This window comes from Alnus glutinosa, chromosome 7 (assembly GCF_958979055.1).
Source record: "Alnus glutinosa chromosome 7, dhAlnGlut1.1, whole genome shotgun sequence".
Taxonomy (NCBI): Eukaryota; Viridiplantae; Streptophyta; class Magnoliopsida; order Fagales; family Betulaceae; genus Alnus; species Alnus glutinosa.
This window is the reverse complement of record NC_084892.1, coordinates 5,937,005-6,009,093: the sequence shown is the minus strand read 5'-3', so window position 1 is coordinate 6,009,093 and position 72,089 is coordinate 5,937,005. Positions and strand designations below refer to the sequence as shown.

The 72,089-nt window shown below is 36.2% G+C and overlaps 1 long non-coding RNA gene across 1 annotated transcript; it reads right to left on the bottom strand.

Annotated features, from left to right (window-relative positions):
* Positions 1 to 41,919: 41,919 nt before the first annotated feature.
* Positions 41,920 to 44,136, bottom strand: LOC133873906 (uncharacterized). Its single transcript, XR_009901184.1, has 2 exons — positions 43,479 to 44,136; positions 41,920 to 42,149 (listed from the first exon to the last, which is right to left on the bottom strand). It is a non-coding gene; the product is annotated as an uncharacterized LOC133873906 (long non-coding RNA).
* Positions 44,137 to 72,089: the final 27,953 nt, after the last annotated feature.

Genomic DNA, 72,089 nt, shown 5'->3' with positions numbered 1-72,089 from the left:
AAACATAATACCATTTAAACATTAATAGCCTAATCACTAATTTAAAAAATGAAAAAGAACATATTCTTTATTCAACAAGATGATGAAAACACCAATAACATTTAAAGTGTGTAAAGTACTATTTCATCACCAACATCTCACACACACACGGCCATGTACATGTACACGTGTAAAGCATTAATTATGAGCAAACATATTCCTCCCAATTAGAACAAAAATCAGTAAAATGTATAACTATAGATCTGATGTTGTTATAAAATCAAGACATTCATATTCTATGTACCTTTACAGAGCTGCCTCACTACTAACTCCCTCTTAATCTTCAAATTTTATTTCCTGCACATGTACAACATCACAAAACCAATTCTTATATATAAATTACAACATCATATCCCTACCACAGTGTTAGAAAATTCATATGTTGGTTCATAAAGCATAAAATGTAAATTATAATAGAAAACTTAAAAATGGTACTACAGATTAGTAATTCGACCAAAATTGAACATACACAAACGGTTAGAAAGATTTTAAAAATTTAATAAACCTCAAGCCACATATGCATGGATTTTTCAAAATTTTAACATTAAACAACTATGTACCTTTATTTATTTTCCCAAAATCTCCCAATCCTGAGTTGGAAATTAAAGCATTTAATTTCCCGAATTTCATGCGAAGGTAAGCAACAGAGAAGGAGTTGAAAGAATGTACAAATAACAAAAACCAAATAGATGTTGGAGCGAGAACGAGTTGCACTACGATTACACCCTGAGAAAACCAAACACCGAAACATCAGAAACCCCACAACAATACTCACTAAACCGCATACCCAAAAGCCCAAACAAAATGAAGAAAGCAATCAACGTTCATAAAAAGCTTCAGACTTTTAAACATACCGAAAACGAAAAGACCGGGTGCGAGATGCTCGTGCATAAAGTTCTTTTCTGGTGTTCGAGCACGAAGGGGTAGTAACTGGTACGTTCTTTTCTGATGTTCGATCATTAAGGGCTTGGAGAGAAGAAAGAGCAAAGAGGAAGGAAGAGAGGGAGAAAAGAGTGGAAATCTTTTTTGTGATGGTAAACTGTTCGGTGCTCAGGATATAAATAGAAGGGAGGGGCACATGGGAGAGGGAAGGTGTGGCATGTGTAATTAGTACAGTAGATATTTAGCCCATGCCTTGAATATATATATATATATATATATTTTTTTAACAAATAACAATGCCTTGAATATCTTTCATTGAACACAACAGTTTTAAAAAATGGCTGAAACAATTCGGACGACTTTAATGCTCATTAAACACATAATTAAGTAGATTAGTACGTAAAATCGAAGTCACAGACTCTCAACTCTCACGCCTTTCTGTGATTGCACTTTATTGTTTCCCACGCATCAGATTCAGATTTGCCCAGAGAAAATCAAAGGCCAGATTTCACACCGATCTCTGACGTGGTTATTGGTGAGCCGTGGATTGTGAATTTTTTTGGCACTGACGGTTTGGATGGTAGCTATTTAAGAATTGCCATGAATTTTACTGTGCACTGCCCTTGTGCACAGTATCTGTATGATGTCACAGCCGTATGCCCTTCACCAGCCTGCTTTTCCATTTCTTGAAGACTGTAACATATATTCTGGACACTTATACCCTTTCGCACCCTCTCTCTCTTCCTGCAACCGGATTCTTCCGCAGACCTCGCAAGCTTCCTGGCGACTCTGCCCTACGTTTCCTTTTGGAATTTCCTGTGTAGCAAGCCTCATATTGAATTTTCCACGAATCAACTCCTCTCCTGTTATTATTAGTTAGGGATTGTGATTCATGTACCATTCTTAACACAATTTCAATATATATTAGGGGGGAATGTCTTGGGATGAAAATTTCACCCGAATGTACCTTGGATTGCATATTAATTGTGTTAAGGTTGTATTTTTAGTATTTCTTTTTAATTAGTGATGTATGAGTATTGCTACACATATTTTCAATTCTTACATTTGTTTAGGTAGCTTTTAAAATATTAATTGAATTAAAATTTTGCATCAAATTTAAATCTAGCTAATACTTAATTGAATATAAAAATGAGCGTGAAAAAGTGGGTATTGAAATATTTATTTGAATAGTAGTATGGAATGATTGATGTGATATAAAATTTGAGAATGTTTTATAGAAAAATGAAAATGTTTTGTTTTGTTGTGAGTATTTTTATTTGAATAATAATAAAAAATTATTGATGTGATGTAAAAAGTGTAAAAAAATTAAAATATTTTTTATTTGATTTTTTTGGAAGAAGTGGGATGGGAATTGGAAATATTAGGATGGGTTACCAAACGGGCTCTGAAAATATGTATAAAGAAATTACTGCGTGTAGTTTTTTGTAATTTTTATTAATTTTTTTTTAAAATTTAAAAAACAGAACCTTTATATAAAAGTTATTGTGAATATTATAAAAACATGAAGGATTTATAGAGGGAGGTAATTCTCCATCTTTAATCAAAAGTCAAAGAAGGGTTATGGGGTTTTCAGCCTTATCAATCCGCAGACGCGAACGCAGAAGGGGTCTGGTCCCTGTGGGCAATCTGACATCGTTTTGTGACTTTTTTTTCTTTTTTCGCCTTTCACAATTTTTTTACCCAGTAAGTAAAGCAAAAGCAAAAGAAGTAGCTCTTCTACAGTTCTACAGCTCATTCATGAAGGGCCCGTGAACCCTCCAGTTCTGCCGCTCTGCCCTACATTTCCTTTGGGAATTTTCATGTCTTTTTTCAGCAACAAGCGCTACAATTGACCAGGAAACAATTCCTTTCCTATTATTGTCATTTAATTAATGTTATATGAGTATGCAACACATATTTTCAATTCTAACATTTATTTATATGGCTTTTAAAATATACATTAAATAAAAATTTTGTATTGAATTTTAATCTAGCTAATACTTAGCTGAATATGGAAACGAGTGTGGAGAAATAAGAATATATGTAATATTAATGTATTGCACATGTTATATTCGTTCATAAATTTACGAGAATATGTGTAGCATTAGTGATTTCTCTCCAGTATTCGAGAAATTGAGTAGGTAGAGCTCTTTAATATGAGTTTTAATTTTCAACCTTATAGGTGGAGAAGGTATCATGATCCTCCTCATTTCAAATAGAGAAGAGCTGGCCCCTTACTTTTTAAGGGCTAAAATAGTCAATCTTTAATGAGTTTTTTATTGAAGTTGACAAACATTGTAAAAATACCTTCATAAATATGGAAACGGATCATCTCTTGAATTGAAAAATATCCAGTTAGCTATAAGTGCAGAAATATTTTTGTCTTATCACTGGAAAGTGTAGTGATTCCTATGTAGGTGAAACTCTTTAATGACTTTTAATTTTCAACCTTACCACGAATTCAAATTAAGTAAAATCACATTTATGATCTCAGGATCTAAATGTTTGATTTTTATTCTGTTTTCTTAGAATAATATAATTAGTAAACAAATTAAAATGCAAAACCACCAAAATTATTTTTAATATTTGTATTCATTACAACAAAACATTTTATTTAAACAAAAAAACAAACCCCAGAATACAATAACAAACGTGCTCATACGCTTTAGATCAGTTTAATACTTTAGAATTACTGAAATTATTTTATCAAATCGAAGAATTTTTGTGGTATGCTTTTGTAGAGGTCATATATGTTAGAGTCCTGAAAAGTCATCTATGACTATGAGAGAGGGGTGCTTGCTTTTCTCGGTCTTCCCCGTCTGACATGCTTCACATGCCATTTCTTTCCATTTTAGGAAGGTCTCTGACCCTACGCTTCTTTGAAAATCGGTCACATAAAGGCATATCGACCCTGTCCAATCAGGCCCAATCGTCGGTGGCCAATTGACTCGTCCAGTCAAGGACGGGTCCTCAGCTGGTACCTTTCACGGGTGCTCTTGAAAGACTGTAAAAGTTGAGGAGACAACGCTACAGTGCTCTACAGCTTCACGCAGACGATGTGACCCAGGGGCCATCTGATCGAGGCATGCCTTTTGGCATGCATCTATCTGACCGAGGAATGCCTGTTTAAGTGCACTTCAGAATCCACACATGTTCCATATCCAACGGCTCATAGCCAAATCATAGATTGGAATAAATTACTACATTCAAACAACATATTACACACAAGATAATGCCCGCACAGAATCAATTTTCGGGGATAAATGAGTCATAAATCGATTTTTTTTAAAAAAAAAAATAAAATAATAATTGTTGTAAAATTCTAAGCATAACTAATATTGCTACGTTTCATTTGGCAAAATTAACAACTTCTCAGCTTCTTGATAATGTTTTGGAGGGGGGAATGTCCCTCCTTTTTGCGAAATGTAATTCTTGCTTAGCAAGTCTTAGCTGGTTTTATCAATGAACTCTCAGTTTTTATTCAAAAAAAAAAAAGAAAAAAAAGAAAAGACAACAAATACATTAATCATACATTTAGTATTACTTTTTATATTGTAGATACAATATTAAATCCCTAAGCAAACGTTACAGTTCTACTGAATATAATAAATCTTTATTCTCACGTTTCAACTGGGATAGGTGTCGCAATATTACATAGACACATGTTAGATGACGTGGCAATCCGTTAGTTTTGGATGAAAAAATAGATGAATGTACTATTTTCATATTTTCTCATAACACATGTACCCCTTATCGAAAAAATAAAAACTCAAACAAAAAATAGAGTTTTGAAACTTCATAGAATAATTAAGCATTTAACCCAAAAGTTTAATATAGATAGATTTGTGTGCAAAGAAGCAGGTTTTTGGTATGTTATTTTTTAAGGAGACGCAGCTCAAGTGGTCAAAGAAATAAAGTCGGATACGCAGTATTTTTACTAAAACAGGCCATTTTCTTGAGATTATTCACCAAGAGATGCAACATTTTCGTTCTATAAGTTTTCAATATATACCATGTGATTGCAATATGGCGGCCCATACTCTAGCTAAGGAGACTTCTTGTAATAATATAGATTTATGTTGATTGGAAGACACTCCTTTGAGTGTTAGTAACATTGTTTTTAGAGAATAACCATATCCCTAAGATCCACTCTTTAGGATCAATATTGATGTATTGTTTGTCAGAAGTAAAATAATGGAGTCTTTTCAGTTAAAAAAGAAAGAAAGAAGATTTGTGTGCATGTTGTGACATAGACTGATAGAGGGCAACACAGCGCCACCTCATCGTACTTTTTTCCATATTTTTTCTTCTGTTTCTAAAACATTTTTTTCTTCAAGAATTTAGATCCGATCCGGTGCAAGTGTAAGTAAAAGTGTAACTACATGTTGCATTTTTCGTAGATTCATATATACGATTTGGTTGAGGGGCTTCTGCTATATTTTTTAAAAAATTATCTAGATTTAATTCAGAAAAATTTATGAGAAAAAAAGGACTCAAATTTAATAAGAATCGTTGATATTTATAATGCTTAAAATTCAGATAAGTTGGTTGCAATCAGCGGTTTATATATATTGTATCTAATACAAGGAGTCCATGATAGTCGTATAACCGTTTTTTAAAGCGATCATAAATAACTGCTAAAATGTCTTGGACTAGCTAGGATCGAGGAGGTGAATAATGATTTTAATAATAGGCAGAGACGGTTGGTAACCCTTAATGGGCATGTTTGGGTGAAATATTTTTCAAAATACTGTTTTTGAAATATCAAATTTTACACATATTTTATTCAACTATTTTTTTTTTTTTTTTTTAATTTTGTTTCAAATTTTTTAGATCATTCAAATGTAATTTAAAAAACAAGCTTTCTATTCATTGACAACTTTTAAAAAATAAACTCCCAAACCAAACCACACAATAGTCTTGCAAGAATGTGAGCTTCTCTAAGTGTGGTAGCTTTCAAAAGCCCTTGTCACTGATAAACCCTTAAACATATCATCTTTTCCTAGTTCCTAGCTAGTTGCGTCATTATTGTAAAGACTAAAGATTGAAGTTGTTGAACCCAAAAGGCCTACCAGCCTGGATGCCGAACATACTTAATTGATTGTGCAGTTTGAGAGAGAGGTTCAAGCCATACCATACACTGATACACATGCTGATGCAGCAAATGAAACAGAGATTGGTTTTCAACAAACTCTCACTATTAGCCACTCAAAATTCACTCCAAACTAAAGGAAACAAACCCAACGTCTCATTGGGGAAAGAGGAGTCTCACCTCAAGGAATAACGCAGCAACTTTATTCATTCTTCTCTGCCTTTTTCTCCAATTACAACATGGTTATAAATAATCAAAAACTCTACCTTATTACGCCTATGATTAAGCTGACTAGTGGCAGAAATAGGAAAGTCCTCATATTATTCTAGGCTTGCTGTCCACGCCTAATATCAAGTCTACACTTACGTGGTTCATGCTGTTTTTAGTTTAGGAATTTTATTGAAGATCATAAAATAAAATAATTCCTTAAATGTGCTCAACGGCCTTGTTGACGCCGTCAATTTCCCCCCGCCGGACAAGCATTCGACTCCGACGAATGATGGGCCTGATAAAATTCATAGAGGTCCGGATTCAGGCGCTGCACCTCCTCAGCCTGCAGCCAGCAGCAGTCAGATGGTGGGCGGTTCTTCCATTTTACTAAAAATTTCTGGTATCCCCCACGGCGAGTCAAAACAATTTGGTCATCAAGGATTTCGGCGATTTCCTCGCGAGGTTTGACAGATGTGGGAAGTGAGACAGGAGGTGTGGGAGGGGGAGCATCAGTGGGGCCATGGTATTGGGTAAGGTCAGCAACGTTAAAGATGGGGCTGAAGTTTAAGTGGGAGGGAAGGTCGATAAGATAGGCATTAGAACCCAACCGTTTAAGAATTGGGAAAGGACCAGCTCGGCGGGAGTGTAATTTGTGGAGGGAGCCCTTGGTGAAACGCTCTGGCCTGAGGTTAATCAACACCAAATCCCCGGGATGGAATTCAACATCCCGCCTGTGAACATCAACCCGACGCTTGTAGCGTTCAGCGCTCAAAATGATCTTCTTGCGAACTTCCTCATGGATATCATGAATATGACGCAAAAAATCTGCAGCTCCTTCACTAACCCGAGGGGGTAGGGGTAAGGGCACTAAGTCCATGGGTGTGCGAGGCTGAATACTAGTAACAACTTCGAATGGAGTACGTCTAGTACTGCGGTTTACAGAGTTGTTGTAGGCAAATTCGGCTTGGGGAAGGAGAAGATCCCAAGATGCAGTGTGGTCAGTAACAAGGCACCGGAGGAGATTACCCAAGCTTCTATTGACAACCTCCGTCTGGCCATCTGTTTGGGGGTGATATGCGCTGGAAAATTAGAGTTTTGTACCCAGCTTGGCCCATAATGTCTTCCAAAAGTAACTGACAAATTTAACATCCCGATCGGATACAATGGATGTCGGTAAACCGTGCAAACGGACAATCTCCGCGAAGAAAAGGGTGGCAATCCGAGAGGCATCAAAGGTGCGTGAACAGGCCAGGAAATGCGCCATTTTAGAGAACCTGTCCACCACGACGAATATGGAATCATGGCCACGAAGTGTGCGTGGGAGACCGAGGACGAAGTCCATGCTCAAATCAGTCCATGGGCCAGTGGGGACTGGTAAAGGCGTGTATAACCCTGAATTCTGCCTCTGCCCTTTGGCTAATTGACAAACACGGCATCGCTGGACCACTTTGGTAACATCCCTCTTGAGTCCTGGCAAAAAAAAAACGATCTTCTACGAGGCTTATTGTCTTATCTCGACCGAAATGGCCTGCTAGACCACCTTCATGCATTTCTTGAATCACAAAATCTCGGGTAGAGGTGTTTGGAAGACACAACCGATTCTTGAAGAAAAGGTAACCATCCTGGACAGTGTAATGTGGGTGGGCTGTGGTCGGTCCAGGCAGCACTGCAGCATAGATTAGCCCAAAGTCGGGGTCTCCCGGGTAGCAGCGTTTGACTTCCTCAAACCCGGTAACAGTCACCGTAAGCGACGTCAGTAAATGGCTTCGGCGACTCAGCGCGTCTGCCACCCTGTTCTCACTGCCCGCCTTGTGCTTAAGCACGAATGTGAATTGTTGTAGGTAATCCACCCACCGAGCATGCCGAGCGTTCAACTTCTTTTGAGACTGGATATACCGCAATGAGTCATGGTCGGTATAGAGCACGAATTCCCGGTGTATAAGGTAGTGCCGCCAATGTTTGAGGGATTGTACGAGGGCATACAATTCCAGATCGTATGCGGGATATCGCCGCCGAGCCTCGTTGAGTTTTTCGCTGAAAAAGGCAATGGGATGACGTTGCTGGCTGAGGACTCCCCCGACACCCACATGAGAAGCATCACACGTCACTTCAAAGGGCTGCGTGAAATCAGGTAGCTTAAGGACCGGTGCCTCTGTAAGCTTTCCTTTGATGACCTCAAACGCGCGTTGGGCTGCTGTGGTCCAAGTGAACGGGCCAGTTTTGGTGCATTCAGTGATGGGGGCCATGATTGCACTGAAATTTTGAATAAACCGACGATAAAAAGATGCCAACCCGTGGAAACTGCGGACATCGTGCACGTTGGCTGGGGTGGGCCATTCGGTAATGGCCTTTACTTTAGCTGCATCCACCGAAATCCCCTGCGCAGAAATGACAAACCCTAAAAACATAATAGAGGATTGGGCAAATGAACAATTTTTTAGGTGAATGAAAAGGCTTTCAAACCGTAAGACATCCAACACTTGCCGAAGGTGGATCAGGTGCTCAGTGTGATCTTGGCTGAAAATGAGTATGTCGTCAAAGTAGACGACCACGAATTTGTCAATGAAAGGCCGAAGGACTTGGGTCATGACACGCATGAACGTGCTGGGGGCGTTGGTGAGCCCGAACGGCATGACAAGCCACTCGAATAGCCCGGCCCGTGTTTTGAATGCGGTTTTCCACTCGTCACCGGGACGGATGCGGATTTGATGATACCCGCTTCGGAGATCAATCTTCGAAAACACCTGTGAGCCATACAAGACATCTAACATGTCATCCAACCGAGGGATAGGAAATCGGTATTTTACCGTGATTTTGTTGATGGCGCGGCTATCGACACACATCCGCCAACTGCCGTCTTTTTTTGGTGTGAGCAACACTGGGACGGCACATGGGCTTAGGCTTTCACGGATGACACCCCTGTTCAGAAGTTCCTGAATCTGGCGCTGCATCTCACAGTGTTCCTCTGGGCTCATCCGGTAAATGGGGAGATTAGGAAGTGATGCTCCAGGAACCAAGTCAATAGCATGTTGGATATCCCTCATGGGCGGGAGGGACTGAGGAAGCTCTTCGGGAGTTAGGTCCGCGAATTCTCCCAAAAGGCTCTGGACTTCTACTGGCCACGGGTTTGCTGGTTCTTCATTGGCTGGTTTGACAATCACAGCGAGGATCACACTGCGTTCGTGGCATGCCATAGAAAACTGCCGCAAGGACAGTATTCGGTTCTCCTCTGATGGTATACTGAAATCCTGGATCTTCATGGGCTTTAAAACAATCTTTCTGCCTTTACACAGAAACGTGTAGGTGTTGGCAAACCCGTCATACATCACCCGTCGGTCGTATAACCAAGGCCTCCCCAATAAAACATGGCAGGCTTGCATCGGAATTACGTCACACCACAGGGTATCCTCATAGAATTTACCCAACGAAAAAGTAAGAGAGCAACGATGTTTTACCGGTATGGATGTGTCGTCGATCCAACTAAGCTTGTAAGGTTGAGGGTGCTTCTCCACTGGCAAATGCAGCTTGTGCACAATCTCCTTAGAGATGACGTTCATACCACTCCCATTGTCGATGATGAGATTCAAGGCGCGACCTTTGTGCTCCACCCGGGTATGAAATATGTTACTCCGGAGCCAATCATCCTCTTCCGGTTCCTGCTTCTTCTGTCTAGCCAAGACTCTCCGAATAACACATAATGGCAGGTTGGAACATTCCAGTACCTCTTCCGGTATGTCAGCACCATGGTCCTCTTGCATGGCAGCGGCTGGATGGGTCTCCTCGGTGTCATCCTGGGACTCGTTTTCCCCACACATCAACGTAAATTTCTGATCCTTCGTGGGGCAAGCCACTGCATAATGGCCCCTGCCACCACACTTGTAACACTCCTCTTTTCCTCTCTCTGGTCTGCTGTTTACGACCGCCTTTCCTTTCCTGTCATCACGTTCCACTGGGTTGTGGGCTACCGAGCCTCCTCCTCTGCTGGAGAAACGTTCTTGCCCGTTGGGATTTGGCCGTGTGGTAGTGGTTGCCCCGCTACGGGACGACAAATTCCCCCATCCCTGGAAACTGCGGCGTGTTGACGTGGTTCGTAGCTGTTGTTCCACCTTTAACGCCAGTTGATACGCCTCTTCTATGCTGACAATCCGCACCGTCAAGAGCTCCTTCTTGATGTCTTCGCGTAGGCCCGCTTTGTAACGGGCAATGGTTTTCCGGTCAGTCTCGGACACGTGGCTGCGGATGGAGAGTTCATGAAACTTGTTGGTAAACTCTTCAACTGACAAGCTCCCCTGTCTTAACAGCAATAATTCTTCGAACAGGGACTCCTCATAATCGACTGGCAAGTACTTCTCTTGGAGCTTGAGTTTCATTTCACCCCAATCAGCAATGGGTGGTTGCTGTAGTCGATTAAGGTGCTCTTCCACACTCTGCCACCAAACCCGCGCCTGTCCCTTTAATTTCATCTTCGCAAAACGGACCTGCCGCTCGGGTGCTAGACTAAACCACTCAAAGTAATCCTCTAATGAGGTGAGCCAGTCCTGGAAAGCATAGGGGTCGAGTTTCCCATGGAAGTCGGGTACTTCAACGCGAACCCGCTTTGTAGCCTCGTCCACTCGATTGCCATAACCTTCAAAATAGGGTTGTTCCTCCCTCTGGTAGTACTGTGGCCTCGCGTTGGTACGACAGCGAGGTGCGTATCCGATCTCATGAAACGTCGCAGCAAAGGGTTGCCGCACGTCGTCACCTTCATTCAAATCTTCTCCCTCCTTCTGGTTCTTGTGTGACTCGGATTCCCCGTTGTCTCCTTTGTCTCCGGAGCTCTCTGGCTTATCCTTATGGTGGCTCCACATCGTCTCCACCTTCTTGTTCAGGTCACCCAGTTGGTTTGCTAGGTTCAGTAGCAATTCGTCCCGCTGTTGCTGGGTGAGTTGGGTCGCGTCATACGTCCTCCCGCTGCGAGTACTCATTGTAAACAACAGTTGGCTGAAAAACGGTGGCTGAGGATTTTGTTTTATCTCTGGGTGGTATGGATGTGTGTGGTGGGGTTGGAACCGAGACTGTCCTAAGGAAGACAATCAATTCGGCTCTGATACCAAAATTGATGCAGCAAATGAAACAAAGATTGGTTTTCAACAAACTCTCACTATTAGCCACTCAAAATTCACTCCAAACTAAAGGAAACAAACCCAACGTCTCATTGGGGAAAGAGGAGTCTCACCTCAAGGAATAACGCAGCAACTTTATTCATTCTTCTCTGCCTTTTTCTCCAATTACAACATGGTTATAAATAATCAAAAACCCTACCTTATTACGCCTATGATTAAGCTGACTAGTGGCAGAAATAGGAAAGTCCTCATATTATTCTAGGCTTGCTGTCCACGCCTAATATCAAGCCTACACTTACGTGGTTCATGCTGTTTTTAGTTTAGGAATTTTATTGAAGATCATAAAATAAAATAATTCCTTAAATGTGCTCAACGGCCTTGTTGACGCCGTCACATGCTGTACGTGCATTTGAATCATGAGCCAGAGTGGTTTGTACGTCATAGTGTGGGTTTTGCGTCGTCAATTCCCACCTGTTCATTACAGATATATAGGGAGCAAGACAAGGATGAATAACTTAACTACCATGTTAAATATAACCAACCTGAAGAGTTGCAACCATATTTGTGCGTCATAGCTGTAGTGAAACATGTCATGAGAGAATAGAGAGCCACCTAAACATCAGAAACACGCAGATGCATAAATTTATTCCGATCGACTTGAGCAACAGAGCGGAGTAAAATGTAATAAACCTTTGACAATATTGTTACAAACACTGGAGCAGCAACCACAAATATCTGTAGAAATTCATTGGGTGATAGAATCAGAGATGGCAAAAGCGCTAAATCCTTTATTGTTCAGAGCTTCAATGATCATAAGCTGCAACAACCTGGAATATATTACATTGATTAGTGGAAACTCTAAAAGAAATGTTGTACAAATATTATATATATTTCTTGTAAGCTTCAATGATCATAAGCTGCAACAACCTGCAGTTCTTTTTAACTGAAATATTGTGTATTTCTTTTTGATAACTGCAAGGTGCAAATACCGTTTGAGAGAACACATCAACTCTTCTTATCCTTTTTAATTTCCCTATCTCCATGAAAAAATGCCAAGCAGAAGAATATTTCAAAAGAAGCATGTACTCAAGCAGACGATAGACTAGTTCAGAACAATAAGAATTGCAGATGATAGGTAACGTCAAACACCCATTGTGCAATTCCATACATCCATCCATGTTCAAATACCCAAACCTTAGATACCCATGCATACTCGGCTACACATATTCACCAATGTATATATATATATATACACTCATCTGGCAATGTTCATCGAAATCTCAAACGATCGAAATATGTCAAAAATCAAATAGGGTACATAAAAATAGAAATTGTAAGTCCGAGTAAATGAGTCACCTGTAATATTGCAATGACATCATAGTAAAAAATTATCACGAACTTGCATTGGTGAAGTACTCGGGCCATTAATCGTTTTTGATTCAGAGAAGAAAGTTATTGGCATTCCAGGTAGATTAAAAAAATGAAGAAAAGGAGGAAAAGAACTTACAGCATGGGGTGACGACGTGGAGAGAAGCCTTGGATAGAGAAGGTGGAGTCGCATACTGCATTTGAACACCAACAGATTGCTCTAGGGTTTTAAGCGAGCAGTGCCACTTGTGGTCAGGCTTAGACTCGGTTGGGATTAGTTCGGTTCGAGGTCGGTTCGTTTATTAAATGAAAAGAGCTTAAACAAAAAATTCAAGATCGGAAAATAAGCTTAGCTCGACTCATATATGCTCATATAACTTTATTTTTTATTATTTTGAACTTTATAATGAGAACATGTTAAGTATTTATTTTTTATTTTTTAAATGTTCTTCATAATGTAATAAATATAAGTTGAATTATTATAATTGTGATTCTAGATATAGATATAAGTACATTTGTGTGTATATTTGTGTATATATGAATGTATATATATACTATAAGATAAACATATAAAATTGAGATTAGATTATGTTTAGATTTGAGTTAATTTCTCTGATTACTCAAACAATAAATTTTAATCATTATTAAGTAACTAATAATTAGTATTAATTTTTTTAAAAAAATTAAATAATCGCGACATTTACTTTATATATGGAATGGCTAAATTAATTGAGTAGCTCGTGAACAAGCTTGAGTTCGTTAAAAAAAAAATGAATAGAACTTGAACAGATTATCTGGTTCAATGATAAGCTCAAGTTTGGCTTGTGTTCGAAAAAAATTAAAGAAACCGAATTTAAACATTCAATACTTGGCTCAGCTCGGTTCGATTACAACCCTGACGTAGCTCGCATAGGAAAGCAAAAATTCAACTCGACACAGTTCGATTACAATCCTATCATAGCTTGCATAGGAAGGAGAAAATCCAGCTCCCTGTTTCGCCATGGATGGGCAATTGAGCAAGGGCAAAATGATATTTTTTGGGTGCACAAGGAAATACTGTACAAAAAGGCCAGAAAAAGACGTAAAATACGTATTGAAATCGTTTATTCCACGCCAGACCAACTGGGTCAGTAAATAATCAAAGGAAAAAATAGTCATTATACTCTCAAACAAATTCCTCACTACTGTCGTGGCATCGCCTCTTTTTTATATAGCTTTAGCCTTTAGCTATAAAGTTTAAGAATGATAATAGGATCTTAGGGATTCTATTGAGAAAAATTAGAAAATAGAACGAAAAAATAAGAAAATAGAGAAGAGAATGATGACTTCGAGGAGATTGGGTCTCTAATATTTGCTTCAAACAAAAGTAATTTTTCTTGATGAATTAGCCGTAGGAAATTAATCACAATAATGAAGAGAACCGTGATTCGCAAAAAAAAAGTTTCTAAAAAAAAATTAACGCAATGATCAAACCGAGCGTAAGGATCAAGCCAAAGGAAAGGTTCAAGAATCCTATCAATATATTATATTGATTCTTTTCTTCTCTGCGCCTCCATGTGAAACAAACCCTAAATTTCCAGATCTCCACACCAGCTTTACACCATTAATATTGCCGTCCAAGCAACCGCCCTCATCACAATCTCCATGGAGGAACCCATATGGGCGTTGGCGATGCCAGGCCGTTCTTGCTCACCAGTTTATGAATCATTAATTCATGAACCAACACCACCATCTATTTGTCTCACATCTGTTTGTCTCCGTCGTCATACGATTTGTTCTCATCCTTACGACATAGTTTTCTCTCTGTCTTTTTTGCACGGTGGGAAGGAGGCGGATTCCAACAAGGGATACGATGGAAAAATATTATACAAATGGTACGGGATCAAGCTTGGGAGTGAGGAAACGGAAATATTTCCCTTCTGGGAAGGAAGACTTCCAGAAATGTCTAGCTTTGCAGCTCTAAGCCCCAATATATACATTTTTGGCGGCCAATTTTATTCTGCTTCTGATTGTTTTAAGTTTTCTCGAAATGTACATGGGTTGGATGTTAATGGCTTGTTTCCTGCGGCATCCATGCTTTACCCGAGATTCGAACCCCAAAGCTTAGTATTAGATGGTAAACTATTTGTTTTGGGCGGTAATATTTTATCTGAATCTACCACCTATTGGTATAGTGACGCCCCGGAGGATGAGGTTGGTGACGCCTGGGAGGATGAGGTTGGTGGCTGGGGCTCGGATGTTGATGAACCCACCACGGATCGATGATGAGGTTTCTGACTCCATGTCCTTGAATTTTGGGGTGGCTAGGGAAGAGGAAGATGATTGATCCTTTGAGCTCTCTTATCGCTTTTCCGAACTAGGGCTTTATGACTCCAACACTGACTCTCCAGATATTGAGGTTTATGACCCTATCAGTGGAAGTTGGGAGAGCTTGCCCCAGCCTCCATTTGCTATAGAAACTCACTTTATTTGTGCAGCTCTTGAGAACCCAAACAGGATTATTGTAGCTACACCTACAATAGAGGGTAAACCATTTTCAGATGGAAAAGCTAGGTTTTTTCTGTATGACTTAAGCCATAAATATTGGAAAATCCTGCCTGAGCGCAACCTCCACCCCAAATGTCCTCTAGGATATGATGGAGGAAAGGCTTTAGCGGTGGGTAGCAAATTGTATTGGATAACAGAGGATGCACTGTTGCTTGTCTACTATTTCGACAGTGACATTTGGGTTTTAGGGAATCTTAAAGGGCTTGGAATTTCATTTCTTGATAAATGCAGTGAGCCCTCTCCCCCTATTTTACTACATTTAGAGCATCAGTATCAAAGTGGCTATTTCAAATGTTTCACCAAATAATAGAGAAATATCTCAAAATCCCTCTTGTATCAAGCTCTCCATAGTTTCTCCAAAACAACACTTGTCAGAAACTCTCTCTAAATCTGTCGCCCAGCTATTCTCACGCCATTCTTATTATATCATTTTATTCATTTCTCCCGCTTCTTTCACTTTCCTCCCGCCTTCCACTTTCCGTGCATTTCTCTTTGGTTCACGGTTCGATCACCTTCCTCCACTGAATTATCGCCTTTTAGCAACAACCCCATTGCCTTCCTTCTTGAATTCTATAAGGACAGGAAGCTACGCAATATCCATGGGAGTAAGTTGAAGGACTTTGAACTGAGTTGACGGAAGTTGCAGGAAGAGAAGCTGCTACCTGTCATCAAGACACTGAAAAGAAGAACCTAGAAGCGGCCTTTGTGAAAAGATAAGGCTACGACGTGGCATCCGGATATTGGGTTTCTTAAGTCTTGAGAAACAGCTGGAGGCAACTTGAGGATCATGCGTTTTGTTTGATAGCCTGAGTCGTTTTACGTGGAAAGACAATACAACTAAAATAAATAGAGGGCTTCCATGCGCAGCTGTGCACTTTGTGCAACAAATATTGCAAGGGCTTTTCTCACGTGTGGTAGATTTCATGTCATGGAGGACAGTTAGAAGAAGCTACTGGTCTGAGGCCAGACTTGGTCAGGGTGTGGTTTGCTGCAGGTTTGAGGCTTAAAGTGAGCCCAAATCCATGGGTTGGCAAAATCCATTCATTTCCTTTCCAATTTCTACTACAAAATTCATAATTCAAACCCTACAATTTTCATAAAATTTCGATACTGTTACAAATTGGAGGATGACTTCAATGCACGGCCAATCAATTGGACATGCTTATTTCCATCAGCATTAACACAATTAGCATCAGCATATGCTTTGTTTGACTCTAAACATTAATGTTGAGTGGCAAAATAATAATAATAATAAAAAAAAAAGCAATGCTGGACGTTGATGGTTTAATTAAAGTGGGTGGATATATGGTTTAATGAAAGTGGTGTGGTGGTAGTTGGTTTCAATTTAAACATTAATGTTGAGTGGCCAAAAAAAAAAAAAAATATGCTGGACGTTGGATGAATAGAGTTGGCTAGTTGTTAGTGCAATTTTGATGTTCATGAAAGTAGTTAGTTAAAGTAGTTATTCTCATAACCAATAAAAAATAATATATAGTTAAAATAGAGAAATATTTGGAGAGTTTGATGTAGGAGCTACTTTAAAAGTGATGGATAAAATAAGAAAAGTAGATTGTTTGGCTTAAATTTGGAGAAAAATTTGGAGAGCTTGATAATGATGCTCTTAGGGGACGGGGGGTTCAGTATGGTACAATGCGCATTTGGTTATGTTCATTGTGTCATAATTGATGTGGTTCATAAGCCCTTTGGACAATAGTTTGGCTATATCTGTGGTGCGCACCCACAAATATAAGGTGGACAGCCCCTCTGTCATACAAAATTACTTTTTACTGTAAGTTTCTTGCTTTCTCTCACTATTCCTTTCTTTTTACGTGTTAGTTTTGATATTCATATATATATATATATATATATATATTCTAGTGCCTGGTCTTTGTTAAATGCATCATATCTGAAATATGGATGCTAGAAGGATGTTAGGATTAGAATCTACATGAAATGTGTGTGGACATAAAATTTAGACATCTACAAGGTCTTAAGAGTCAACAAGATACTACGGCCCTGATTAAGATTACGTTTAGCACTCACATTGGATCATGTAAAAGCTCCTCTAAATCTATAATAGATAACAAACTCACAAAAATATTCCTCCATTGGATTATCTATCCTAAATCTAAAATAGAGTTTTGGTAGATTTGTGAATAGTGCAACTCTACATGTGGAGTTGCACTATTCACCAATCTATCCATTATATTATTGTTTTTTACATACAAAAAGTGAAAAAAGTAAAATGACAAAAAGTAGAAAAGAGATAAAAAGAATAAAATAAGAGTAAAAAAAGAGTATAGAGTTAAGAATAGATAATCGGATGGAGTGTGCATTTTAAAACCCATTAGCTAAACTAGATAAAGTGAGTTTTGATTAGTTATTTTAGATTGAAATATACATGATCTAATGTGAGTGCTCTAATAGAAGCTTAAAAAATGCTTTTAGCACAGCTCTTTCAATTTCAAAAATGTTCATTTGGTATTCTTCTCTTAAAGTACTCCTTTTTCCCCGAGAGCTGAAAATCATGTTTGGATAAAAGCTTCAATTTGAAGCTTTTGTTGAAAAGCTCTTGTCCGCCAAGGTGTGGGAAACACTCCGCGTTTAATGAAAGTTGACGGACAAAAATATCCATTTAAGTTTCACATAAATATATACATCTTTTCTTAAGCTAGCGGTCATGGCATGTCTTTGTCATGGTCTGTGATAAGTTGTCTTTGTTATTGTCCTCAATAAATGGCATTATATATACTGTTTAGGGTATGTTTAGATCCTGTTGTTTTCTCGGTCTTGTTCTACGCCAGACACCGGCAATCAGTTGAAGATGTTGCTTGCTACCATTCTGGTTGAAATCTGACTTAGTGACGTTCCATAGAAGGCAAAACTGTCAGTTAGCCTTGCAGGAAGCCTAACCAGCTCAAGTTTATATCATAGCATTAGCAACGATAGAAAGATGTTAGTTATAGCTTATTAGAGTTTGCCTGGGTAAGCAAATTAAATAAAAATATAGGTGGGAAAGTTTAAATTGTCTAGCTGAAAATATAACGTAGCCTATGAACCCCTATTATGTGGTTTTTGACATTTCTGATGCTGAATTTTCATTCAGTCAAATCAAACCCTATGTTTGACTTGCCAAGTCTTAGCCATGTGTGTAAGTCAGACTAAGGACTTGTTTGCAAACGCCCTGCGTGTGCAGAGTAGTGGGAGAGAGAGATTTTAATTTTTTTTATTTTATTTTACATTTTTCAATAATCATCGACATCAAAACGTTTCAATTTTTTTTACTTTTTATATTACATCAATAATTTTTTAATTATTATTCAAATAAAAAATTCATTACAATACAAATTTTTTTTTTCACTTTTAATTTTATACAAACAGTTTTTACTTTATATCACATCTCCTCTACATCGATCTACACGTACGCCATCAATATTGTCTGCCCTATAACCGTCTAAGCAACCGCCCTCATCACAATCTCCATGGCCATGCCAGGCCGTTCGAGGCCACTGCCGACTCGCATATCACTCTATGAATCACTAATTCTTGATCCACCACCGTCTATTTGTTGCCGTCGCCGTCGTAATACATCTTTTTCTTGTCCTTTTAATTATGACGTAGTTTTCTGTATGATTTTCCCCTGTCGTTTTGATTTGGAGCCGTTTACTGTATGGTACAAGATTAAAGTTTGTTCCGAAAGTCGTGCGAAGAATCTCGAGAATGAGATAATGGAGATCCATCGGCCGGTTTGGGCAGGAGTAGTTCCAATATTTGCAAGCGTTGCAGCCCTAGGCTGCGATATATACTTTATTGGTGGCGAATATGTACCTCTTTCTCTTTCCAGAAGGCGTGCAGTCTCTTTATCGGATGTTTATAAAGTAGATGTCACTACTGATCGTGAGGGGTTGTTGCATACGGTGCCTTCTATGCAATTTTCAAGAACCCTTCATCACACTTTCTTACTTGATGGTAAGATATATGTTGTTGGCGGTCATGGAATTTCCTTCCGCAGATATACAAGACGGTATGTTGACAACATGGGTAGAAGAGTTGGAGCCCCCGATGTTGAGGTGTATGACCCACCATTAGAGAGTGGGAGGCCTTGCCTCCTCCTCTCATTCCCATTGAAACCCAGTATATTTGTGCAGCACTTGAGAATCCAAACAGGATTCTCGTTGCTTCCTCTTATAGGAAAGGTGACTATTTCGTATTCTATCAATATAACGTGGAGCAAGGTTGTTGGAAGATGCTTCACAAACCTAAGCGCCAGGTACACTGGCAGTGTCCTACTAGACATGGAGGAAGGGCTGTAACGGTGGGCAATACTCTGTATTGGATAACCAGAAACACATCGTTGCTTGCCTACGATGTAGTCGAGGACGTGTGGCTTTTAGGGGATGTCAAAGGTCAGGGAATCTCATCCGTTGAATACGACTCCTACTACACTGGTTCTTTTATCCATTTAGAGGGCGAGAGGTTCGCCATAGTGCAAACCGTGGGTAAAACTGTTGAGTTTGCCATAATTGATGTCTATCGGAAGGAGGGTTTTGAATTGGGAATTTCAGTGGTGTCCATCCATAAATATAAGACGGAGTACGACTATTCGGTAGAGAGTTGCTTTTTACTGTAAGTCTCTTGCTTTCTCTTGATATTCTTTTTGATCTTTTTACCAAACACAAACATTTCCTCTGCACAAGTAACCTTCCATAACATTTTGGCTAGCTAGTACGTACACATTAATTCTGATATTATTCATATTCTAGTGCTTGGTCTTTGTTAAATGCATCAAACTGAAATAGTATATATTTCATCTTTGTATGCCTTGTACAATGATTTTCTTAAATAGGAGTTGCTAATTGCTGGGAATTGATCATCAATATAAGCATGTTTGCAAAGAATTTTCTTAAGAACATATGCTTTTTTTTTTTTAAAAAAAATAAATAAATAAAATAATAATGGGGGAATGGCGATAGTTAAATTATAATTGAAAAAATAAATTGGTTCATGGTTTTTGATTGGGATGAGTAATAATATTATTTACAGTCTTTTTGTAATGAAATTTTATGTACGCTCTTAGCTATTTCTATTTTTTGTTTGTCTATGACATTTCCTTCTATTCATGAGGACAATTTTTAAAATTAGAGACTTTAGTTAGAGGAAGGACTCTAGATCTCAATTTCATAATCAAGAGATAGGTAGAAACCTTAATTTGTCAATGATGCATGTAGATAGACACTATATTGTGGATTTTGGGCGGCTTATATAGTCTTGCAAGAATGTGAGCTTCTCTAAGTGTGGTAGCTTTCAAAGCCCTTGTCACTTATAAGCGCTTAAACATATCATCTTTTCCTAGTTGAGTCATTATTGTAAAGTTTGAAGTTGTTGAACCCAAAAGGCCTACTAGCCTGGATGCCGAACATACTTGATTGATTTGCAGATTTTGTAGAAATTTTTCGTGGCTGGGCATGAAATTTTGATTCTCTTCAAGATCCTTAGAATTAATTTACATGAAATGTGTGTGGACATAAAATTTAACCATATACAAAGAGGGTACCATTTATCAAAAGTTAACATAGGACCCTCTGAATGTAGCTCTTGAGCATGATTTACCTCTAGTAGGACATGTGGTGCTGCCATCCTTTTTTTTTTTTTTTTTAAACTCTTACCATGCTCGATCTAACCATGCACACTAGGGGGATCTTATTTGATGTGCACATAAGAATGATACCGATGTTAGTGTTTTGTGTAAGTGCTAATGGGTGTTAAACTTGCAGGGGTAAGGGATAAGTAGATTTAGAGGAGAAGTCAAGCAAGAAGCAAGGTATTCCTGGCCTATTCCATGCTCTTATGAGAGCCCTTTATATCCCTTTATATCAGGACATTGTCCGGCCAATGCTCTCAAAGGAACATCTTTTCTTTTAATGAGGACCTGAAATCATAATACTTTTGTGAATATTTATTTAAACTTATTGAGGCCAGGCAGCTTTATTTTGTTGAGGACCCTGAAATTATGAATTCACAAAAATATTTATCAAATGATTAAGTAATGCATTTTATGCCTTAGATACAAACACAACTAGTATAATTAAGTGTGAAGCTGTAAGGAATACGAAATTACTTGCATGTGGTGAACCTAGCTACAATATATGATTAGAAGAAGATAGGAGTGCTTTCCTCTATCTATAATTATTTAAGAGTGTTTGGTATTTAGGTTATTTGTTAATGTTTTATTTTTGATAAATAAAAACAAATGGCATAAATCAAAGTTTTCACAAAAGTAGCTCATAAAATATTATTAGAAATACAATTTAAACTTTTTTTTTCTTTTCAAATCTTTCACCGACATACATCAAATGTTTTCTTCTCTTTATTTTTTTTATTTTTTTATTTTTTTTTAACAATAAAAAACCTCCATTATAAAATGAGACCCAAATGGCCGGTCGCAGTAATTAGGGGTATAATGACTCCTAAAAACAAAGTCCAGGACTAAATCCTGACTTAGGGAGTAGCTGCCTTAGCAGATGGACAATTAATAAGACATCTCTTTACACATGAGTTCCACTAAAGAAGATAAGAGAGTGCAAGTTTTAATCTAAAAACAACTATTACAGTTTAGATTTAAAATCTACTATGACAGGCTAATGGGGGTAAACAACAAAACACAACTAAAAACCAAAACACCAACAAAATAACACTGACCGGCAAAGAGCACAGGGAGTCGCTGGAGACGGCGCATGTATACCACGCGCTCTCACCAGAAGATCCCTCTCCATCAGGAAAACCACCAAAAACTCCCGGGATCCACCAACCGCAAACTGGAGGAGATGAAGAGCCATCACGCGCCGGCGAGAGAGGAGCACTTGCTGGGGTGTGAACACCACACTCTGGTGTACGGACAGCGGGGGAAAAAATGCCTGTGTAATACCCCAGATTTTAAGACAGAGCGTTTTAAATAGAATTTAAGACCTATGGTGATTAATTCACACTTTTAATTACTCGATTGACATTATTCTGATAAATTGCATCTTTATGTGCTATCTGTTCCAAAACCTAAATATTTAAATTGATTGGAATAATAATATCTCTAATATTATTATACGAGAATATTTTGTAGAATAATATTATTAATATATAATATTATTTTGAAATATTTATTGTACAAGATATTATTTTGATCTAATATTATTTTGTATAATAATATTATCAGTGTAATAATGTTATTCAAAAATTAACATTATTTATGAAATGAACTGGACTCAAAACGAGTTTAAAATTATATTCTAATGACTTATTAAATGGTAAAGACCCGATATAAAAATATTCAGAAAATATTTCATATACAGATTAATTGAATCTGCGGATTAATTGAATCTGCGGATTAATTGAATCTGGGTGAAGGAATCTACTGCGAATCACCCTTGCTGCCCACGGTTTCTCTTCTATAAATCCGAACTCCTTTCTTCATCAGAAACTCGCACCTCTTCAGTGAGAATTAACTGAAGCTCTTCCTTCTTCTTTATTTGTTCTTTCTTCTTCCTTTCTCATTCTTTTCTGTTCTTCTTTCTTCTTCTCTTTTCTGAAACCGAGAGACCCGAGAGAGAGGGAAATCGATTGAGGGAGAGAGAGACCGTGGGAGAGCCGGGGATGGAGAACCAGAGGAGGGTCGGACTACCGGAGGCCCGATTTCCGGTGGTCGTTGCTTGGGAAGCCGACGGAGGAGAGGACCCAGAACCGGAACCCGTCAAACCCAGCAGAAACCCGACAAACCCGGAGAACCCATGACCCGAGCCCCTTCTTTTCCTTTTCTGTGATTCTTCTTCTTTCCTTCTGGTCTGGCCGAAACAGAGAGAAGAGACCCAATCCTTTTCTCTTTTCTCTTCTTTTGATCCCATTTCTTTTCTCCTTCTTCTCAGCTGAATCCGAGTGAGAACAGAGAGAAAGAGAGATGAGAGCAGAGGGAGAGAGAGATCAGGAGAACAAGAGAAATTGGGAGGCCGAGAGGAAGAGAGTGAATCAGAGAGGGAGAACCAAGAGAGGGAAACCGACGGAGGAGAGGACCCAGAAGAACCGGAGCTGAAACCCGACTCTCCGGCGAGACCCAGAGCCGATCCTCCGTGGGTCATTGCCGGTGACGATCCCAGGCGCGATTTCCGGCGGTTCTGGCCGGAAATCCGGCGACTCCCAGTGGTGAATTTCGGCCAATTCCCGGCGGAACAGGGGACACGAAATCCGGCGACTTCCATGGGTGATTTTCTGGTGAATTTCCCCAGCCTTAAATTCCTAACGATTTCTTGTAATTTCTGTTTGATTATTGTAGTTTTCTGTTATGTATTTGGATTTATTGGGTATTTGGATTGACCCGATTGTGTGTATTTTTCTGGGTTAGCCGTGTGTGTGTTTTGTGTGGGTGTTCGGCCGTGTGATCCCCTGTACCCATAGATGGGTGATTCCTAGATAGGTTTGATGTTGGGTATTTTTCTGGAAGGACTGATTTAGAATGGGTATTATGGATTATAATTTGATGTTGATTTTGAAATGGATTTGCTTAAATGTATCCCCTGTTTCTGTACAGTGTGCGTGTGTGTTGTGTTCCCTGTTTTTGTGGACTGAGCCATGTTTTGTGTCTCGGTGGTTGGTGTTTTAGCTTATTGTGGTTTGAGTTGGAATTAATGATGTAGAAGCCGTATGGATTACAGATTATGTGTATTTTTGGTGTCCTTTTTCCTCTGTCCAGATCATGTTTCCAGTATGTAGTGATGTTTGGCCAAATGGTTTTAATTAATAAATGGTGAAGATTGGGTTGATTTATGTGCGGCTATGGATAATGGTCGGATTGTGCTAAATTGATGATAGTTTTGTGAGTTGGAATAGGATGGATCTTGTGTTTTGGGTGTTGGGTGATTTATGTATCTTGGATTGGTTATGATTATAGTATTTTGGACACATGGGTATTGACTCCTGATGGCTATATTTTGATGGGTATTAGCTGAGTTGAGTTGTGGTTTTTGTAGTTGGCAGAATGATATGGGTTTTGGGTACAAATTTGTGGTGTATTGAGAAGTGTTCGGGTTTGTTGATGATTTTGGTGTAAAATGATTTTGGGTGTTAAAAGAACTGTAAATTAACTTCCAAGGTAATCAATTAATATTGTTATATGGTTTAATTAAAAATTTTGACAATAATATTGAGTTCCTTAAACTCGTGTTAAATATATATAACACGAGTAATTGTATCTATATATGTACAATTATGATCCTTGAATAATAATATTAACACTTTCTATATATAAACATATATTTATTGCAGAATATGAGCTATTATGAGAACTGCACCAAAAGGCTGTAAGTATCTCTATACTTACTGAGGACGAAACTGGTGGATTTTTCCATAATATGGTGTTTACTGTTTTATTTATTTGTTCGCGCATGTGATTTTACATATTTTCTATTTTAATTAAAATGGTTAATAACAAAGCTGGTATGCAGCGGGGGGGTGATGGCTGCCAGTGGAACCTTTGGCTTCCGTGACACTTAATAAATAAACGGGTTATGACCTTTGGCTCATAGTCTGCTGGGACCTTTGGATTCCAGTAACAAACTAATAAATGTGAGAGTTGGCTAATATAGCTGGGGTGTTGATGGTATTGCCAACTGGGACCGTTGGCTCCCGTGACACGCTAATCCGGACCGTTGGTTCCTTCACGAGAGGAGTGCATAAAATTGATAATTAAGCCTTGCATTTAAAACTGTCATATTACTGTTTTATGGTTAGGTATACATTTAATATATGACTGTGATTAGCTACCACGGTTTATATATTGCGTATATACGTGACTATAAAACCATATTTGCATTAAGTGGTATTTTATTAAATAAATCAGCATTCATATTATTATGGGAAACAGTGGACTCACTTAGATTGTTTTGTGTTTTTATTTCTATATATATATATACATTGGTGCAGGTTTATAGACAAAGATTAGAGCTCGAGTGGTCTTCAAGTTAAAGATACATAGTTTGTATTTTGTTTGTAGTCTTCTGTGTTTATAACATTTTATGTTGACAAGATTGCTAATAATTTCCATGTATTCTCTTGTGTCACTATGGACACCTGTTTCCATGTATTTGTTCTAAGTATTTTCTAATGAATGTTTAGAGGTATTTAATTTAAAAAGCTCTGATGTGTTATTTAATCCAAGTCTGTTGGATAAATTATATTCCGCTACCAATTTATAACTCTGATGTTGTAGTAATGTCACGTGAAAATCGAAATTTTCACTTACGCCTTTTTGTAAAAGGCGGGGCGTTACAGCCTGGTTCGACAGAGGCAGAGGACAACGACAAACACCTTTTGGGGGCGCATGACATGCAGAGATTGACAAGAATCATAGATCTAGCTTCCAAATCCGCGCAGGTCAATGCCTTTAATGATTATAGGAAACCAACAAGTGGACCTTTTGCTGAGACTTACAATTCAGGATGGCGAAACCATCCAAACTTCTCTTGGAAGCAAAATCAACCACAAAATCAAGGAGGAACATCAACTCAAGCTCATAATCAATATCCTTCTGGATTCCCTTCACAGGCTCAGAATCAGTTCCGATCATCTCACCAAGCCCAACCTCCTGCTTTCCAGTCTACCACTCAAGTGCCACAGCCGGAACCACAATCATCATTTGAAGACACAATCAAAACATTCATACAAGCAAGTAGCCAGAATATTCAAGAGCTTAAGAGTGTCACCATGAGTAACAACCAGACTATACAAAAACTAGGCCGCCACTATTAGCAATAGTCAGACTATATAAGAACTTAAGAATGAGTTCAGGGATTCAAAGCAGTTCACGCATCAAGCTCTTGCCAAGATGGAAGGGCAAATTGGTCAATTAGCCAATCAAGTGGGGGAAAGAGAAAGAAGGAAGTTCCCAAGTCAACCAGTGCCCAACCCAAGTGGGGAGATATACAACATGATCACTAAGAATTGTTGATCTCCTTATTCTATAGAATTTTTCTTAATTCTACTTCCTCTGCATTTTGCAATGGGAGAATAGATTTTGAACCTGTTCTGTATGAGTTGGTTGTTCTAGAAATGATTGTGGCTCAGGATAATCAATCTGATTTTCTCTGAATACAATCAATCATCCTCTATGAGGAGGAGATTTGGCCAACTCTAGTGCTTCCTCAAATTCCAATTTGTGTGAATGAGCACTCCCACTATGTTCCGTATCCTCTAAAAATTTTACAATGAACAACTCTAGGCTTATATGAAGGATAATAAAACTTTAAAACCCTTTAAAGTTTACTAGATAGCTTATAAAAGATCCGCTGGTTGTCCTTGAATCTAATTTCTTTAGGCGAGGATTATAAATCCCCTCTTTAGCAAGGCAACCTTATATGTGTAAATAATTTAAACTTGGCTTCCATTTATTTCATACTTTAAAAGGTGTCTTAAGGACAACCTTAGATGGAATCCTGTTTAACATATTGATAAGTGCTGAATGTTACACATTCAAGCCCCTTAATTTACATATGTTAAGCTCTTAGTTTTGTTATAATTTGATGTTTTGTGTTGTTTTTGTGTTTTCTTATATTTTACAGGTTTTAGAAGAAAAACCGATCAAATTCCAAGATTATAATGAAGTCAGCAAACTCACTTTTGGATAGATTCAAACTCCAAATCAATTTTGAATTTAAGGAAAGAGAAGTTGGCAAAAATTCGTTATCTTTGGAAAGAATCCAGAATGAGCATGTCTCAGTAATTTAATTATAACTTTTGGCTCAAGTATCAGATTGCAACAAAATTTGTGGCGTTGGAAAGCTAATAATAAAGGAAACAAATATCTCAGAAATAGGTTTTTCCTAATTCGGATGTTTTTCATGCCAAAATTGCCCCGCAATAAAAGACCGCAAATCTGTACGAATTTTGGAATCCTTTTCCTACTTGGATAGAAATTTCAGAAAAGGAGAAGACTTGTAATTATTCTTTTTGGACTAGAAAACCTACTTAGAATTGTAATAGGAATTCTAGAGCTTCTAAAGCTTCTCTAATCCCTATAAATAGGCCACTAGCCTTTGAAGAAAGACAGAGAAGCTTTGAGGAAGAATCAAAAACTACATCAAGGAGGTTCTTTTTAGTTTTTACTTTCTTTCTTTATTTATTTTCTGTATGTATATAATTTTATTTTATATTAGTTGTAACTAATACTTTAGTTAGGGCTCGATTGAAGCCCTAATCATGTCTCTTTAAGTTTTTCAATTTGCTTTGCTACAATTTGTATATTGATGCTTAACTTGATTAATTCTAGTTTCTTGAATTCCTCATATGTTTATGTTTGGCCATCATATGCATGTGGTATGGATTTGTTATTTATGTCAATTTGGATGACCGAGTCCTGGGCATAATAGAGTAACAAGAGAACCCCGACACAGGTTCTTGGATTAATCAACATAAAGACAACTGGAATAGATACCATATTTCAATCTGAGTGTGTTTACCGATTTCCATAGATTTATGCTTTCTTGAAGAACAACTTAGTAGATACCATGCTAAATCCTTCAAGGAAGAAAAGAGTTAGAGTAGATACCATGCCTAACTCGTTGTTTATGGAAATCAATAGCTTTAGGAGAAGATACCATTCCCTTGTGGCTGGTAAGCATTAAGCATCATGTTATGATTGGAGTATTGTGCATATTGCGAATCTTATTTGAGTATGATTAGCGGTGGATATCGAAGCCCTACCTTTTCTTCATAGTATTTTATATTCAATCTTTTATCACGTTTTATTCAACATATCGCTTTTAAGAATTTCTCTTTAAATACAATTTATAGCAATCCTTATGGGAATGATCTCGTATTTGCCTGCTATACTATTGTTTTGATCTTGTGCACTTGCGAGTAAAACGTACAAGTATTTTCCTATTTATTTAGGTAGATATTTGCACAACACATATAGACAACGGTCTTCAAAGCTTTACTCTATAAGGGTAATAACAGATTAGTGTTACTAACCATTTCCCTTTTGTGTATACCTACCTTAATACTCTATGCCTATATTAGATCTTATGATCTTCATATTGTTTTCTCTTCTTCTTCCTTATAGGTATTGAAAGCATTCAATACCCCAGTTTGAAAATTTAGAAGATAGAGATACATAAACTTTATATGGTCATCACCAAAAGAGATAAAAATATCTCTGACCATTTAGGCAATGAGTATGAAAAGGTCAATACCTTTCAATGTACATGATCTCAAGAATTTTAAACGGCTCTCTTTGGCACCTCTAATGGTCTTGTTGGTATGGTTTCTCTTATGCAGTCCACACAAGTACCAAAGTTAGTAAATTACCGACTTTTATTTACTGTATGGAGATATATTTCAATCTTCAAAGCCATAACAAGAGCATTTTTTTTTTAAATTCTCAAAGACTCTACTTTACGTCAACATCAGTACGCAGAGACAAACAAATAATTTTGTTTCAAAAGTTGGGATGTAGGTCAATTTTAAATAGGCTTTAAATAAACCCCAACCAATATTCCACCTAAAATAAGAAAAATTTCAAGTTTAAAAATAAAATTGAAATTTTTAACAAGCCAAACTATAAAATAAATTTCTAAAAGATTATGGAATATAAATCATTTTTGAGGTAAAAAATATAACTGAATCTCAAAATTAACCTATAGATCCCAACAAGCTCAAATTATAAACACGTGTTATTCATTTTAAAAAGACTCTGCATTTGTGTTGACAACGTGGATTGTTAAACCATAATCAATCCACAGCATATTTGAATGAGTCACTAAAAGAGATTCATGACATACTAGATATATAAGATTATCTTTATTTTTTAAGTCATTTCTTACACTTCATGCAATCTTTCTTTATATGCCCTTAATTTTTCTTATTGCATGAAAAGTAGGTATCTTGATTGCCATAATACTTTATTGGCACCTTATTCTCATACTTTAAGTGTTGGACATGATTGCATTTATCGGTCATTCCCTTGACATGAGTAACCATGTGAACCCTTCATGAATTCTGTCATATCCTTGAACACACATGGTTAGAAGTTCACTTACTAACCATTTATCCTTATGTGTGTTAAAAGATAAAATTCTACACTTAGAAGAGAGAATTCAAAAAAATGAAATAGACCAACAATGACTCAAAAAATCTCAATCTTTAGGTACTTAAGTTAAGCTATAATATCCTTCATTCCCATAATGAGATTATAAACACTTTAGAAACTTTAAAAGGTTTGTCTTTAAAGCTTTTTCTATTAGGGTGCTGGCCAAGTTTTGTTTGAACTTATTAAATGTTCATAAACAACCTTTATAAAACTTTGGCTCTATAACATTCAGGAATAAATCCCTGATGACTTTAGTGACATGAGATTTCATGAACATCTAACTTAAGTGATTAAATCACTCCCACCGTTCATGCTTAATAATCTCATGTGGCGTACTTAATTCCGCGGGAGTAGGTGGTTGTCCATACGGAGCACCAAATTTTTAACACTACAAATGAAAAAGCATATTAATATTTTTCAGTCAGAAAAATATTACCATAATGTATTGGTATATGAAACTACTAAGGTAGAGTAATATGAATAGCTGCAATAACCCAAAAATAAAATAAATACTTTAATGCTATGAATTAACTTTATTTTAAATTAACCAATGCCAATTTAAATAGTAAATTTCAACCTACCTGTGGGCAAAGGTTGCATCACGCATGAAATTTACTCTTTATTAATAAGACTAAAGCAAATTTAAATATTAATAAATAAAATTCTCCGTACCTATGGGCAACTGAGAGAAATTTTACTTTCAATACTAAATTTGTCATCTTATTCTAATTAAGTCATAAAAATAAAAATTTCCCTGTGGGGATAAGTAATTAAATTTATAAATTAATTTAAGACCATGTTAATTTTTCTATATGAAGTTCACGTGTACGATCTTTATGCGATTATTATAAAATCGAGATGCTGTGGCTCTCCCAAAATCATAATAATCATGCTGTAATTCATGAACATCTAATAAATCTTTATGAGGTTCATGCGTGTAATCCTGATGTAATTATCATTAAAATTTGGGATGCTGTGGCTCCCCAAAATCATAATGATAATTACGTGTGTGTAATCTTGATGCAATTGTCATTCAAAATTGGGATGCTGTGGCTCTCCCAAAATTATCATGATAATTGCTACTTCATTAATATCTAACAACTTTATAGATGCCCCCTTAATAGCCCCAGGAATATAAAAAACCAATACTTAAATGAGGTAAACAGCATTTTCCAAGGTGCAACCAGGTGAGTTCCCAGGAAAGTGAGGGGGGTCACATGGACACACTTAAATCCCAAGACTTTCCTAGCCAAAACTTTTCTAGACATTGCATTCTTGGCATTACTGTAAACACACCAGTATATATGGTATTGTTAATTATTCTTAGGTCTAGGCATCAAGCAAACAATATAAATTCAACAATTAAAAATATATTCCTCAATTCATGTATTAAATAAACAATAATTTTAATACACAGTACTGTAAATAATAAAGGGAATAAAACCTTAATGTGAAAGCATAAAACCAGGCTTAGCTCAATGGTTTGAAGCTTGTCACTTTATGGACATGAAGGTCCCAAGTTCGAACCCCATATGAGCCAAATCGTTTATTTTATTTAAAGGCTACTGTAATGGGCAACTATATTGGATTGGGCTTCTGGGTCACAAGACTCCAAATGGGCTACTGTATTGGGCAATTAGGTCAACCCACTTAATCGGGTCGGGCCTCTGGGTCTATGTATAGTGTTGGCCCAAATTGGGTTAGCTCACTTAAATGGCCCAAAACTACATGGGTTTTAAAAAACCCTACCAAAAAATATATCCAACCCAGAAACCTTAATGGGTCAAAAACCCTATCCGGTCACCAACCAACCCGACCCGTAATGTTCCAGATGGGTTGAAAACCCTAAAAAATGGAACCCTAGCTGCCACCCCTTTATGAAAATACCCATATCAAGATTACGGCAAGGATCTATTTCTAAACCAATATGCTTTTCAACCATACGTGAACATCAATAAATGTAATTACAAATAAATTATGTTCACAAAAAAAAATATTGAATTCAACAAAAAACTTAATACTGAGAAATACATGAAAGTACCCATATCATAGTTCAAGAATCCATATCATAATATACCATGAATAGAAAATATCTATATGTTATACATGAACAAATTATGTTCACAAAAATACTGGATTGAACAAAAATATGTTCACAAAAATATGTTTAACAACCGTATGTGAACAATAAAAATAGATTATGTTCACAGAAATTATAGATTCAACAAAAACTTATTGCTAAGCAAAATAGCATAGAAGTGGCTCTGATACCACATGATAGAAATGATCAACATATTTGCTTAAACTAACATGCGCAGCGGAAAACAAATAAGACAAAATTCAAGCTTACCTCTAGCCATATTTGCTCAAGCTTTTCCACGATCCATCTGAAGAACAAGAAAAGATTATTTGAGGGATCTTCTAACCTATGCCTATGACTGTATTGCCGTACTGATGGTGTACACAAGCTATTAACTTATAGGTTAGGTCAGGGACCCTCAAATATGGTAAATACCGTATTGTTCCTCCCATCAAGGAAACAATATTATTAATTGATTTTAAATCAATTAAAACGATTTCATATTCCATAACGGTAATTTAATTAATTAAATTACCTAACTGTAATACCGTATATACTATTTATTTATTAAATATTAATAAATACTTCTTTATGTGGCATATAGGCCATATATGGAGATAATATCTTACATTTGCAACAATTTTTCTTGTAAGTTCTTTTAATTTTTAATGTTTTTAAATTCAAGTTAGTATGTTATTTTTAGCCATGAGAGGCTAAACTCTCAACTAAGGTTGAGGATGAAGCCTCACTTATGATTAGCAACAATATTCTCATGTGATATAATATTTTTCAATATTAATGAGTTTGATTTTCAATTGTTTTACTTCAATTAAATTTTGTGGAATGATTCTTGGATATTGGTACGCTCGAGTCTAGACGACTCTGTACGTGGATTTTAAATTTATAAGTGTTTACCACTCACAATAGTACGAATCAATTGTACTATAGTAAGGGTTATCGAACCACAGAGATCTAGGGGTTGTTTTGCATAACGGGATATTTAATGAGCGTATTTAACTTAACTTAAAAATAAAAACAAACAAAGGTTGTAGAATTGAAGCTACAACAAGATAATAGAAACGGAAAATGAAAACAGACTTAAAAGAAACTTAGGGTATTGATCTCATCTAATCCTCAACTAATGAAATGCTTAATGTCTATATGGATCTTCCTAACATGCATGAAATGAACGCGTAATGGGCGTCAACCATTACGACGACCTCGACATGAAAACACTTTTGTTAGGACGTATTTATAAAGCACATAGTTTCACATCAAACACTTACCACGTAAAGATTAATCTATAATTGAAAAACGTTTATACTACCAAAGGTGTGGGGGATTGATTCTCCCTAGCTTACTACTCTATAAAGCATCCTAATAAGCATACACAATGCATGGAAACCCTAATTAGACACAATGATAAGGTATCTAGATTCACACCGATCACTTCACGTAAAGTTAAACTACAATTGAAAAACGATTTAGACTACCAAAGGTGTGAAACGATCCGTGTTCCCTAGCATATCCTATAAGGTAATTCTAATAGGTAAACATGCATCATGCCAAATAGAACCATTGCACAAGACATCATTCTCTTTCAAAAATGTTGATTTTATTCATGAATCTAAGAAAACTCATAGACAAGCATAACTCTTTTTCATGAATAAATGGATTGGAATATGGAATGCAAAACCTTTTATCATGGGTTTTGCAATCCTCTAGTCTTATACAATCATCAAACACATCTAGAAAATCCTAAGAACATCAAGAACACTTCATGGTTTTTGGAAAAGATTTTAATCAAACCCAAAGATAGAATTTAGCTAGACATAATTGAATCTAATCTAAGCATGAAAATTAATGAAAATAGTAAAGGAACAAGAAGAAAATGAACTAAAACAGTAGATTAAAACTTCAGAAATTCGGATTACAAGAAAAGAAAGGAAAAGAAAAGAAAACTAAGCTAGAAAATGAAGAACAAAGAAGAAAATGCAAAGGGAACAAGCTCTCTGTATTTCGGTTCAAAGAGTTGCATCAAAAGAAACTAAAACACAATAAAATTAACTAAGATACACCTGAGAAAATCGAAACCCCCAAAAGATGCATGACCTAACCCTAAACTCTAACCTCAGATATATAGAGATTTGGATTTACAAAAGACTTATCAATGATCAATTCTAGCCGCACAAATAGAGCTGGTCCGCGTCCATTTCTGTCCATAGAACTCAACTTTCAATTTGGATCGCACAAAGATTTGGAAATATCTAGACCTTTTAGAAGATGCGAATTCAATCGATCTAATATAATGTCGATCGATCGAATTTGTGGTGCTCTAAGAATCGATCGATCGCATCTTGACTAATCGAAGTTGGGTCGACTGAAAGTCGATCGATCGAATTATTAGCTGTACAAATAATCGATTGATCGAAATGCCTTAGACGATTTTTTATCTTTTCAAGATCAACCTTGAACTTTGGAAATGACCAAATTGCCCTTGATGTATTTTCAGGTCTAATTCAAGTGTTTTGAACTAGATTTCAACTAAGACCTGAAAATAAGACATAACACAAAACTACAACAAAACGTTATATATACAACACAAACTAGGTTTGAATAATTCAAGACTTATTAGATATCTTTTTTGTGATTCAATGATACATTTGATGATTTAGGATAGTTCCATATAATTGATTGTGCTTGGTTTTCTTTGTTTAAAAAAATTGAATATCCCTTGTGATTTATTCTACGGATACAATTGATGTTTTGGTTTAAATTGGATATCTTGCTGTGATTTACGGATACACTTGATGATTTAATTTAAATTGAATTTCTTTTGTGATTTGTGTAAAGAATGGATACATGGGATGGTTTTGATTAATTATTTGAAGCAAAAGTAAAACATACTTAATATTTTATTGTGAGAACTTTGGGAAATATTATTGATCATGGGAATAGGTTGCTATGAGTTTGTGAGTGCCGATTCCGATACCTTAGTGTTTTTTTTTTAATTGATTACATTCACTCTAGTTAATTTTTTTTATGCTTTTGATTTTTACTCACAAAAAAAAAAAAAAAAATCTCTTAATTTTTGGAACTAGGTTAGTATTAAATTAATTTGGATTTAAATTTTGTTTGCAAAAACGCAATTCCCTGTGGATACGATCTCGCACTTGCACATACACTATATTGCAAACGATTCGTGCGCTTGCGAGTATTAAAATTTGCAGATCACAATGAACCTTAAGTATTGAAAACGTATTTCATAAACTTCTAGAAAGTTGAGAATGTCATGGGTTTCATCCAAATTTATTAGTGTTGTCTATGCTATTACACTAATTTGAAAAATGGATTTAGTGTTAAAGTAAAGTAAGCGTAACTTCATGGACAATTCACATTTAATGCATAAAAATGTTCACTTGAAATTTAATAGGGTTTTAGGGTTTAAAAAAAAAAACTACCATTTTTAGCCGATATGCATGCCAATAACAAAGCCACCAAGGGATTTTAATCATTTTGTATATATTTTCTCTTTTTCATGGGTTAATTCAATCTTTATGTTTCATTTTTTCTTACCAAGTTACTATTTATGTATTCACATGCAAGCAATGTTTTTTGGATTTTTTTTTAATGACGGGTAACCTATCAAGGCAGTGTCACTTCGTGTATCAACCCCTGAAGGGCAAATCCCAAACCCACGCAAGGCACTCCTTACACAAATCGGGTATGACTCAACTAGGATATGACATTCAATGGTATGATGTGATTAGTTTATGCAAAAAAACACTATAGAGACTCATATGGTTTCACCCTCTAAGATTTAAAAAGTATCAAATCACTTTTTAATGTATACACCATTATCAATGAGCAATGACATGTAAGTTGATGGCCACATTTTGTTCAATAATATTTTGACATGCGTACATGTCAGTGAGTCAACATCAATTATTTTCACCACATCATTTTGAAAATGCCAAAATCAAGAAAAAAAAAGAAAAATGTTTGAGAATGGCCGAATCCCTCTCAATGGCCATTAGGGTGTTAAACCACCCTTAAAGCTAAGTTGGGGGTGGTCACCTGTGTAACGTCCCGCATAATTAACACTAATATTTTAGTTGGTTTCAAATGATTGTCCTCGAATGATCAAATTTTTTAACGAACATTCAAAATTATCCACAGTTCTTTTTTTCTTTTTCTTTTTTCAAAAAAAAAAAAAAAAAGACACCTCTTTAAAAACCCTAGTTGCGTGGGCTGTCCTATATTTAAAGGTAAGGATGCAGTCTCAGACCCATTTGGCCCCACTTCGAAACCCTAGACCTAGGAGAGAGAGAGAGAGAGAGAGAGAGAGAGAGAGAGAGAGAGAGAGAGAGAGAGAGAGAGAGAGAGAGAGAGAGAGAGAGAGAGAGAGAGAGAGAGAGAGAGAGAGAGAGAGAGAGAGGCCTTCATCCCTTAAAGCTTAGAGACCCTTTATCTTGAGGTAAAAGTTTAATCTAGACCTTTAGTCTTTCATTTTCAAACATGCTTTTACTATTTAATGTTGTATTTATTTATACTTAGCTATTTTCTTAAATATCAAGAACTAAGTTGCATGATCTATCTTGAAGAAGTTGGTTTTTGTATATAAAGGCATGAGATTTAAAATGAGTTTCGTTTTGTGATAATACGATAGCTAGATAACCATGATGCATTGTTTTATAACTCTTTTGCGTAACATTTTGATAATGGGATGAACACTATCTAAAGCCCTAGTATGACCTCTAGCATTGTCCTAAGCATAATCTGACCTCCATACACGTTAAATTTTATCCAACTTCATCAAATATTCAACCCATTATTAAATTTATAATAAAATTATTGGGTCTGGTGTCCAAAACTCCAATTGCATTGATGTTGCTTTTCTATAATTGTATATTATTGAACATTGGACATATATACATTGTTTTACATGTACATATATGCAGGGACGGAGGGAGGGGGGGACTGGCAGGGGCCATGGCCCCCCTCCCCACAATTTCCTTTTAAAAAAAAAAAAATTCCTAAGTAGAAAAAAAAGAAAAAAATTCTAAAAATTTAAAAAATATAAGGTAAAAATCAAAATTTAGCTTATTTGGCCCCTATCAAAAAAAAAATTTAGCCATTGGCCCCTGCCCATAAAAACTTCAAGCTCCGTCCCTGCATATATGTTTGAATATTTTCATATGATGTATATGTAAGGACGCTAAGTTACATTGTATTTGACTAAGGTGAGAGTAATGAGATTATTACATAGAAGATCATAGTCATATGTCCTTGTAGTTTATAAAATATTGTTCGTAGTCATAAATAGAACTGAGAAATCCATCCAGACTATAACATGTCAACTGTAACGATCTATCTTGATTAGGAGAAGCATGAAGGGCTTCGAGTTGATATATTGGTGTAAGTGCAAGGTGGTGCCATGCACCGAACAGACTATGTGAGTCATCATTCTTTTAACACTGTGATTAAGAATGGTGTTCGTGCACGATGACTTATAATAGTTATTATAATCTTGAGAAGATTGTGAACTCAAATGTAAAGTGTAGGTCACTTTGATGCATGAGAATGAGATTAAATAGCTAGTCAACAATTCTGTGCGATGGGTGGTTGCATATAGCATTATGAGAACACCTTCATCAAGAAAGAATCCAAATCCATTGTCATGGAACAAAGCAATAAGGAATATTCCCCTTGATGTAGATTTAATGAGATTGATTATCCTAAAGTTCGGGCTTTAGTCTTTCAGTGGTATTTACTGAAACTTTTTTTTTGTGCAAGGTGAGATGAAAATCTCACACAGTACAAAAAAGGAGATATCATGTAATTAAATCAGGAGTATCAAGGAAAATAGGTAGCGAACTCAATAACAGTGCATTAACTTTGGTTTGACTATTGAATGATTTCATGGATGGATAATATGTAATAAATAAGTATGTCACAAGGATTGATTCATTAATTTGAAAATACATATTAGAGTGCAGTCACATTTTTTTAGTGGAATCAATTGTGATTAAATGGTCGTGTGATATTGTCATAGACCTATTTAAAGCTAATTATATTTTGCCCTTTAGGTCCCTCTTTGAGCTAATGTAAATTGACCATTTGCTATGTGCCTCGGTTATGTATTTATTTATTTGGATTGTTTTATTTGATAACATATGGGTCACAGAAATTTGATTCCTATGTGGCTCATTACTTAGAGATGATTAGGCTCAAGAATTAATTTCCTATAGGCTTAAGCAATAAAGAGTTATGGGTTTAGGAATTAATTTCTCATGGGCTTAAGTAGGGCTGTATTCGAGCCGAGCCGAGCCGAGCTTAGGACTGTCGGATTCGGCTCGAATACATTATTGAGGAGCTCGAACTCGGCTCGAGCTCGAGTCGAATTTGAAATCAATGTTCGAATTCGGCTTGTCAAGAACATAGCCAAGTTCGAGCTTGGCTCGAACTCGGTTAGGTTCACGAGCCGAGACTTCAATCGAGCTCGAGCGGCTTGAGCTCGATTGGAGTTTCTGTAAATCTTTTAACTTAAAAAATAGTAAAAAAAAGCTTTTCCAACACCTAACCGGCACAAAACCACTGCACAAAAGGTCTGTGACCACATGAGACGACTACTCCGACATGCTCCATGGCCGAAGACCACCCAACAATGAAGACCCACCAAAAACCTTCCTTAGATTTTCATGCTCACCCCATTGATCCACTACAATGACCGCACGGCGACACTCCCTTAGGCCAAAGACAGCGGCCCACTGCCACCAAGTGGTGCAATCGCCACTGACGCACCAAGGCCACAGCGCTGAGCGAGCTCTCTCTGTGTTTCCTTTCTTCTCTAGTGTTTCTTCTTCGTTGTTTTTGTTTTGACAAAACACGTCTTGTCTCTCATGCAACAAAAGAGGGAGAAGATATTTCTTCTCCCTCATTCAGCCACAGCCACACACGTGGCTGTGGCATTATCCAATTATAAATTTTTATAATATATGCAAATATAAATCATTAATTTGTATAATCCCATTCCAGATTCTTCCAAATAAATTAAATTTTTTAGATAAAAAATTATGACTTTAAATGAAAAAATCAGAACTTCAAAAGGTTATGTAAATTTAAATGAATATCTCATACTTATTACTTAATAACTAAAATGCATACTTATATTATAAATCCCATTTTTATCAATATAATTATATGTATATTAATAGATATGTATATATATAAATATATACGAGCAAGCTAACGATTCGAGCTGAACGAGTCGAGTCAAACTTATATGAGCCAAGCTCACGAGCTTTATTCGAACCGAGCCGAGTTTATACGAGTATGTCTCGTTTAATATTCGAGTGGATTATTATGTTCACGAACAGCTCATTTATTATTCGAATCGAACTGAGTTCACGAGTAGCCGAACTCATCTAACACCCCTAGGCTTAAGCATTTAAGAGCTATTGGCTCTTAGAATTAATTCCAAAAGGCTTAAGTAGAGATAAAGGAGCATTGGCCATAAGGGATAAAACTCAAGCCCATTCTGAAAAATTGGTAGCAACTCTAACAACTCTAACATACCTAGGCAATAATTAGAGTATACTTCACCCTAATTAAAGAGTGGGGTGTTACAATTACTATGTCGAATTGAGGTGATTATGTCATGTAACGTCTCGAGAAATTAATTAACTGGTAATTAATTTCACAGTTCGTCTCTCAATCCTATTCCACAAGAAATAAGACTTAGGGATCTACTACTCTTCAAGAAGAGAATACTACGCAGCAAAAAAATAAGATATTCTATCAACATGAATTACAACCAAAGCATCTACCAAGAGTCATTACATTAACTGAAATTACACTATACAAATCATTGATAAAAGATCAGAGCTAAACCTTAATACACAATCGATCTCAAATGCTAAGCCTACAACATCACCCAAAAGTACTAATTACCATGAGTGATCTTCAAAATCCAGCAATTTGTCCTCAAGCATAACCAGATCGATATCTATCATATCACGGTGGGATTCACTATGTCCACGCTACATCCATGCCAGCCAAATGAGATCTAACTCCATGAAAATAATCCTGAGCACTCCCTCCAACAGGACCAAACGCTACTCCGAACTCGATATCACAAAAAACTATCTATAAGAAATACATGTTTCATAGGTGAAAAAAAATATAAGAGTAAGTCCACGACTTAATGAGTAATGATATGCATGATACACAGGTTATCATTTGGTGAACTCAATTGAAGTTGAAATTACATGCAAGAGAATAATCTTTCATTGTACAAGATGATAATGTATGTAGAATAGATATAGTGTATATATGCTTATATCAAGAGTATCATCTCATAGTTCAATTTCATATGGTCTACCTAGGATATTAACCCCTTCTCAACAGGGTTGTCGCTGTCTTGAGGGACCTGTAATACAACACTAGTGCCCCGGATATGTACACATACCGTCATATACTAGCTGCCCTACGAAGTCCGACTTCAGGTGACCCACCCTACTAGCAAAGCCGTAACCGTGAACCTCATTTAAGCATGGTGTGCCGATCACAAAACAATCATTGGATCCAAGGCCCATCACTACACATTATATACTTTTGACAATAAAGAACAACTCGTATAATAGTAAGCCTATTGACGTTTTTCTGCACAAGATGGTGTACCATGTCATACGATGCAATTTAATCTTTACCGTATTTTACATACATGCTTTCATAAATTCATCATTTCATTATCTTGCCATTAATCACATATTTTCACAAAAATAGAGTTTACAGTAATGAAATGACATTTCGTGTAAGTTGTAAACATGCATGTTTTGCTACACAAAATATTCGTGCTATGCGGGAAAATAATAATAACAAGTATCCATGTGAGTTTTACTCACTTGTATCACACGGCTCCTCTAACAAATCTCCTTGAGGCTCCACAAACTCGAAATCTGAGAAAATCCTAACATTAGCCTTAAGTTCAGGCTAAAATAGGTCCCTCAAATTAGGCTTTTTATCTGTCCGACGATCGTTCGTCTAACGAGTGGCGAACGTTAGTCTCAGACACCGTTCGTTCGTCCAGTGAAGGGCGAATGTTCGGCGCTTGAGTTGAATCCTAAATTCAAACCTAAAGCCATACAACTGGTTCTAAGCAAGTCCTACGATCTTAACATGATCTCTAGTAGAGTGCTAACCTTAATAACATCTTCATGTAGTACTAGGTACGTAAAATCTACTAATCAAACACTAATCTAGAATTAAAACCAAAACTAAGCGAAGATGTAAAACTAGCTAGAGATATTACCAAAATAGTAAACTAGGCTACATAAATTAACTAAACAAAGCAAGAATTACTTAAGAAACGAGTTAGGTTAAAGAGGTTACTTCTCTTGAAGATGAAGACCAAGAGAGCTTCTTCTCTCTCTCCAAAATTCCTCCAAAGCACTCTCTCACTCTCACTCAAGGGTTTACTGACTGAAAGGGGCAGAAATGAGGTGAAGAGGGCAAGGGTAGGGGGTATTTATAGGTGAAGAGCTCTAATTGGATAAGAATCAAATGATTTGGCTTTTTGCGAACATTTACTAAATGTATCACGATCGTTCATGAAAACCTAGGGTTAGATGATCGTTCAGCGTACGACTGTGATCGTTCATGGTATGGTCTAACACACACGCTGAAGGCATAGGATGTACTTTTCGACACACAATACAACATGTCAACGATTGTTCGTGGTGGGAAAACCACAAACATTCCTAGTGGAAACCACGAACGTTCCTGGTTCAGTCAAGTCAAGAAAAGTCAAAAGATCCTAATTTCCTAATTAGGACGTAATTATCCTTTGATAATTATTTGGGGTACTATGTGTCACTTCTTGGAATGTGCGATATAATCATGGCTACATTACTATTTTGGTATTGAGCATAGCTTTGAGTTAAAACTTATGAGGGGTTAAAAATGTTTAGACCAATGTTTTTGAACGATTATAGGACATTATGAGACATTTTTCCCACCAAGATGTGTTATGCTGGTGTAGATGGAATTTGGTATAGTTCTCTTGAAAACATTATTATTATTATTTTTACATAAGTGTACTAGTAGCTCGCATGGTATATCAACCAATATGAATAGAGCCATTCATCAATTTGATGAAAGGATGCATGGTTACACTATGCCCATTATTTGTGAGTGAGAGACGTTGAACATTGAGTTCTAATGGACCCAACCTCAATGGGCACACTATTTAGTTTATTAGATGAAATTATATTATTTTTAATATAAAAATTATGGGATGGAGAAAATGTGAAATTAAATATAATATTACATATAAATATTGATTCATATATAACAACATAGGATTTAATAATAATAACAAGTATTTATATATTATCTTATATGAACATTATATTATTTTTAAGGTCCCAATACACCAGTAGACAACTCTAAAATATCCAGAAAGAAAACAAGATCAACAAATCCCATGTAAAATTCAACTCCCAAATGGCATAGTTTTGGGTCCAAAATAGACCAACTTAAAAACTAAAAAATACAACGGTATTAGATAAGGTATTACAACATCCCGAATTAACATTATTTTACAACTCAAAACAATATTATTTGAAATGAGGGACAACTAGGAATTGCTATCTAGCAAGTCTTGCTCTCGCACATTTCCTGAGAAGCCTCCATATGAATCTGTAACCATAGCGTGCTTTATGTGTGAAATGCAGCTTAATAAATAAAGTAAGTAGTTAAGAACATGGAAAAACACGCATCAAGTTAAGTAGAATAGTTAATTTTAATAAAAATTATGCTTAATGCACAAATGACAAGAAAAAGAAAAAGAAAAAAAAAAAAAAAAACATAAAAGCTCGTTACCACTAGGGTTGGCTACGAGTTGGATGCAAAAACATAAAAATATGAAAAATTATTCTTAATGCACAAAAACATAAAGTAGAATAGCCAAAGCCATCAAGTAATCATCATCTCACTCATCAATTTAAACCGTTAGATCTATAATTTCATGATTTTTCATTCCTAATCTATTTTTTTTTTTTGTTAATAGAAAAAAAGAGTGACAATCAATGGTTATGGTAATGATAAAATTTTGTTTGACATAACTTTAGGTATTGAAGCTAATTATTAGGGGTAATTATCATTTCTTCCCCATGAACTACCATGCATTTTCATCATGGCCCAATGAACTGACACGTTTGACTTTCCACCGCATTGATTTTCCATTTACTTACCAAAATCCCTTTTGTTAATCAACTTCATTAAAAAACTTGAAATAAAGAAAATAACCTAAATGAAAAACAAAATTTACATAAAATACCTCAAAATTAAGAATGTAAAAAAGTAAAAACCTATCAAAAAAAAAAACCAATTAAAAAAAACTAATGGGTGGCCAAACCACCCCATAAAGGGATGGTTCGGCCACCCCTAAATGGTTTGGCATGGCTGAAACACTTGGGGATGGCTCGACCACCTCCTAAGGGCTTGAAGGGTAACCTATCCATCCCCAAGAAATTTTTTGGGGCGGTCCAGCCACCCACTCCTCCTTCATTTGGGTGGTTGATCCACCATTCATGGGGGTGGTTTAGCCGCACTTTTCTTTTCTTTTCTTTTTTTTTAAAAAAAAACTATTAAGTTTATGTTTTGTTTTTATTTAATTCTTAAGTTTTAGTTTTATATTTGTTTTTTTTCCTAAGTTTTTAATGTTTATATATTTTATTTGAGGGTATTTATGATCTTTAACAAGATTTAGTATCTAAAAACTGAATATTTTGTCAAAAAGGTAATTACCCTATTTATTAAATGGTCCGGCCATAAGTTAAAAATATGTATAAATGTCAACTTTTAGTACGAGCAACGATTCAAGTAGAAGAAACAATGTTCAACATAACTTCCATCTTTGCGGTAGATATGAAAATTAATAAGTATTCTAATAAACTAGCCGCAACATAGCATCGGCGAGAGAGAGAGAGAGAGAGAGAGAGAGTAGTTAAGAATTTTTTACCAGACCTTACACTACGGATTCTGCTTATAAATGACATCTCCGTGGTTCACAACATGTTTTTCATAACATTTTGTGAAACAGGACCCAGCATCTCTTTGATGTGTTATGCATCTATGTATGCATGCGTAATGCTCGTCACTCATCTCCTCTATGCGATGTTGTTCCACCCAGCATACTGCATGAATTAAAACTAGACAATTTTGAAAATCCAACGACAGATGTATAAAGAACATGTGAAATGGAATTTTTTTTTCACAAGCTTTAGTCCCTCTTGCAAAGCATGTATGTATTCTTGCTTTAACTTCATCAAGTTCAGAGGAGTGAGAATATAAGATGGGCAGTCCAGAGGAAGACAAAGAGGTAGGGGAAAGGTCAATAGCCTGAACTTTTAGGAGAATAAGGATAAAAAACTCCATCATCACTAGTGTAAGTTTTCTAATACATTTGGAAGCCATGGATTTTCTTCAAATTTAGAAACTTTTTATTTTTATGTCTAATGAAAATGATGATTAACGCTTGGCCCTTATATATTCTACAAAATTAATTTTTTTCTTAAAGTAATTTGATTCAAATAAGTGTTGTTTAATATTTGTGACTTTTGGAACTATGATCGTTCTACAGTTAAGTACCTTTTAAATTAAGTAATATCTTTCTACTAGAATTTCAAAGCTTTTTTTGGATTTTTTTTTGGTGTTAACCTATGGTTTTTAGCAAAACATGTGTACTAGTAAGAAGTTGATTAGATTCAAATCGACAAGTGAAGGAGATGATCCAAAAGTCATGATATATTACGTTAAGACACCTATTCAAAAAGTTTTTTTTTTTTAAAAAAAAAAAAAAAAAAACATATTGATTTGAAAAGCAAGATGTGCATATTAGAATATTAAGAATGCGATCATTATACTTTTCATTTATTCAAAAGAACAGTCACTTTTAATAGGAATCATAAGTTAAGTGGCCATTTTTTTTAAAAAAAAAAAAGAAAAAGAAAAAGAAAAAAGAAAAAATCAATATTGTCTCATAGTTTAGTTTATGAGCTTCCAAAAAATTAATTATTTAATTAATACGTAAATTGTATAAAAAATAATACTAAAAAACGACAGGTTGTTGTTCGTATGAATATGTGAAGATCCTATTGAAAGGCCACTTAAATGAAAACACATCTTTCAAAGGCTGTAGCGTTAATTCTATTTTATGAGATTGTAGTTTCATCTTCAACAAAAGGTAAAGAGAAAATTCCCAACAAAAGCTAATAATATTATAGTAGTTTAACTATTAGTGGCCACAAATGTGGCCGCTAATAGTAGACTATTAGCGGCCACACATGTGGCCGCTAATAATACCAGAGTAGTTTAACTATTAGCGGCCACAAACGTGTCACCGCTAATAGTCTCGTATTAGCGGCGACTTTAGACTCAATTAACAAAAAAATTGCAGCGGATAAAATTATTTTTAGTGGCCACCAAGTTTGCCGCTATAAAATAATTATTAGCGGCGAGTCAAAAAAGTGGCCGCTAATAGTCTTTAGCGTCGGACTATTAGTGGCCAAATTTGGCCGCTAATGACGAAATTTTTTGTAGTGGAAGCATCTCTGTAGAATCAAAAGGCGATTGTATTCAATAGAAAAATAACTTTTACTCAATATGAATTGGTAAAATTCTATTAGAATAAAGTGAAAAATATATATATAAAAAAAAAATAAAAAAAAAAAGCCTTTTGAACTAACAACAGGTTTTAAAATAACCTCATGAATTTCTAAGTGTGCAAAAAATGCCACTTTTTTATTATATTCTTATAATACTCATATTCTCTTAAAAAAAAAAAACTAAAAAAAACTAAAAAAAAATGAAAAAAGAGGATAAATGAAAAATCAATCCATTTGGTTGGTCTAAATTACAAATTGCTCACTGCGAAATAAAAAATAATTGGCAAAAAATAACAATTTAGTCATTGTAGTCAAATTCCGTCAAAATACTTGACGGATTATGTTAGTGTTAGTGTCAATGTCAACAGCAATAAAATGATGACATGTGTGATCACTCTTACTAAAAAAAACATATCAATATATTAAAAATATACATTTATAAAACTAAATTATTGCCTGTAGTCAAATTTCGTCAAAGCATTTGACGAATACCGTTAGTGTGCCGCTACGTCAGCATCAATAAAATGACAACACGTGTCATTGTTAATAAAATAAATAGAATATATATAATATAATATAAACTAAAAGCCCAAACCAGAGGAAGCCGAGGTGGCCGCGGGCCACCCCCATGGGTCAACGGTGTCGCGCACCCCCTGGCTTCCTCTGAGGTGGCACGCTCCACCACTGGCTTCGTCAGGTGGCCCGCAAAGCCACCCCAAAGGTGGTCGGGGGTGGCAGTAGACCACCCCCAGCGAAGGGGTGGCTGCCGAGCCACTCAGTTTTCTTCTTTTTTTAAAATATATATATATATATATATATATATATATATTAATTAAAAAATATTAATTGTTTTAAGTTTTTAATTTCTTTAACTTTTCAGTTTTATATTAATAGTTGTTTTTTATTAATTTCTTTATTCATTTTTTTTTTTTTAAAAAAAAAGTTTTTTATTAATTTTTAAGAGAATAAGGGTATTATAGGAATATAATAATAAAAAAAATGGTCATTTTGGCACACTTTGGGAGTCTGATGGATCACATTACCACACTTGGAAATTCAGGGGGCTATTTTAAAAGTAACTGTTAGTTTAGGGTGCTTTTTTATATTTTTACCCTAGAATAAAACTATAGTTGAACAATATCATTATGAAATATAATATCGGACGAACAAAAAAACATTGTTCAAGATAGCATCAAGAGAAAAAATTTCAAACAATGTTAAGTGACATGCTTATGATATAAAATAACAAAAATACGAGGATTTATCATATAAATCAGCATACTCGCAGTTTTGATAATGAAATCATGTCTGTAGCGCCCCAGAAAATATAGACTAAAAGGAAAATAAGGAATTGGAGAAAGTACATATAGACTCTAAGTAAATATGAGAGCATTTTGACAAAACGTAGGTTAGAGAGTCAGAACTTAGAAGTTATGGTAAAAAGAGACTTATGAGAAGTGAAAAAGCAACCGTGAATTAGGGAAGGAGAAATCCCTCTTGTCCCTAAAAGATATAAATATTTCCAAAAAGTGCTAGGGGATAATTTAAAATGGGGATTTTGTAGTGAAAACGATGGATTTTGAGCTCATAAACTGCACATAACTTTACTTGAGTGACCATGGCGTGCGCCTCGGGAAGCGCTTTCTAAATTGGGGTCTTTTACAGAATTTCGACATTTGTAGCAAAAGTTATGTCCAAATTACTAACGAGTGCGCATTCTTAGAAGAAAATGTTAGAGAATGAAATATACCTTCTGGACAAGTGAAGCGTTCATCCGAACAAACAATGTGAGCATGTGGAAGGCATATCATATATTACATCTACAATGCATCATCTTGATATTCTTGTCATTCAACAGAGTACTTCATTCTATATTAATGTTTGTGATTTATAAACATTTTTGCTAAATAACTGAGTTCACCATATGACAACATGATTGCCTTGTGTATGCTTACTTTCTAAGTGATGGACTTACACTAGTATCTTTTCTAATTTTAAAACGTTCGTGTTTTATAGCTGTTGATTCTTTAAAGGATGGATGTTTCAAACTAGAGGTAGGAGGCTAGCTTTGGAAAGCCTCTTTAGATTGATTTTGGAGGAGTTAGACCCTCTCCTAAGTGGAGATTTGTGTCTCAATTTCGATAATCCACTTCATGATTGGTTTTTGGGATTTCTTTAGTGTTGCTACCAGTTGTATTGCAACCCTTTAATCCTAGTTAACCTTTTCTTATTTTGATGTTTAGTCTTGGTTTGTAATATTTAGAGATGTGGATCTATAGTATTTGAATATTTGACTTGATAATTGGTCTTAGATCGAGACACTGGATGATTATGATTAAGTTATGTTATAATATTTTTAGTATTCTCTTGTTGTTATTCATTTACGCAATCATAGAATTGGCTATCTCATTATATAAGTGATAAAGTCTTCTGTTGTAGGCTCTCTGGTAAGGGCTTTAAGATCCTATGGTCTTATTGTTTTTTTTTGGTAAGTGAGAAAGGGAGGCAAACCGTGAAGTTAATTACCAATTAATTAATTTTTCGAGACGTTACAACATTCTATTATCAAATGCATATTCATTGATGATTGTATAATGAATGGGGCTGTTAATTGTAGAACACAAGATTTGCTAAGTCACCCAACTAGGAATAATAGGCTGTTGGGACGCCAGCTACGGAACATGGTGGAATGTTACCATTCTAAGCGCCCTACATCAATTAAATGTGTATATAAGCTTATGGGCTCTCTTGGAACGTCGGCTGCAAAACGTAGTGCTATGTTACGATCCTAAGTGCCCCACATTGATTAAATGTAATCTTAATCATATTTATATAAGCACTTGGGCTCTCTGGCCTTACAAATCGATTTTCAAGGATGAGTTCTACCTCACTTTTGTCACACTTGCAAAGAATTAGATAACTCATATTAGAGCGAGAGAGAGAGGTACAGCTTTATCCTTGTTGCAAGAAGACCGCTAAAGTGAGATGTGGTTATGCTTCGGCACTATTTATAATGCCTGAAAAATTGAGTCACATAAAAGAATAGAAAAATGTTTTCAAAACACATAAAGTAACTCATGAAAATACATAAATGTAAGGTACGACAATACCCTAGAAAAATGAGAGTGAATGGGACACAAAAATAGGTCGAGATCATACCAAGTGCAGAAATTGGTATTTTGCCAAAGCAAGCTCAGTCGAACAAGGTGCAAAGTGTTGCACATGGGTGGCTAATTGCTGATGTGGTAGTCAACAATACCAACGTGAGGGGTTAGGACACATGGAAGGACGAGTGGGGCAACGGCTGGACAACTAGAAAATGGATAGGGCTGACATGGGACACGAGGCAAGCTCGGATTGATCAACCTCAATGGAGGCTTAGTCGACCGATTGTGGAATTCCTATAAATAGGTCAACTTCAAATCTAGCTCTCTCTCTCTCTCTCTCTCTCTCTCTCTCTAAATCTCTTCTAAAACTCTTGAATGCATAAGTAAGAGCTTTTGAGGGTTGGAGTGATGTGGAATTGTTTTCTTCATCTAAAAGTTCGAATAGTTCATAAGTGGAGCTTTCTTGGTATAATTTCTAATAACTAGCTAGTTAGAATTTAATACATAGTTGTAATGCTCAAGTAGGTAATACATAGTGAAAAATAGATGTTAGTTTTTGATTGGCTACATTCTGTTGACAAAAACACTATGTTTGTATGATTGTATTATGGAGTCTTCAGGTGTTATGGACAGTGCCTTATTTTATGACAAGTGACAGTTAAAATGCTTCTAGAAGATGTCCATGAAGATTCTACAAAAGATTCCACTCAGACAAGTCGGATCCCATGCAACCGTTCGGACGGGCCTTTGACGGCATCCGGACTCTCCCAAGTGTCGAGAAGCTTATGCTAGTGCATCCGTCCGGATGACAGGGCAACACCGTCTGGACGCTAGGTCAAGCTTTCCGAGTCCTTCAAGTTTTCGGATTTTCGAGAAGTCGTTGATTGGGAAAGTATTCTGCAACCATCCGAACGTACGAGCAACACCGTTCGAACGCTCTTTAGTGTTCTAGAAGATTCCAATTTTCCTTTACTGATGCGGAAAGGAATCATAGCTGTGACCGTCCGGACGTACGGGCAACACCGTCCGGACGCTCTTTAGTGTTCCAGAAGATTCCAGTTTTCCTTTACTGATGCGGAAAGGAATCATAGCTGTGACCGTCCGAACGCTAGTGCAACACGTCCAGACGAGGTCTTGATATGGGAAGCTTTTAGCACTATTTTGGAAAGGTAGTTGCAGTTGACCGTCCGGACGCTCAGTCAAGCCGTCTGGACGCCCCTCAGTGTCTGGAGGATTCTGCACATGTCTTAGTATTTTTTTTCATAACTCTCTACTCAAGTATCGAATTGAGACAAAATTGGTGTCGTTGGAAAGCTACTAAAAAAATGATACAACTTTACTATCCGGACGGCCCAGAGTCCGGACGGAAAGATCAAGCGTCCGGACGCTCTCCAGAATTTGAGAAGTTTCAGAATTCCTTTTCAGACACGGAAACAGTTGACCGTCTGGATGCCCAAGACTACCGTTCGGATGCGCGTGCTAGAGACTTTGATTCTGACTAGAATTAGGACTTGTAAAGCCTATAAATAAGAGGCTCTAGGCATGTATTATATTAAGAATTCAGTAGTGAATTCCTTGTAGCTTAGAGAGTGTGTTTAGGGAGATATTAAAGATCTGCTAGCTCTCTATCCATTGTCGTTGTGTGCTATTTGGTTCGTGTGAAGTATATATTAGGGAGGAGCCCTAAGGTAAAGGAATCCATTGAAGACCCCTTCAGGTAGGAGACCTGGTTGAGAAGTGTTCACGTATAGGTACGTGTCAGAGTAATAGGTACAATCGCTGCATCGGGGTATGTGAGTGTTACTATCTATGTACTAGCTTTGTTTTCTGAATAGTGGATATCCTGGGTTTGGCTTCCCTGGAGTGGTTTTTTCTCTTAACTGAGTTTTCACTTCGTTAACAAAATATCTGTCTCCTTTAAAGTTTGCATTTTTTATATTTTGTTACACACTATCACACACACACAGTTAATTAGAAGTCATAGTTTATTTTCAATTGATATCAAATTAGGTACACTCCGTTTAAAGGATTTAATTCATGAGTGTGTTCCTTATCTTTTGTGACTTCTATTTTTTGATTACACCTTTTATCATGAATTCTACTCAATTATCTAAAGAGAATTCTAATATTAAGCTCTTCAAGGTTTTTGATAAATTGAAGAATGTTAAAAATTCTAAAGTTTCTCATAAAGAGCTTAAAAAGGTGAAGCAAGAAAAAGAGTCTTTGATTGTTCAATTATTTGAATCACATGTTTTGATTGACTCTTTGAAATCTGAGAATACCATGTTACTTAATAATATTGATGAACTTGAGAAAAAATTAAAAAAATTCTTTAGTGATAATTTGAAAAGCATGCTTTGTATTCATACAGATATTTCTAACAAGCCTGATTTAATTATTGATGATTTGAGTGTTTCTACTTCACATGCTTCTGATTCTGAATCAGATTCTATTGTTATTTAGCCTGTGATAGTAGATACAACTTGTTTAGAAAATTCTTGCTTAAATAATCTTGTGATGCCAAAGTCCAAGGAATCAGGAACACAAGGTAAGTTTGTTCCTACTTGTCATAATTGTGGGAAGATTTGTTATATTAGACCAAATTGTTATTTGTTGAAATCCCACAGGACGTGGATTAAGCAGGATGCTTAGAGGAAAGGTAAAGTTAAAAATTCTTCCTCATCTAAATATGTTTTCCGTATAGGAGACATATAAAAGGTAAAGGCAATATTATTTGTGAGAATGCTAACCTTAAATTTAGATAGACTGTCAAAAAGCATTCCAACAAAAGAAGTCTGCCCACGTGTCATCACTACGGCATCACCGGTCACATCCGATCTAAGTGTCCACAGCTCTAGGCCCACAAGATGAAGGTTCAGAGGAAGCTGCCAACAAAAGCTACATCAGGCACTCTACCTTCGACGGCACATCAGTCTCCATGACATCAGCATAAATTTGTTCCTGCCAATCAGAGTGGCAAACCAAAGAAGAACAAATCAAGGCGCTACAAGAAAAAGCCACAGAAGCCCAACAGCAACCATAGCTATGAGGGGTTGCTGAGCCTGATGCAAGGTATGCTAATGAGAATGGCCAACATAGACAAGACCTACAAACCACCTCCACGGGTCAAGCAGGTATGGGTCAAGAATGATGAGACCATTTACCCCTTGAGGGGGAGTGGACTCTCCTAGTAAAGGTGAAGTCTCACCATGCCTAGGATTTTGGTTCCTAAATCCTAGTGCATGTCAGGTATGTTTGCATTGCATTGTTTATCATGTCACATCTTATTCATGCCTTGCATTCTGTTTAAGCAACCATTTATTTTATCCCCAATATCTTCTCTTGTTGTCTTGAGAACTTTCTACATGTACTATTTGGGGATGACAGAAAAAGTACATCAGGCTGCTGTTTTTCTATCTTGGTAAATTCTAAACCTTTCATGTGAATAGGTTTGATTTTATCACACATGCTAAGAAATGTTTGTGCATTTATTTTCATCTAGCATGTTTTTGTTGTTTTTCTATCTTATTTTTTAACATGAAAAAAAAAAAAAAAAATTGGGGGAGAAGATGCGAAAATTTTATATTTTCTTTTGATAGCTTTTCAGATATTACATGTCTTTTTGCCTGATACCTCAGTTCATTGTGCATTGATTGAATATGCTTATATATGATTGAGAGTTTATGACTAATATCTGCTAAGTTTTCTTGTGTATCTTAATGCTAGATAGTTGCTTTTCTCATGCGAAAAAAATTGTGCATTATCCAAAGCTCCCCTAAGGTACATTTTTTTCTCTCTGATTTTTGGCTTTTGAAAATTCTGATAAGAGAGATTTTTTTTGTGCTAAGATGGTCAAATTGACCAACTCGCTAGTTGAACCTAAAACCTAAAAATTCTGGCATTCTTTCTAAGTTGTAGCACCAAGTGATAAATAACATTTAAAATTCAAAAAATATGGATAATTAAAAAGATCCACTACTTTTGTGCTATAAATATGTTCTTAAACTTGTCCCTATAGAAACAGTCAGTGATCAAATCATTGTGGAAATAGACGGTCACTAAAGGACTAAGTAAAAAAAAAAGTTCTGCATCTTAGGAGGAGTGTATCAGATGAGGGTGGCTAGGCCCTAGTAAAATAAGGTTTGACTTTTGACTGATCCAACATTGAATTTCTCTCTTGGTTAGAAAATTCAGTTGCTTTAAATCATATCTGCAAACATCATACATTATTGATAAAGTTTTCACACATACACGCATTGCATGAGTTGAGTAATCTATTTAAAATTTCTATCTGCAGGAAAATTTGTGTTTCTTGAATACTTGACTCTCAATTATATCTTTGCATATTTTTGATATTCTATTTGACTGTCTTATCAGTTATTTATACATGCGTGTTATGAAACTAACTTTAGGGAAAATTATTATTTCTGCAAATTTTCCTTTGTTTTCAGCTTTTAAGTGTGAAGCGTTCAGACGGACTTGGCTTAGAGTTCGGACGCATGCGGTCCTGTCAATTGCTAGTCTGGCAAGTGGACCGTCCACACGCATTGGTATCAAGTCCGGACGCGATCCTTACAGGTTTTAATCCGTCTCTTTGCTTTCTTTGCCATTCGCACACCACTGCATTTGTATTGATTTATCATGTCATGTTGTGTGTTTTTCTCGTAGATTTCTCTTGAGATTTCGGCATTTTTTGCACATCTCTTCTCATTCCATGGTATTTGTTGTGTCTTCCTTTGTTCTTTTAAGTTTTTGTGCTTTTTAGAATATTGGAATATTTTCTTGAGATATTGTGCATGAAAATCATTTTTTGTCTATGTTGGATTGATATTGAAATATCTGGGTCATTTGGATTGCGATATTTGCTTTTTTAATTCTTGCGCATCCAAATTGCAAGCTATCATAATACCACATTCTTTTCAGAACTAACAAGAACTAATATTTCTTTGTGGTGTTATTTTTGGATAGATTTCTGTTAAATTTTTTCAGGAATATGTTGTCTAGCAACTCCCAGCGTAATATCTGACAGATGGATCCTTAGGAAAACTGACCGTTGTTGAAGTCGTATGTTCAAATTCCAAAGGTCTCAGGATTTAGATGAGCTTTTTCCCCAGCTTATGTAAAGTCTTCCGTAACCTCTTCCTCCAGATTTGCACCAACTAGAGTTTTATTGGCAAATCTTCTTTATCATCTTACAGACCAGTTATTTAGAGGATTTCATTCTGCGGATGATTGGTTTCGGGCTAGAAGACTCAAGTGACTGAAAAATTTCAGTCTATGGTTTCCAAGCTTAAAGAGTAAGAAGCCGAAGTGGCTCAAATTCAGAAGATTTGGTGTCTTGAGGTTTTGTTTTCCTCTTCTGGTTATTTGAGTTTTTGTTGAGACACTTTACTATTATCCTTGTTGTTTTGGATTTTAGTAATTGTGATTTTTCTATATATACTATGTTTACCCTTTGTCATTTTGAGACAAAAGGGGGAGTATTTGTAATATTTGGACTAGAATTGTATTTTTAATCGGTCAAGTGTTTTTTGTCCCAGAATGGCCAAATGGGGAGTTTGTTGGTTTTTGATTGGCTACAATCTGTTGACAAAAACACTATGTTTGTAAGGTTGCATTATGGAGTCTTTAGGTGTTATGGAAAGTGCCTTATATTATGAAAAGTGACAGTTAACATGCTTCTAGAAGATGTCCATGAAGATTCCACTCAAACAAGTCGGATCCCATGCAACCGTCCGAATGAGCCTTTGAAGTCATCCAGACTCTCCCAAGTGTCGAGAAACTTATGCCAGTGCATCCGTCCGGACGACAGGGCAACACCGTTCGGATGCTAGGTCAAGCTTTTCGAGTCCTTCAAGTTTTCGGATTTCTGAGAAGACACTGATTGGGAAAGTATTTTGCAACCGTTCGGACGTACATGCAACACCATTCGGGTGCTCTTTAGTGTTCCAGAAGATTCCAGTTTTCCTTTACTGATGCGGAAAGGAATCACAGCTGTGACCGTCCGGACGTACAGGCAACACTGTCCGGACGCTCTTTAGTGTTCCAGAAGATTCTAGTTTTCCTTTATTTATGCGAAAAGGAATCACGGCTGTGACGTTCCGGATGCTAGGGCAACACGACCAGACGAGGTCTTGATATGGGAAGCTTTTAGCGTTATTTTGGAAAGGCAGTTGCAGTTGACCGTCTGGACGCTCGGTTAAGCCGTCCGGACGGCCCTCAGTGTCCGAAGGCTTTTACACATGTCTCAGTATTTTTATCATAACTCTTTGCTCAAGTATCGGATTGAGACAAAATTAGTGTCGTTGGAAAGCTAATAAAAAATTCTACAACTTGATAGTCCAAACGACCAAGAGAAACGTCCAGATGGCCCAGCGTCAGGACACTCTCCAGAATTCGAGAAGTTTCAGAATTCCTTTTCAGACATAGAAACAGTTGACCATCCGGACGCCCAAGACTGTCGTCAGGACGTGCGTGCCAGAGACTCCAATTCTGACAAGAATTAGGACTTGTAAAGCCTATAAATAAGAGGCTCTAGGCATGTATTATATTAAGAATTCAGTAGTGAATTCCTTGTAGCTTAGAGAGGGTGTTTAGGGAGATATTGAAGATCTGCTAGCTCACTAGCCGTTGCCATTGTGTGCTCTTTGGTTCATGTAAAGTCTATCTTAGGGAGGAGTCCTAAGGTAAATGAATCCATTGAAGACCCCTTCAGGTAGGAGACCTGGTTGGGAAGCGTTCACGTATAGGTACGTGTCAGAGTAATAGGAACGATCGCTGCATCGGGGTATGTGAGTGGTTACTATCTATGTACTTGCTTTGTCTTCTGAATAGTAGATATCCTGGGTTTGGCTGCCCCGGAGTGGTTTTTTTTCTTAACTGAGTTTCCATTTCGTTAACAAAATATCTGTCTCCTTTAAATTCCGCATTTTGATATTTTGTTGCACACTATCACACATACACGGTTAATTAGAAGTCATAGTTTATTTTCTATAGATGAGTTCTAAGTTAACCGCGTGTGTATGTACAATGTGTAACAAAATAATGTAAAAGCAGAATTTAAATGACACAATTATTTTGTTAACGAAGTGGAAACTCAGTTAATAGAAAAACCACTTCAGGGCAACCAAGCCCAGGAAATCCACTATCAGAAGACAAAGCTAGTACATAGACAGTAACACTCACATACCCAATGCAATGATCGTATCTAGTACTCTGACACGTAACCCAACGTGAAGTCCTCCAAGTATCCTACTTGAAGGGGTCTTCTGAAAAATTGAAATTGACTTCTAAAGTAAATAATCGGTGTGTGCAATAGTGTGCAACAAAATATTAAATGCGGAATTAAAGGAGACAAATATTTTGTTGACGAAGTGGAAACTCAATTAAGAGAAAAACTACTCTAGGGCAGCCAAACCTAGGATATCCACTATTCAGAAGACAAAGTTAGATACAAAGTAGTAACACTCACATACCCCTGATGCAGTGGTCGTACCTTGCTCTCTGACGTGTAACCCAACACGAACGACTCCCAACCAAGTCTCCTACCTGAAGGGGTTTTCAATGGAATCCTTTACCTTAGGGCCAACCCCTAAGATAGATTTCATAGCTGATCAAATCACACACAGGCAAAGCTAGAGAGCTAGTAGATCTTCAATATCTCCCTAAACACCCTCTCTAAGCCGTAAGGAATTCACTACCGAATTCTGTGTTGAAAGCATGCCTCAAGCCTCTTATTTATAGGCTTTAGAAACCCAAAATCGCATCCAAAACAGAGTCTGTGGCATGCGCTTCCGGACGGGAGCCTTGGCCGTCCGGACAGGCAACGTTTTCCTTGCACGAAAAGTAATTCTGGAATTTTCCGCAAGGCCGTCCGGACGCCAGATGTTTCCGTCCGTATGGGGGCCATCCGGACAATTTTAATGGCCGTCTAGACCATCAATTTATAGTATTTTTTGTTAGCTTTCCAATGACGCCAATTTTGTCCCAATACGATATATGAGTAAAAAGTTATGTCCAAAATATCGGAGGGTGTCCGGATGGCTTGACCGAGGGTCCGGACGGTCAACTGCAACCGCCTTTCCAAAGTAGCACTGAAAGCTTCCATAACAAGGCCACGTCCGGACGGTGTTGCCATAGCGTCCGGACAGTTGCACTTTGGTTGCACGGAATTACCATAACAAGGCTTTGGAGCGTCCGAACCCTGAAGGGTGATGTTCGGACGGTTGAACTAGTGCACACAATTTCCATATATGACGTTGATCGTCCGGACCATGAAGGCTGACGTCCGAACGGTTGAACTTTGTATGCATATCTTGCCCTATAGAGAATCGTCCGGATGGGATCACACATCGTTCGGACGGTAGCAGTCGTCTTCCCATAACTGTGTCTTGAGGCAGAAACCCTAGTGCTTGTCAAACACTGACTGGCGTCCGGACGATATAACCACGTCGTCCGGACGGATGCGCTGGAACACTGGGATCTTCTCTAACTATGAAAAGCGTCCGGATGATTTGCCATTACGTCCGGACGGATGCAACCTTGAACTGTTCGAAGCTTCTAGACACTGATGGGCGTCCGGACGGAAAGATATCGTCGTCCGGACGGATGAAGCTTTGACAGATGAGCGTCTGGATGGTATGACACATTGCCCGGACGGCTAGTAGGGAACCAGATTTTCTGACTTGCAAACTGTGCAGAATCTTCTGGAAGCACTTCTGAATAGCGGAATCCTTGTTAGAAAGCATCTTTACAAAGAAGTGATTTTGTCCAATAGAATGCAGCCAACACAAAAACTAACATCTTTTATGGATTCCTTTACCTTAGGGCTCCTCCTTAAGATAGACTTCAATTGATGAGCATAGCAACAACACACAATGGAAACGGCTTGAGAGCAAGCAAATCAACACAATATCTCTTAAAATATACTCTCTAAGCTCTAAAGAATTTAATACCGAATTATGTAAATAATACATGCCTATAGGCCTTTATTTATAGGCTACAGAAGACCAAAATCGACTCTGATTCGGTTTTCTCTAGGCGGTGTCTTGACGCAAGCTGAAGCCGTCCGGACGGTGAACTGTGCAACCGGCTTTCCATAAAGCGCTGAAATTTTTTCTTGAATAAGGCCGTGTCAGGACGGTGTTGCCATGGCGTCCGGACGGTTGCACTTTAGCTGCACACAATTTCCATAATAAGGATTGGCGTCCAGACGGTGTTTCCCTGACATCTGGACGGTTGCAATTCTTCTTCACGTCTTGCCTTATCAAGGATAGTGTCTGGACGATTGCAGCTGTCTTCCCATATCTGTGTCTGTGAAGGAAATCCTTTTACTTGTCGAACACTGATTGGCTTCCGGATGGTATTGCCACGTCGTTCGAACGGATGCATTTAAACTCTGGATTCTTCTGGAAATCTGAAGAGCGTCTGGACATGTTGCTGAGACGTCCGGACAGATGCAAACTTGAACAATAAACACTGATGGGTGTCCCGACGCATGACTGGGCCGTCCGGACCGAAGCTTGGGATCCGATTTCTTTGCTTGGAATTTGCACAGAATCTTCTTTGAACTTTGAGAAGCACATTTCTGAAATGAAGACTCTGAAATAAATGGTCCCTAATCAAATGACAACATTACATAAAAGTGATTTTGTCCAACAGAATGCAGCCAATCAGAAACTAACACATAGTTAAGTAATATATTTAAAGCGTAGTTGTAATGCCCGAATTTCAATATGCGCAATATTTTTATTTATTGTATTACCGTAGAAATGCCCATATATTTTTATATATATAGTACTGCAGTGGAAACATATCATGAGAGAGTGCGAGAGAGTATATATAACACATCAGAGCTGATATAAATATCTATGTGATTAAGGCTTATACAGTGTATCATTTGCATGACAAAAGAACAAATTTTACAAAATGTGTCACATATGACATATCGTCATACATAAAAGTTTGGTACATAACAAAAGGCGTACAATACAAAAATGGACTAGTTGATAGTTCGACACTAGCATCAGGAGTCCTACAAACTTAGTCATAGTAGCCCAAGTGTAAGGCTACCGAATCCTCATCAACAACTTTGTCTATGCGATCATAGTGTTAACCACATTCGCATAGGCAGACTTATTAGTCCACATTCTCGATAAATATAGAAATTACTGTATTTTACATTGAGCCGACATTTCACTTTCTACATGAGTTTACAATAACAAATACTCTGATTTATTAATTCCTTTTAAATGCATATTGTAGCTGATGAAGTAAACCTTGTAGTTATGAAAACGCTTTGAAACATATTATTTAGCTGTGAGTGTATATGTATTGCCCAATATCCCGCCCGGAAATATACACATAAAAGCCCATGTAACACATATCCATATGTGCAGCATATAACCCAGCTACACTCATATACATGCATTTTGCAACTTTCGGAGAACACATACATATGGGCATATCTAACCAAGAGACAACATCAAGCATCATGACTCAGCTACACGCACATACATGCGTTCTACAACCTTCTGAGAACACATACATATGGACATATCTAACCAAGAAACAACATTAAAACATCACATAGAACCGAGATGTAACGGTATTGATGAGTGTCCAATATTGCATATGTGGACCCCTTAATTTGCATTTACTAAACCTTTAGTTTTGTTATTTTCTAATGTTTTTTGTTAGTTTTGGTATTTTAGTATTTTGCAGGTCATTGAGAGAAAACAATAGCTTTATGGTGAAAGAAAGCACACTTTGAGAAGACCTAGATGATGTGGTTATGTTCAATCAAATCAAGGAGAGGACTAAATCGGAATTTTTCTAATTAGAGTCAAAATCAGATTAGAATTCAGATTCTGCACAGGTTATAGTATTTTGACCATAACTTTCAGTACAAGTATCCGATTGAAGTGAATCAAGCAGCGTTGGAAAGCTAACTCAATTTTATACAAATCCTTATGAAATAGGATTTTCTTAATTCAGACGTCTTCTATGCCAAAAGTACCCCGCAATAAAAGGCCGCAAATCTGGACGAATTTGGAGTCCTTTTCCTTCTTGGATTGTGTTTTGAGTCTCCTACTCAAACTAGGAGACTAACCTCCGATTTTTCTAGGAATTCTAGGGCTTCTAAGATTTGTTTTCTCCCTATAAATAGACCTCTAAGGCTCAAGAAAAAAGAGAGGAGCTAGAGACCAAATACATTCTTTTCTTTTTAGTTTAGTTTTTCTTTAGTTTAGGATTTATTTTTCATAGCCATGTGTAGCTAATTTTTCAACTAAGGTTGAGGATGAAGCCTCACCATTGAAGAGCAACAATATTTTCATGTAAGTTTATACTATCCGATTTTATTTGGTTTAATTTTTCCTATGTTTTACTTCTTTTCAATTTGTGGAATGATTCTTGGATATCTTTTGTGATTCAAGGATACATTTGATGATTTGAGATAATTTCACATAATTGATTGCTTGGGTTTTTATTTATCAAAACGTTGGATATTCATTGTGTTTCGTTCTACGGATACATTTGATGATTTGGTTAAAACCGGATATCTTTTGTGACTTGTGCAAAGAACGGATTCATTGAATGATTTAATGATTTTTTGAAGCATAGTAAAGCATACATAAGATTTGTATGATGAGAACTTCGGATGTGTATTGATGAACATGATAATATGTTGCTATGATTTGGTGGGTGTGGATTCCAAAACCTTAGTACATTTTCTTTTGTTTTATTTTACTTTATTTAGTTTATGTTTTCTTTATTTATCAAAATCTATTAATTTTTGGAACTAGGTTAAGATTTAATTAATTTATTCATAAATTTGTTTTCAAGAACACAATTCCCTGTGGGATCGACCTCGCACTTGCAAAACCCTTTATTGCAAATGATTCGTGCACTTGCGAGTACAATTAAAATTCACATCAAGTTTTTGGCGCCGTTGCCGGGGAATTGTTTGAATTTTTGAAAACTGTTTATTTCTAAATTGATTTTATCTTTCTACTAGTTATAATTAGGATTTTTTTTTTATTTGCAATTTGTTTTTGTTATTCATATTTCTTTTCATTGTTTTGTTTGTTTTTATTTTATTTTATTGTTAATTTTAAAAATAAAAAAAAATAAAAAAATTGGTTGATGTTTTATGTGAGATATTTGCATGTTAAAAAGTGAGAGCGAAGCATGGATTTTTCTTATAATAATTATAACAATTTTTCTACACAACATGCTTCGCCTAGTGGTAGGACACCTGCTCCTATCAACTACACTCACAATTTTTATCCACATAAACCATGTTCATATTGCTCCAATCATTATCATAGTTCTAGTAATTGTCCATCATGGGGACAATTTTGCAATCCTTTTTATGAGCAGATGAACACAAATTTCTCCAATCCGAGATTCGATTCAAATTCTAATTTTTACAACCCGGACTGGAGCAACCATTCTCCTCCGTCATCCTACAATTATCCAGCACAAAAATCATCATTGGAAGACACAATCAAAGCATATACACAAAAGATGGAACAGAATATACAAGAGCTTAGAAGTGTCCAAGCCAATTTCTCCAACACAGGGTTTGATTCAAATTCTAGTTTTTACAACCCGGACTGTAGCAACCATTCTGATTTCTCATGGCAAGATCAAGCCACAGGAAATTATGCTCCCCCACACCATGAACTGCATCATCTTGAATATTCGCAGTTCAAAAACCAAGTCCTCCATCCTTCATCATATGATCCCCTTCCTAAAAAATTATCATTGGAAGAAACACTCCAAGCATTCATACAGACAAGCAACCGAAATATACAAGAGCTTAAGAAGGTCACCATGAGCAACGACCAGATTATGCAAGAGCTTAAACAGAGTAGACAAGAGCTGAAGAATGCCACTATGAGCAATAGCCAGGCTATAAAAGAGCTTACACATGAGATCAAGGATTCAACTCAGTTCACACATCAAGCTTTTGCCAAGAAAGAAGAACAAATCGATTATCTGGTTGTTGAATTCAACCGAATGGAGGAAGAAGAGCTTCAAAGTCAGCTGATGGCTGAAGGGCATTACAAGATTGATAGGGATGATGCTAGCCATTCTTGTCATGAGAATGTACCTGACACCATCATACTCGAGAGTAAGCAAATTGATAACAATGAGGAGGAAGGAAAAGAGGAGCAAATTGAGCACAATGAGGAAGAAGGAAAAGAGATGCAAATTGGGCACAAAAAGGAGCAAATTGAGCAGATGGACCAAATTGAGCACATAGAGGAACAAGAAGAGAAAGATGAGCAAATTGAACACAGAGACCAAATTGAACAAGAGGAGCAAGTTGAACATGAAGAAAAAATTGAGCCCCCAGCAGATACAAGTCCATCCAATGACAAGGAAGTGAGTACTGAAGCTCATTCCTTCATCATTATCCCTCTTGCAACACATCATGAATCCAAAGCTTCAATTCTTCAATGTCTCAAAGAGCTATCGTATGCCAAGATTCTCAAGGATTTATGTAGACAATGACATAAATCTAGGAATCATCGTCCCAAGAAAATATTTCTAAGCAAGCAAGTTGGCTACCTACGATGGGGAAATATCCTCCCAGAGTGCTATCAAATTTTAAAGAAGAAAGGGTGGAAGGGATTGGTTGGACATCCACATGATCGGGGCAGGTATGGTAATTCTTTTTGTTATTTTATTTTCTGCATTTAATTTTTGAGTTCTTTTTCCTTTTTCATTTTATTTCTTGTCATTTTATTTTTTTGAACTGACAGCAATTAACCTTTTGATGTTTGTTTCTATGAGAAAATATTGCTGGTAGTTTTGTAGACAAGTGTTTTGGTGTTTAAGTTTGAGGGACGCCCTGGCCTTGTTCACACCTTGATGTTTCCTTACTTCTGGTAATGTGTTTCCATACTACACATTGAGGACAATGTGTAATTCAAGTTTGGGGGTATTTCTATGTCTGTTTGTTTGTTTATTTGTGTTTTTTGTTTTAAAAAAATAAAAAAATAAAATTGTGTTATGTTGTTGTTTGAGCATGATTACATCGTAACTGTGGTTTTTATATCATTAGTTTGTTTAACATGTTGAATACTGCATGTCATTAGAAATCTGAATCTTTTGACTCATCTGTTGGATTAGAGAGACTTCACTTGTTTGAATTATTTCTTACAAGCACATTAGCATTGGTTTTGTGAGGTATGAGATTTGAATTGAGGAATGTGTGTCTTGACATTTGTTGGATGATTTGTTGATGAAACCTTGGCTTAAATTCAAAAAGAAAAAAAAAAAAAGGAAGAAGAAAGATAACAATAATATCACCAGTTTGACTTCTCATTGAGTAACCGGGCCTCTTGCCTCACTAAGCATTGAGTGTTCGCGTCAAAAGATGAGAAATTCAATTTGATTGATCGTATGGCTAGTTTGACTTCGTAGCCTTTTTGACTTGAGTAATTAAGCCCTTAGGGATGTTTCTACATATAGTGCCCTAAAACCGTCTGGTTTGGGAGTCATTGGCCCAACACTCGTTACATGGGTCAACTAGAAAGCTTAAGAGAGTCAGACATTGCACAGCCTGCAAAAAAAAAAAAAAAAAAAAAAAATTGAATTAAGCCTTGGTTGTTTCATCTAACAAGATTCCTATGAATTTTGGGGTACACAAACTTTGAGAAAAATTGAAACCTCATGAGTCTATGTTAATCTCACTTTGCACACATTTGAACCTGAGTTGTCTCAATTTTCTAGCTATGAGTTGAATGATTTTTTATGTCCTAATGATGTGAGTGTGTTGTTCAGTGTGTTAAACTTACTCATGATGTATAAACTATGTGTTTGTGTGGAATTCTTGTTTTTCAACAACATAGTGCTTTAAAATGTTTGTGGGTATCATTCCTGGCAAACCCTCACGAGACTTCACTCGTCCACTAGGGAGTCCTAGGGGTTTAAAAGGCTTGTTGCATACGCTAAATGCAATCGTTTCTCCCACGAAAGAGGATTTATGTTTCAAGCTTTCATTTTATGTTTTGTTACATATGCACTATCCCATTGAGTCGCATATACATACTGATACATCTAACAAATGCAAAACATGCTTCCTTGTTCGTGCAAAACATGCTTCGTTGTTCGTTCGTTTACACCGTCATCAATAACATGTGCTTGGAACCTTTGCCTAGTCTCCATTTCCATAACTTTTCATTATCGTCCGCTCAAGAACCTTTGCCTTAGTTGCCATAGTCGTGCATAACATACTTTTGAGGAACTTGCTCATACATTCATGAGAGTAAACTTGTAACGCCCTCAAAATTAAATAATTATACTTAACTTGGAGTATTACTCGCAGTGTCATAAACCAATTTACTGGTAATTACCTGAATTCAATACACTATATCAATAATCAAAGTGCACTGTAGCAAAGAGTGGAATAAATTGATCTATATAACGCCCCAGATTTTAAGATATAAAAATATAATATCTTAAAATAGAATTTAATACCTAATAATAGAAATAAATTAAATATGAATATTTAATGTAGACATAAATATTTATAAGATTAAATATTTATTAGTGATAAAATAATTGGTAAAATTTATTATGTGATTTAAATAAAAGAAAGTTCGGATGAACAGTGTGTCGATCGATCGACATTCTTCAGCATAGTGCAGTTACATCGCCCGAACACCTGTATTTAGATTTCTATCAAAATATCCAATTTTGATCATTTTTAACCGTTAGATGCGATCAAAATGGGACGATCTTGACCGTTCAAATCCCTATAAAACAAATCCAACCCCTCCCTTCAATGCGTCAGTTCTCTCTTCTTCATTTTCCATATTTTTTCTCTCTTGGTTCTCTTTGCTATCTCTTCTCTCTGCAATCTTCTATTCTCCTTCTGTTTTTTCTCTCTAGATTGCAAAATAATGCTGCTCTTAAAGTAGATAATCAACAGAAGAAGAAGAAGAAAACTCTTCTTAAATATCTCTCTCGATCGTTTCTCTCCTTTTCTCTAGTTTCTCTCTTCTCGGTCTTCTCTTGGAATAGTAGCTAGAACAAAAAAGCAAGAAGAACTAGAAGGAGAATTCTCTCTCTCCGGTAGGAAAGTCTCTGTCTCTTGAGCTCTCTCTTTTTCCATTTTTGTCTCTATTTCTTGGGTACCTGCAAAAGAAGAAAGAGATAAGGATAAGAAAAAGAAAGAAAAAGGAAAAAAAAAAAAAAAAAAGATAAAAGAAAGAAGAAGAAAATATAAGGAAAATGATATTTAGTTTTAAATAAAGTATTGTTTTAATATTTGTAATTTTATGAGTCATTAGTTAACAAGTTATTAACGTTTTAATGTTGTATTTAAAACAGGGTTTTTCAAAGCGGAGTATTTAGTTAATAAATATGCTGTTGTCATGCCCGAGTAAAAAAGAGATATTTTATAAAAGCGTCATTGCGCCACCCAAATATTTTAAAAGTATTTTAGGCATTGTTAATACTAATGCCGTTATTCTATCAGATTTTGTAAAGATTAAAATAAGGTTATTTTATGTTAATATTCTATTTACTTGTTTTTAGAATATAAAACTCATTAATTATATTAAGTTCATTTGATATAAAAATAAGCCATATTTGGTTTAAAACTATTTTGGTATCTCATTGTTTCAGTTAAAATAACTGAAACAATACCCACTTTAAATATTATATTAATGGAATTATTATGTCTATTTTTATAAAGGATATTATGTTAATAATATGTAAATCACAATTTTAATGTAAAAATGTATTTTGATCATTTAATAATAAATGTTGTTATAATGCCCACATGAAATATGTGGCATTATAATTAATATGCCGTTATAATGTCCAAAACGACATTATATTATTTAGTAATCAAAAGTGAAAAATAGGAAATTATGTTAAAGTTTAGAACGTCAGAAATAAGAATAATGTTAAAATGCATTATTAGTGAATTATATTAAGGGTTAAATACACTTTTGGTCCCTGAGTTTTGGAAACTTTATTTTTTAGTACTTGAGTTTCAATTCGCATCACAGATGGTATCTCAATTTTGGGAAAATATTAAATTAGTACCTCTGTTAAGTTTTCCGACCAAAAACTAATGGTCCGCCACGTGTCAAGGGTTGACACGTGTTGTAATATAAAAAATAAAAAATTTTAAAAATTAATTAAAATATTAAAAAAAAAATGAAAAAAAGAAGAAGAAGAGGGGTGGCCGAAAAAAAAAACAAAAAAAAAACAAAAACAAAACAAAAGAAAACAAAATTTTTTTTCTAGGGTTTTGGCCCTTGGGGGTGGCCGAACCACCCCCCCATGGCCCATGGGGGAGTGGTTCGGCCACCCCATGGCAGAAAAAATAAAAACAAAATTTTTTTTCAAGGGTTTTGGCCCTTGGTAGTGGTCAAACCACCCCCAAGGGCCAAAACGCTTCAATATTTTATTTTTTTTTTTTTTTTTTCTGTCATGGGGTAGCTGAACCACCCATGGCCAAATCGGTCATGGGGGTGGCTCAACCACCCTCTTCTTCTTTTTTTCTTTTTTCTTTTTAAGTTTTTAATAATTTGTTTTTAGTTTTAGTTTTTAAAAAAAAATTTAATTAATTTTTAAAGATTTTTCATTTTTTATTTTTGTAATTTTTTATATTGTGACATGTGTCAACCTTCAAGGGTTGACACGTGGCGGACTATTAGTTTTTGGACGGAAAACTTGACTAAGATACTAATTTAGTCTTTTCCCAAAACTGAGGTATCATCTGTGATGCGAATTGAAACTCAGAGACTAAAAAATAAAGTTTCCAAAACTCAGGGACCAGAAGTGTATTTAACCCTTATATTAATTCACTATTATTTGTATTAAATTATTGCAGTAAATATTTATCTATGAACACTTTCCAAGGCGGGAAATAACTGTGATTATTCCACTCATTAAGAATGAAACTGAGTTCTTTAATGTAGTGATATATAGGTTTATTTAATGATATGCAATTGTTTAGGTTTAGGTATATATGTAAGTGATGATAAGACCGTATCATGTATTAGAGTCTCCCGACATATATTCATCAATCTATTTATGATAAGACCGGAGATGGTAAAGGACCCACGACGATGTTAAGACCATATCATGTGTTAGAATTTCATGGCATCTATTCATCCATCTATGATAAGAGCGTATCATGTGTTAAAGTCTCACGGCATCTATCTATCCATCTACATTAATGAATGAAACTATGCATATAGAAGTGTTAATAAGACTGTGCATATGATTTTTTTCATTACATAGTATTGTGTATTGTTAATGTATCAATATCTCGTTATATTATGGGATGCAATTGACTCACTGTTCTTACAGTATGGGATTGTGGTGGTAACCACAATCACATACAAGTTTTTGCAAGATGGAAGGAAGGATGCAACTGCTAGTATTTACGTTTAAGGCTAAGACTTTTAATATGTGATATTATGTGTTGATTTGTATTGGTTAAGAACAATGGTTAAGTATTATTATGAGCCGCACGTGGCACATATGCTATTGTTTTAAGTGTATTTATTATATTAAAACACGTAAGTGAATTTATTATATTAAAACACGTGGATCGTATTTTAATATAATGAGGTAATTCAGTCAGCTCTGACGTGTTATGTTTCCTAAGTTTTTAAAGAAAAAAATATATTCCGCTGCTAATTATTTAACTCTGATGACGTCGTAATGACATGTGGAAATCGAAATTATTCACTTACGCTTTTTGTAAAAAGCAGGTCATTACAATCTAAGACTTCTAGCAATAAAACTTTTAAGGCAAAATCATATATCATCAATTATAGACTAAGAGTCTTCAAACAGATATTACTCTAACAGTTATCAACCAACACCCAACCTGACAATATGAGCCATTCACTTGGCATTTCCATTCCAGCGAATTTTCATTCTACCACCTCGCAACTTGCTAATCTGCAAAACATCGAGATGTTTTACAGTAAAAGAGAAATAACTATATATGTCCACGACTAAGTAATCAAATTATTATGAAACCAATTATGCACCGAGCCTTAATTGACAAAACATAACCTTGAAATATTAGGCGTGAGTTTTTTACAAATATAACGATTATTGTCTCTGTTAATATGCCATTTAAAATGTGGTTTATTTGAAGAAGTGATGGAGCATAATCTCAGTAACAACCACTGATATTTTTTAATGTAGGTAATTCATGCTACACACACACACACACACACACACGACTAATTCTACATGTACATTAAATGATCATCGGGTGTTCATAAAAAAATGAGGTGGCTTTTAAAATAACCATTGGGCGTGTGATTGATCAAATAAGAAGAAAAAAAAAACTTCATTTTCACATTTTCTCATTTTCATAAGTCTAACTTTATTCATAATTTTATGGGAAAAGAACAGATATCCCCTCCAAACTACCACTCAATTGTGTCAATGTCCCCCTCAAACTACCAAAACATGTCAATGTCTCCCTTAAAACCAACAAAAAGACAAGAATGACCATAAATTTTTTTCAATAACACAAAAATATCCTTATAAATTGGAATAAAAAACTAAAACTAAAAAATAAAAATAAAAAAATAAAAACTAAAAAAATAAATTTTTTAAAAAACAAATTTAAAAAAAAAATAAAGGAAAAAACAAAAAAAAAAATTCAAAATTTTAAAACATTAATAAATAAAAAAAACAAACGAAAAAAAGAAGAAAAACTCGTTTTTATTTTTAGTTTTTTTTTTTTGTATAACTTTTTTTATTATTATTTTAGATTTTTTTTCAAATAATTTTTTTTAAAAAAAAAAAAAAAAAAATCAATAATTTTATGAAGGGTATTTTTATCGTTAAGGGAGTTATTGATATTTTTCGGTAGTTTAGGGGGAGAGATTGACATAATTGGTAGTTTGGAACATTGACAATGAGGTGGTAGTTTGAAGTAGGCTTGGCAATTTTTGACATGACCTGCGAACCCGGCACGAACACGACACGAAAATACAGGGTTTGAGTTTGGGGTAATCGGGTTCGGGTCAACCCGATTATGACACGATTATAATCGTGTCTGGCGGGTCAACCTGTGGGTTGCCCCACCAGACACGACTATAACCCATTTTTTTTTTTGAAAAAAAAAAAAAAAAAACTGAAACAAACCTACCGGCCGCATCTTTTCTTTTCTTTTCAGCTTTCACTTAGTTTCATGCCTCCTCTCCTTCAGCTGTTTCAAACTTTCAGTGGTTTCATAATCATGCCTCCTCCAAAGCTCCGATCCTCAAACCCTAACTCCCTAAGCGATCGTCGACCCACTCGTCAATCGAGCGCTGGTTGAACCGAAACGCCCTCCTGATGGCCCCGCTGAGATGGTCGAAGAAGTTGCCCGAAACCCGAGTCCGATCCGATCGGTCGCCTTCTGCATCTTCTTCCTCTGTTTCGTTTTGTTGCTGTGGATCTTCTTTGATGATGTCAAGCTCGTCGATTTTGTCTTCGGAAGTGGAAACGTCGTCGTCTTGGGCATCAGAGAGGAGGGGGTTGGAGTCCACGCCTATTTGTGAGTTGGTGAAGTAGTGGTGGTGGTGAGGCTGAGATGGGGCGTGAGAGAGGCGCGTGTACATGACAGAGACAGAGGAGGAGGAGCAGCGTTGAGATGAAGACGAAGACGAAGTCACAAGTCACAACGGGTTGCCCGGGTCGTGTTCGGGTTTGAATATTCAACCCGATTAATAATCGGGTCGGGTTCGTGTTGAACCCGAATATGTAATCGGGTCAGTCAGGTCGACACGAACCCGACCCGCTAACCCGAATCACCAAGCCTAGTTTGAGGGGGTTATGTGCACTTTTCCCTAATTCTATCAAACATTCATTCAAAAATTATCTCATGAGAGAATTATTTATGTTAGAATTCTAGTAGAAGAAAGGGATAACATGTTATCCTTTAGTAGTAATATGTCATATACAACATATTTCAAATTTGACAAGCACATTTTAGAAAATAATTTTCAACATTTCTAAATATAAAATAGAAAACACTTCTTAAAAACATTCCCGAACAGACCCTAGAGTAATAGGTGTTTTTTTTTTTTCTTGGATGATGTGTATATATATATATATAGTGCTTATCTTGGCTGAGCTATTACATGCAGTCTACATTTCTTCATTCCTTGAAAAGTAAACTTAGTCTGGATTAATTACATTTTCCTTAATTATATCAATCTTATGCTCCGTTTGTTTCGGTGTAAAATATTTTTTGGAAAATGTTTTCGGCATTAAATGGCGTTTGGTGGGGGCGAAAATAATGGTCAATGGAAATCATTTTCAGTTTGACCGTAAAAACTACTTTAATTTTTGAAAAATGATTTACAGTTTTGAAAACCGTAAATCGTTTTCTGAATTTAACTCTTCATTCTTGTCCGCACGTTTGCAGGAATCCGCCATCGCTGAACATTGGAGTTTGTTAGTAGCCTGAGTCTACCGTCGAAGGTCTTGAATTTTGGTATCTGATTACCGAAATCCGGCGGCACTCGTCAGATTCCAGCAATAACACGGTCGCCAGAATCCCGCCGGTGCTGGAATCCGGCAACTACCGCCGGAATCCAGTCGTTCTGCCGTCGCCGGATTCTGGAGGACTAGATTTTGGCTAAACTGGCCGAAATCTAGCAAGAGAATGGCTGGAATCGGGCTAAACTGACTAGATCCCAGCCAGGATCTGGCTAGAGAACGGCTGGATCCCGACCGTTTTGGCTAATCCGGCCAAACTAGCTGGATCCTGACTGTTCTGGTTGGAATCCGGCAGTAATGGCCAGATTCCGACAGCAGTTGTCGAATTTTATAGTAGACTTTGTCAACCAAGATTTTAGGAATACAAAATGATCACCAACTTGGACTGCATCGATCTATATATGAATCAACTTCTCTTAATTATAAAGAAAGAACAGATCAATGATTTCTAACAACCATCTTATAGAGATAATTTCTGTCGTTTAGGAAGTCTAACATGAATAGCTAAAATTTAAAAATTTTGGTATTTTAGAGTCTATTGGAGATGCTTTTAGAGATCAATCAATGAGCTATAGGTGGCTTCCATAGGCCAATGAGGTAGGAGGTTGATCATTATAATGGGAACATGCATGGAATATATCCAAAGTCATAAATTTCTTGCTTTCTTTGTTAATGCTACGCTATATATCCTTACAATTATTGCCAAACATTGAATCTATCGTTGTCCATCTAGATATGCCTCATCTAGGCACCTTGAATAATAATGAGTTAATCCATCAGAGAGATTGCTTTTTGGTGTATATATGATTGCCATAAATAGTATTAAATACTGAAGTTTGAGTTGAAACAAAGCCACAAAACTTTTGGATCTTTATCTCATGCCTTGGATTCTCACGAGGCATTGATGGAGGAAAGAGTTTGAAACCACACGACATATTCCTGCCTACATGCATAGCAACCTTCATTTTCTGGACTATTTGTTGGGTGGTTGTTTAGCCATTTTTTGTTGCCTAGCCTTCCCTAAACTGCACAAATTATCCTTTTCTTCTTCTTTTCACTACAAAAAAAACATGAGCCTGTTTGGCAACCTGTTTTGGAAACAAGTTTTCTGTTTCCAAAACAAAAAACGTGTTTAAACCGGTTTCCAAACCGTTTGGTATATTGTTTTTAAAACAAAAACCATGAAAACAAAAACACGCCTAAACACGTTTTTAGGAAACAGGTTAAACCTGTTTCCTAAATCTATCCTCTGCTACAGTAGTAGAGAAAATGCTCAAAATAGGCGCGGAAAATTGTTCTGAAACTTGCGAAAATTGTGCTCATTTTAAGTGCACAGTACCCCAGTCCACTGTTCGAGTCGTGTGATCATTTTTTTTGGATCTTTTCCATCTTCATGCATTCTTCACGAAAGACAGCATTTAGTCCTTCATTTTCCTCCTTCAACCAAACCTGCGGTGATGATTTCTCTCGCTCATCAATCCATATCTTTTGTCCTTTCTTCAAAATCCATCCTCCATGGCTGCAATAGCATCCTTTTCTCTACTGCGGTACTTTCTCTCTCTCTTTCTCTCTCTCAATTTTGTTTCTAATGCAAAAAGCAATGTGATGTATGGGTTTGGTTTGGTTGGTTGGAAGCACAGGAACTTTGAAGCAACCACTGCAAGAGCTTTTCTGACTGTGAAGCCTCCCTCCACCGTCTCTTCCGTTCCGCTTGTCTCCTTCCTCTTCGCTCTCGCAAGTATTATCATTCATGCACTATTCTCTTATTATAAAAGCATGTAGGATTTTTGTTAATCTCATTCTCCAACTGGGCCTGCATTCTCTTGTAGTCGTTTTTTCTAAATTGCAAATACTCACGCAAAGGAGCTCTCTTTTATATGATTCGTACATATTCACGTCAGGTTTCGGCTTTCTTTTGGGGTCTGATTGCTTCAAGGAATTAAAGTTATGCAGTATGCAGACTATAGTTGCTACGTCTACCAAGAAAGCTAAAATTCTTACATGCTATGAATTTAGTACATAGGCATGATGGATGAGACATTTTGTTAAAAGTCTCAATATTGTCGATTTTACAGTTAGACCGTAAAGATACTCTGCGGTAATTCTACTATAGTCTTCTTTTATAAGAATAAAGAGTAGAAGCAGAAGTAAATCAACATAAAGTATCTCAGTACGAGATATAACATTAAGAGACATAAAGCGTTTATTGAGCATATAAGTATTGAATTAATGATTGCGGATCCCATGACTTAAAGTTTACCGGTAAAGAAAGAATAAAGTCATGCGGAGTATATGAAACTCATTAATTTATTTTTGCTCGGTTAAATTGGTTTCTTTTTGGTCTATAGACATAAAGTTATTATAATAAAGAT